The sequence below is a fragment of the Nuphar pumila genome, chromosome 10 (genome assembly GCF_984573655.1).
Source record: "Nuphar pumila chromosome 10, dmNupPumi1.hap1.1, whole genome shotgun sequence".
Taxonomy (NCBI): Eukaryota; Viridiplantae; Streptophyta; class Magnoliopsida; order Nymphaeales; family Nymphaeaceae; genus Nuphar; species Nuphar pumila.
In genome coordinates, this window is record NC_143258.1 from 9,932,821 (window position 1) to 9,993,768 (window position 60,948).

Below are 60,948 nucleotides of genomic sequence, written 5' to 3' on the forward strand. Positions count from 1 at the left end.
TCAGTTAGGCAAAGGCGCACTAGGGTGCTCCCTGATTTCTTATCATGAAGATGTGTATTTGGAATATTAGGGGCATGAATTGCTCTCGTAAGCGATTGTTTTTAGCAAACTGGATTAGATATGAAAGTCCGGACATCGTTGCAATTTGTGAAACCAAAATGGAAGATATTTTGTTATCAGTGGCGTCTTACTTATGAAGAGGTGCAGCATATGCTTTTAAACCGGTCGTTGGGTTTGTTGGAGGCATCTTGCTTCTTTGGAAAGCTTCTCTTAAGGCGACAATAGTGGATATTGGTCTCTATTTCATCTCTATTTGTGCAAACGTGTTGCCGTCGCTACAAGATGTCGTCTTCACCTTTGTGTATGGTCCTGTTGTGTCGTCCTCGCGACCAACTTTCTGGGCTGAATTGGACCGAGTTTTGGTTACCTTTAGAGGTCTTCAGTGCTTAGGAGGAGATTTCAATTGCCTATTGTCTACGCAGGATTCTAGTCTACCGGTTCTTCTCAACTCCTCTATTAGGGGGTTTCAGGAGTTTGTTCAGCGGAACCAGCTGTACTCGGTACTTCATGTGGTGGAGCAATTCTCGTAGTCAAATATGAGGTCTCGCCCTTGCTTACGGATACTAGATCGTATTTTTCTCTCGTCAGATCTATTTCACGCAGTACCGGATGTCACTGCCTGCCTGATGCCGCGGACCATGTCCGATCATGGACAACTAATTGTTTCTTGGGGCGCAGGCTTTAAAGCGTGTCGCAGGTTCTCCTTTGAGGAATGGTGGGTTCGTGTGCCAGACTTTCAGCAGCTGGTTGGTCAACCGTGGGCTCAACCGGTTTCAGGATCTTGGGTGGCCATCCGCATCCATGCAAAGCTTCTTCGTCTTCGGCATCGTATTAAGGAATGGCTCAGCGTTAACAACCTGAACAAGTTTAGGTTCATCGGTCAGTGGGAAGCTGAGCTCTCCTCCTTGGCCCAACGTCAGGTCGATCTTGTTGGTGTGCCAAAGGGTCAAGTGCTTCAATTGCAGGAGCGTATCGTTGCCCTCTCTGCCCTCGTTGCAGAATGGAAAGCGTGAGATGAGCTTAGATGGAAATTGAGGGTCAGAGTTGCATGGTTGGCAAATGGTGATGATAATACACGATTTTTTCATATGAATGCATCAAATAAGTACAGAAAGAACAGGTTCCTCTCGATCGAGATCGATGGATGCCAGTTTGATCAGCATAATTGCCTGCCAGCTATTACTTCTTATTTCTCCAGGCTGTATTCGACTGACGTAGGCGTTGGGAGGGTTATCGGCGATATGGGGTATAAGCGGTTGGCGGCAAACCAATCTGTTCCTCTGTAGTCTAGATTCACCGAAGCTGAGATTTCAGATGCTATTAGCAGTCTCTCAGGATGGAAGGCCCCAGGCATTGATGGTTTTCACGTAGACTTCTTCAAAGCTTTTTGGCCAATTGTTAAAGCTGACCTGGTCCAGTTGTTCGATGAATTTTATCGTAATGCCAGGCTGCCTAAACCATACCATGTGGCAGTCATTTCTTTGATTCCTAAAAGGCAAGGGGTGTCAGACATATCCAACTTCAGGCCGATTTCGGTGATGGGCGCTCTGTATCGCATTATATCTAAGCTGTTGGCTAACCGGTTGCGTGATGTCATTGATCAACTTGTCTCTCCGAATCAGGGGGCTTTTATTCCAGGTCGAAGTGTGCAGGGGTCATTTATTTGTGCAACTGAGCTTCTTCACTCTTTACAGTCGACTGGAGCACCGTACTTCTTGTTAAAATTGGATTTTCACAAGGCTTATGATAGTCTGGCATGGGATTTTTTGTTTGAATCTCTAACAAATATGGGGTTCGGCAACCGGTTTATTGCATGGGTTAAGGAGCTGGTCACGAAATCAGTGTCGTCGGTGTGCATCAACGGAATGAGAGGGGAAAAATTCAAGTTGGCTAGAGGCGTGCGACAGGGTTGTCCCCTAGCCCCCATCCTTTTTAATATCGCGACAGAGGGTTTACCTATTCTCATGAAAAGGGCAGAACAAACAAGCTTCTTGAATCCGTTGGGCATTACTGGTTTTGTTGGTCACACAATTCAATATGCAGATGATACTTTAATATTTGGTCATGCGAATGTTAATCAAATGTCTAGGTTGTGCTTCATTATTAAAATATTCGCTGTAATTTCTGGCCTTCGCCTGAACGAGAGCAAGTGCGCTCTGGTCTTACTCAATATTGACCCTCTCCTCCAATCGGCTGCTGCAAGGATCTTCAACTGCCCGATATCCGACCTTCCTGTTAATTTCTTGGGTCTATCATTGCACTCACTGCAGCCGTCGAGAACTTCGTCTTGGACGTCTACTATAGAGCGGGTGCAAGGGAGATTGCAGTCTTGGAAGGCCCGATATTTATCCTTTGTGGGACGATTGACGCTCATTCGCCATGTTTTGGCCAGATTACCAGATTTTCGTATGAGCATGTCCATTATACCGACGACAGTAGAACGAACGATTAACCGTTTGCTTTCGCACTTTCTTTGGTCTGAGAATGCGTCTCAAAAAAAGTACTCACTTGTTTCTTGGCAGCAGATCGTTCTCCCGAAGCAGCGAGGTGGCTTGGAGATTCTGGCTCTGAGAAAGAGGAGCATCGTGTTAGTCTTGAAGTGAGCTTGGGTCGCTTCCACATCTCCATCTTCTTGGGCTACGTTTGTTAGGGAAAAATATGGTAGTTTACCTGACTCCCTTCTTTCGATGCCCAGTTCAGTGTGTCATTCGTCCATCTGGTTGGAGTGGTGGAAAACACTCCGCTCCTTCAGTGACAGGGATCTTAGGCCTGGCCATGGCCGCCCGTGGCTTCATTGGGCCATGGTGAGCGGAGATAGGTTCTCAATTAAGCAAGTTTACTATTCCTTGTTGCCATCCGGGATGGATTGGTTTTCCATTGATTGTATATGGGGTAAGGGGCTCGCTCCAAGGGCAAAGGCATTGGCGTGGTTAGTGGCTCTGGATCGTGTTCAAACCCAGATTAATGTCAGGAAACGGGGGCTTCAGTTTCCAAGCATGTGTGTTCTTTGCGAGAAGGCGGTAGAGGACACGACTCACCTATTTTGGTTTTGCCCGGTAGTATTAGACCTATTCTTTCAAACTTGGGGTGCACCGCCGGTTCAAACACGTTCGAGTTCTGTTATTCGGGACCTCTTGTTTGGTCCCATGAGTTTACGAAACAAAAAAAAAGGGAGATTATTGTGGCGGGTATGGTTGTTTTCAGCATGGTGGATGATATGGACCGAAAGAAACGATATCTTTTTCAGGGGCATCAAATTCAATTTTGGAAGGCTACGTCAGCGGGTTATGTTTGATGTGTATCTGACTCTTAAATTACATAGTAGAGACGGGGGTTTGGATCTACTTGTACTCTGAACTGTGCACAGTCACCATCTAGATGGTGGCTGTCTTACTCTTATGTTCCTCTCTCATCCAATATTCGGTTGGATGTATTTTGGTAATGTTGAATGATAAATGTTCTTCTCTCTCTCTCTCTCTCTCTCCTTTGGTAATACCTTCACGCAATCTCTCTTCGCTCATTTTTCATCTTATTCTTATTTTCTCTTTTTGCCCCACATTTTGATGTATGATGACTCATGTTTAGCTGCAAATTTTGGGAGTCTGAGAAGCCCAATCTACTTCGCTCAAGAGCCCTAGAAAACCCTAAAATGATATGGAGGATTGTTCCCGAAACCTCTGGCCCAATCTATTGTGCAACCACTTTCGGCAGCCCTCAAGTTTTATTAGGGAGATGGATCAAGGCATGGAATCAGGATCGCCATCTTCACCTTCTTCTACCAAGATTTGCCAACGATGGCTTCTTCAAGAGCGAATTGTTTCGAGAAACCCACTCTTCAAGCCACACGTATGCCTCTCCCCGTTTCTCTGTATCGTTCTTTTGTTGGGTCGTCCGGGATCGCCTCCCCTGTGACAGGGCAAAACTAGAGAAACTGTTATGTAAAACAGTAAAACACAAGGGGAGTGTTACGTACCTGAGGCAACCATTGCCGTCTGCCATTGACGAAGGTGGGGTTCGACTGGAGCAGAGGAGATCGTTGCCGGAGGATGATGGACGTTCAGGCCAAAGAGGTTATCTCCGCTCAGCCGGGCTGCAACCACCATGAGCGCAGACTCCCTTAGGCAGCCGGTGAGTAGACCTCTTTCCTCTTGATGAAAATCGACTGTATGGAGAGGTAAGAACTTGGAAGAAAACCCTCTCTCTCGATTTCCCTGTATTTCCCTTAATGAGGGTTGATCATGATACCCTCTTATATAGGGCATAGGGTGGGGAACGGTTTGCGTAACCGTTCTCCCTTGATCCTATGCAGGTTTATCGGAAGAGATCATCCCTGGTGTGGGGATGAATCCTGGATAACCACCACGTAAAACGTGGCGGTTAATCCAACATCTTTTTTTAAAAAAAAAATATTATTGATTTTATGATGAGGGTTTCCTTGTTTTTCTTGTTGTACTATGTCTTTGAATCAGATTTCTCATCATTTCTTTTGATTTTCAAATTTAACTCTAGAATTTGCTATATAGGTTGTCATTTTTTTACCAATTTGTTGATAGGTTATCTTTTGGGGATGAGTTTTCATCATGGCCCTTGTTTTCTCTTAATTTTTCAGTGGATGTTTTGATCTTTGGAATTGTATGCTATTTTTTGGAGATGAGATTTCTGCAGAATTCATTGTTTGTATCAGATTTCTTAGAATTTCTTTTGATATCTAGATTTAAGACTGTCCAAGTTGTCCATCAAACTACGGACATTTGAAACACAATATCTGGAACGGTCTAAACAAATGTTGAACTTAGAACAGTTGTTACGGAACCAACATAACCATGTTCTGTTCGTTTTGTTTTTCTATTCGGTGATTTTATGGACAAACCATCAAACATGCCCTAAGAGTCATTTTCAGGGCCATTCTCCCATGCGAAACAAGTTCGGTCCCAGCGGACAAACAAAAGAGGAAAGAGACCTTGTTTGGTGCAAGGACTAAGCCCGGGCTGTGAAGGCTACAACGGACATTATTACACTCCTTTCCTAACACTCACCTTGAAGCATGAGACGGCACTGGATCTTTGGCTTTTTTTTTTTTTTGAAAAAAAAAAACCATCAACCTTTTGGATTTGAAAAATACTTATTTACTCTCATGCAAGAGCGAATGGTAGGTATTTTTGACCTTTGAGAGTGTCATTGTCATTTGACTCAATTTAATTGAGATTTAACTTGAGTTAATGGTCAATGGTAAGAGTAGGTAAAATAAAAGCCGATATCAGGAAATTCAGAAATGCGAGGCCCTTTTCTGGAACTAGAGGCAAAAGGTTGGAGCTAAATGAAACTTTCCTTTTTTTATTGCACTCGAGCATAAAATAAGTGTTTTGAAACCCATACTTTTATATTTTTTTTGTTACAAAAGGTATAGCCCTTCACCCAATTTGGTACAGGATCAGACTAGGGATGGCAGTGGACTGGGGAAAAGCGGGGGCCCGCCCCGCCCCGCCCCGCCCCGCCTCCCCGTTTGGACTGGGATGAATGGTATGAAACGGGGATGGAGGCGGGGACGAAGGTTAAAATCCATCCCCGTCCGAGGGTGGAGGTGGGGATGGACGTGCACTTTTCCCCGCCCCGCCCCGTCCCCGCCATGATCCCCGCCCCAACGACTTTTCCCCGCAATATTCCTGCCCTGCCCCGCCTCATCCCCGTTTGAACCGGGGATGGAGGACATGAAACGGGGATGAAGGTGGGGACGGAGGATAAAATCCATTCCCTGCCGGGGATGGAGGCGGGAGTGGAGGATAAAATCTTGACGTGGGGCGGGGGTGGAGACCTTGTCCCCCACCCCGCCCCGCCCCGCCCCGCCCCACTGCCATCCCTAGATCAGACTAAAGGATCATGCCCTTGTCATAACAATGACTGAGCTAGCATCTCTCTCTCTCTCTCTCTCTCTCTCTCTCTCTCTATATATATATATATATATATATATATATATATATATATATATATATATGGTTTTCTGTTATCTACCTGTGTGCCTCTATCTTGCCTTCTAAATCATTTTAATGTTAAAAGGTTGGTGTATGAACCACGTGCCATGCGCAGATGTGCAGTAATGCAGAGCAGACAAACTGTGATAATGTGATGGCCTTCTAACAAGTTATGTTGCAAAATCAAGTCTTACTGAGAGGGAGCATGTTTGGTTCTCAGATGGAGAAAGAGAGGCATAGTGTCGGTCTGTGCTTGTCTTCACTCATGGAAAGGGAGAGGGAGCATGTTTGGTTCTCATAGACACTCATTATTCAATCTTGTCCCCAAAATAAGTTATAAATATAGACAAAGACCTCGTGTGCATTACAGGTTTTGCTTCTTGTTGCTTCAACGAGATATTACATAAGAAGTTCATTTTATTTTTTATTAAGAGAATATATATATATATAATGTAATATGTAAACTAGTAAAAAATGTAAACTGGTATGAACAGAGATTTTTTGTAGGTTTTTTTTGCAAATCTAACCCTGAAGATGCATTTGGGGTGGTTCATTTGCTTGGAATAGATGATTGGATCATGGTAATCAGATCAAGAAAATTTGATTTTTTATGCTTGCATATTTAGAAAAAATTTAAGATGTTGCTTTTCAAGCCTTAAAAGATTCTCCTTATACATCATAATTGGATGATCTAAGAGTCTGATTATATAAAACCATGCATCTAGATCGCATTTGTACCGTAAAATCTTAGAAAAAAGGAAAAAAACATATAAAAATATCGCTGCATACCGGTTTACATATTTGACTGATTTTCATATTAAAAAGGGGGCCTAAGGAATGCATATATAGGTAGCCCTATATACTTTAGCATTTTAGGATGATTTGAATGCCAAAAATTGAACTAAGCACCAACTGGATCATATGTCCTCTGTTTTATATCGTTCTTTATCATGGTTACAAACCGAGAGACTTTTATTTACATGATCATATTTAGCTTTTGATAATTGAGACAAATTTATATTCAGTTTGACCTGCAACAAATCATCCCTTTACCTACTATTTCAGCCAATAATTGGTCAAAAAACAAGGTGGCTCTGACTAATGTGGCAGGTGCGGTTGCCATGGTTTTCCAGCCAATTTGACTTAGAAATGTTAACAAATATGCGAGAGTACATCATTGTGGTGACACACTCAAGTGTATCAAACATACACTAACTTCAACCATCAAACCTTTGAGCCAAAGTACAAACCCTTTGTTGTGAATCATGGGGTTTAAATTGGATTTGATATAATAATTAAAGCCTTTACCATAAACCCTTTGTTGTAGTTTTCTTGGCAATATTGAAAAGCACATCCTTAAACAAAAACCCAATAAAATTGTTAATATGAAATTTTAATCTAACTCTTTCTATTGTTAATTCCTAGTGATGACATCTTTTTTATTTTTTTCAAGCAACGCCTTTTCTTACTCATATTGGATTAACAAAACCTTCATTTGTATCTTCCATATGTCAAAACCATCGCTAATATTAAACTTCTCAATATCAAACTTGTGGCTCACCATATTTCATATTTATTCTCATAATTATATCAACAAACACTTTATGTTTTGAAATATAAAGTTGAGTTCGTTTCCAACACAAGAATGCATTTTTTTATTGCACGTTGTACCTTTGGATCATCCTACAAAAATTAAAAAATTAGAAAACATCAAAGCTATATGTTTAATTAAAATTCAATAAAAAAACTTAATAACTAAGACTTTATTTTACCTTCAAACTTTTTGAATGATACTGATACTTCGGGTTTAAGAAATATGCAGCTGCATAAATTGGTTGAAAGACTTGTTTACTGCATCTTGCATTAATTATACTTCAAAATTGTTGATACTCTTTCAACCCCACCATGAATTTCTTTTATTGTCAATTTTCCTCAATGAATGCCAGGAAGGGCTAGGGTTTCATTTGTTTTCCCCTTTTTCTATTTTTCAATGCCTTTTACTATTTAATTGTGACATAGCCGGTTCCTATCAAACTCGTAAGTCGGCCGATTCAATGTGGCATTTTCTTACCAAAATCAGACAAGTCACTGGTGACTCGTGATTGGTGACTCGACTGAGTCATCCTATTTTCAGAGCAACTCAACTGAGTTTTGGTTCATAATGAGTGAAGCTTGTTTTTTTACTCATGTACCGCTCTATCCGATACGACTCGGCAGAGTTTCGAATCAACTCACTGAGAAATTCAACCCTACCAAAAACACCTTTAGGCCCTAGGGCATGGATGTGGAAAGCTTTTGGAAACAAAACCTTTTTTATTCTTAACTTCTACCATGATAAAAAGATAACCCTAAGCCTTAGGACTACTCACATCTTTTTTCTATTGTTTATAAAACTCAAATTAGCTAAAAATACCATTCAACAAAGTAGAAGAAAGTCTTACTATCCCCCAGTAGAGAAAAGATGGGTGATCCATATTATTTAACCCAACAGAAATCATAGTTCCCATAAGATTTTCTAGTATTTCTTTTATGTTTCCAGTACTTTTGTTCTAGCTCCATGTGAAAAGTTTCATGTTTTTTTTTTCATTATGCAAGTTTCAACATGCTTTACTAGGGATGGCAGTGGACCGGGGGATACCGGGGCCCCGCCTCGCCCCTTTTGGACCGGGGACGAAGGGCACAAAATGGGTATGGAGGTGGGGATGAAGGTTAAAATCTATCCCTATGCGGGGATGGACTTACGCTTTTCCCTGCCCCGCCCCATCCCTGTCTCAATCCCCGCCCCGCCCCACCCCATCCCCAATCCTTTAAGGAATGACTATAGACCGAGGGAAAATGGGGCCCCACCCCGCCTCACCCTCATTTGGACCGGGGATGGAGGACATGAAACGGGGATGGAGGCAGGGTAGAGGTTAAAATCCATCCCCATGCGGAGATGGAGGCGGGGATGAAGGTTCAGATTTTGAAACAGGGCGGGGGTGGAAAACTTGTCACCCGCCCCCGCCCCGGTCCACTGCCGATTCCCTATGCTTTACCCAAATGCTTCACTCAATGTTTACCTTTTTTTTGGCTTCCTATATCACAGGGACACGTCATTTTAGTGGTCTCCTTGGTGACACGAGCAAACATGCTCGGACATAGGGACATGGCTATTGACACTTACATATAATATTTTATTATTTTAATAGTTTATTTCAAGAAAAAAATCTTAATATTAAAATATCAAAAAATAGATTCAGTTAAGTTGCCTTATAGTCTTGACTCAGTTAAAACTGAACTTGGCCGAGTCTTATTTTACTTTTTTTTTTTAAATTCCAATTAAGGGCCAACTTTTTATCCCTAATTCCAAATGCGTGCCTCACTTTTCATATTTTCCAAATATGGGGGCAAAGTTTTCCTGACAATTGTCATATAAGGGCCTACTTGAACCTGTGGTTAACCTCATTTGATTAATTTGAGTTAAACGTTTTAAAATACTGTTATGCTCCCTATTTTTTCACAAATAATTCTCCTTTCTTTTTAACGCTCAGCCCATTTTCCCCTCCACCTCCTCTTTTTTATTCTTGATGATCTATGTAGCCTGTGCTGTCTACACCGTCCCTTTTCCTTCTCCAGTTCTCCATTGCTTCTCTTTTTTCTTATGGTGTCCACCGTTACTCTTGGTAGGAGCAGCTAGTGCACGTCACCTTGTGTTGGGATGTTGCAAGTTCGAATCCCAATGGTATCATTGAATAACTGGTAGGGGTCTGCCTAACCCCGCCATAGTGATAAATGTTAAAAATGGCAAAAACTCGTTTTTCAAAAACTTGCGAGAATTTGAAAAAATTTCATAAATCGCGTATTTTTTTGAAAAAATCTCAGCAATAAAATAAATAAATTAATTAATTAAAAATATATAAAAAGTATTTTTATAAGAAAATATTAAAAAATTTATTAAAAAATAAAAATACACTTTTTCGAATTGAATAGCTGTTTAAAACGCAAATATCGTGTTTGAATCATGATATTTATGTTTTTTCATAAATTTCATGATATTTTGAAAATATCGCAAGAAATTATCATTTTAAACTTTCAGGCAATTTCTCGTGATATTATAGCGGGTTTTTTTCATAAATCTCTTAATATTTGTCACTGTGACCCGGCTTGTCTTTCAAAGAAAAAAAAATCATTTCTCTCGTGATCACCATCGCCTCCTTCTCTCTTACATTTATCATTCAAGTTGTGCTTGCCAATGAGAAGCAAATCATTGGTTTTCCCTCAAGAACAGTTGCCTTGAAAAACTCTGATGCACCAGGTTTCGTGATGCCCCAAAACAGGGAGGAGATCTGAATTTCCTTTGCGGTCGCCGTGTGATACAAGATTCTTTTTCTTTTTCTTTTTCTTTTTCTTTTTCTTTTTCTTGAAAAGCAAGCTCGGGTTTGGCAGACCCCTACCAGATATCTCTTAAGTCCCATATGGCAGAGGGATTCGAACCTGGTCCTTCAGCTTGGCACAGGACCCTGCTTACCACATGAGATACCACCTGGGTGGTATGTGATACAAGATCATATTATTAAGTGAAACACAAAAATGAAAAAATGAAAGGTGCTATGTCAAGCTAAAGACCCTGGATCGAATCCCTCTGCCACATGGGGCGGCTGTTGTTCTGGTGGGGGCCGCCTAACCCAGCTTGAATTTCAAGAAAAAATAAAAAGTGCTAACCAGTTAAATGAGATTCTGGCTTCAAAAGGCATCTCACCGGAAAGCCGGTGAGATGAGACTAACAGCGGGGCTGGTGAGGTACCGGAGCTTCCTGGTTAGCCTCATCATCATCAGCAGGTTTCTGTCTCAAGCTGTTTTGAACCCATCATTTCATTTTTTATGTGAGGGTACAAAATGGAAAACTAAAAAAATAAATATCACTTTTCCGTCCCTTTGTCAGTATGGGGATCGGACCTGTATCGTTTAGCCAACGATTCAGGTGCATTCGGCCAATATTGATACTCAAGTGTATCGGTCTGAATCGATCAAAAAATATTTAAAAAATATTATGTGTCAATCAGAACGTGATACGTGTTAAAACTATTAAAATAATATTAAATATTAAATTTTGTTATTTTTTACATTTATTAAAAAATAGCCTATTCAGGTCAGTATCGTATCGATTGTCTGGTAATACGATACGGCACCAATACTGACAATACCGGTTTGGATCAATTCAGTCTAGGTCAATTCAAAATCCAACCAGAGTTGGTTTTCTGGTCATACCATAAGATCTTCATGACCATTGGCTAGTGGTGCTTAAGCATGGTCCCCACCATGGTCATAAGATCTTCATGACAATATTGTTATTTATAATACTTGATGTCTTATTGTATCTTTAAGAAAATATTCCTTTATTTTTCTATGTTTTAACAATATTCCCAATACTTAAAAAATTATTTATCCAAAGATTTTTCTTCATAGAGAAAATGCCAATAGCAAGACGACTTTATGATAGAAAAAGGGTAAATTATATAAGGGCATCTTAGGATGAAAAAAATTGCATTTAGCAGTTTCAGCTTTTAATATTTAAGATAAATGCCTACCTTTTGGAGAAATTACTTAAATGATATATGAGTTATTTTTTTTTATATCACTTAACTCTAAAGTTAACTCTTCAAAATGACACAATTAACATTTTTTTTCTAATTATTGAATGTCACTTTGGTAGCTTAGCTTCTCGTTTTGTAACTATAATAAATCATGAACAAGTAATTTCATAAGATAAATGTAACATTTCTTTTTTAAATAAGCCATGTATTTTTAAGGGTAAATATTTGGTACTAAAGAAATTAAGTACGGTATTATTGAGTAGAAATAACTTTTATTTTCATATTTTATTGATTTTTTGTGTATCAGATCATGTACGATCTACAGAGTTTGTTTAGCAGGAAATGATTTTTGAATCATGTCATTATGACATGTAAGTAGGTCTTCAAATGCTTCATGCTTCCAAAACACAAAAATGTGATTGCCTTAAAAATCCAGTTTTTATGTCAGAAAATTACAAGCTCTTAATAAACAAAATATGTTCAACACATCTATAAGATCAAACTGAGTTTTTTCTATGGACAAGAAAACTACTCTCAGGATTAGAGACTTCACTCATGAGAATGGACCCTAACTACTTGCCTAGTAGCTTAAGGCCTCTTAGTATGATTTTCATCTTAATTGTTTGATACCTTCATTAGTATGAAATATTTTCCCTCTTAAATATTTTCCCTCTTAAATATTTTTAAAATATAATCCAAGGTTGCTAGATGGGGAAACAGAAATGAAAAATCTCTTTGGAAACAAAAATGAGAAATTAGGTTTTTCATGTGCATGTGAAACGGAAAACGAAAAACAAACTGGTAAACGAACCCGAAAACGATTGAGAAGCGCGTGAAAATTTATTTAAGAAAAAGTAATGTAATAAATTAATAAAACAAAAAAGGAAAATCATGTATCTCCACAAAAGGGAAACGCATGGGAAACATGGAGAAAACCCATGAGAAAAGTGTGTTTCCCAGCAGACCCGAAACAGTTAATTTTTTTTTTTTTAAAGCCCAGTCCTAGCCCAGCCCTTGATTCCATATGAAATAGATTTTTATCCAATTTTTTTAGCCCAGTCCTAGTCCAGCCCTGACATCAGCAAATAGTTTGATTTGTCCATATGAAATAGATTTTTATTAATAATTGTAGCCATTTTTTATTTTATCTCAAAAAAAAAATTCGGGGGGCGCTGCCCCCGAACCCCCAACTATCACACCAATTTTTTTTTTTTTGCTACACCCCTCTTTGCCCCCCACCTCACATGAATCCTAGCTATGCCACTGTTTCCCAGATACGAAAAACATGTATCCCGTGATATGAGAAAAACTCTTCTCATACTGTGAGAAACTCGTTTCTTATGATTTTTTTTGGTGTTTCCCAAACATTTTAGAAACAGAGCGCCTTTGAATTTTGAAAACGATTTCCCAAAAAACGCGTTTTCCACCCTTTTTATATATATAAAAAATTAAGCGCCTATCGTGTAAATTAATAAATTACTCAAAAAAAGTTTATCGGTGTGAAAGGTGCCAATGTGTGAAATCATGTGACAAAAGAACAGGTTATTCTGTGGTAGGGAAAGGTGGTCGCCGATCCACAGACTTGTCCGCGTCCTGACCCGGGCGGCGCCCAAAAATAGCCTAGCTTTAAAAGCCTCATCAGATTTGGAGATCGTCCAAGAAAGGGGAGGGTGAGAAAGAAAGCCAAGTGAAAGTAGGCTGAAACGGTGGCCAGTTTGTTGTTCATTCATCCCAACGATTCTCACATCCTCTGTCCTTTGTAGGTCTTTGTGACAATAACCTGCAGATTTGCCACCACAAATCCTGTTTTTTTCGAATTTTTGTCAGCGGCCCAAAAATGGGCCTTTTCTATCATTGAATCACATGGGTTGTCAAGGTATGTCATGAATTTTGCATGAAAATTTTCATATTTTTTTTATTCCAAGGAGATCTTCTGCCGTTTCGACCCATACCCATTTGTTTTAGCTCTGAGATTTGTGGAGATTGAGTTGAGATTCACCGTATTCATGCGCCTTATATAAGGCTTTCTACAACATGGGTTGTGGTTGAGTTCGAATTTGATGTTACTTCTGCTTCTGCTTTCACATACCCACCTCTTCTGTCTCTGAGATTCGTCGAGATTGGGTTGTTATTCACCTTGTTCATACATGTGCTATAAGGCTCTTCAAAAGTTGGTTTTGGTTGAAATTTGAATGATGTAGTTCAACTTCTGCATCTTTTCTCATATACAATTTGTTCCTACCTCTGAATTTTTTGGAGATTGGGTTGAGATACGAGATTCACCATCTTTTATAAGGCTTTCTACGACCTGGGTTGTTGTTGAATTTTTACTTGGTTCAAATTCTGCATCTGAAATGCTCCAATCTTCTAGTTCTGGGAGTTGTTGGTGTTGAAATTCTTCAGACTTGTGCTTCCCTGGGTGCTTGTCTGGACTGTTTGTGCGTGAATTTGGAATTGGATTGAAGGTTGTACCGATTGCTGGTTTGTTTGGTGGGTGAGAGGTATACAGGATGGTAGCCGCAGTGATGAAGATCTTAGCGCCTTGTTGGCGGCCTTTCTCTGCTGAAAGGGAAGCGCTTAGAAACAGAGCAGGTGCCGGTGGTGGCCGGATCGATGGGCTACTGTGGTACAAAGATTGTGGGCATCATGTGAATGGAGAATTCTCAATGGCGGTTGTTCAAGCTAATAGTCTGTTGGAGGATCAGAGCCAAATCGAGTCGGGTCCTTTGAGTTCGCTCGAGTCCGGTCCCCATGGGACGTTTGTTGGTGTATATGATGGACATGGAGGTCCTGAGACGTCTTGTTTTATAAATGATAATCTTTTCCGTCATCTAAAGAGTAAGTTGCATCTTCATCTCTGCGTTTACTGCCTTGTTCTTGTATCCGATGCATATGTTTTTGTGCTTACTTATTTCTTTGTATTATAAATTGTAACAAATATTTAGATCATAACGGGTTCGGCAGTTCCTTTGTTTGATTTTTTTCACACAACGGTGTAGAGTCTGCTTGGCAGTTGTTTCATACACTTTTAACATAGGGGGAGCATTTTTGCCCATTTGGTATCTTTCATATATTTCACATTTTTTTTTTGCTGCATATCAGAACCAGAATTAATCTGGTTCTTTTGGTGAATGCTTTTTATTAGAAAACTTACATTTTCAGGTTTGAAGTGAAATTTTGTACTTGTTTATGATAAATTAGTTCTATGAAAGAAATCAACGGCCTGGAACTACTAAGAAGTATCAACCATGCATCTGCTAGACTGCTGCTCGGCCTTGATGAAAATAGAGAAAATGTGGATTTCTTATATGTAGTAATTTAGCCTTTAGTTCACAGCTTGGATTTGTAAAGGCGGAGAAGGATTGGGCCACTATAGGTGAAAGTTTGTCTCATTCTAAAGCAGCTCATCTTCTCTATTGGTAGCTAGGCCTTATTGCTGCTGCTTGGTTTGTAAAGGACAAGAGAACATTTGGCTTATCATACATGCTTACTCGCAAAAATTGGTTGGCTAGTTGTCTTCTTTAATTGATTTTATATTCTTCAATAGACTTTTAGTCCATAACATTATTTGGGAACACTTCTATGATCCTGAGCACCTCATTGTAGTTGAAGGCTTGAAGCTACTCAGCCAAAACTCCAACAATATTGCCTGTTGGGATGTGTGCATATATCTGCATGAAACAGACTCAGATTAGAGTCCTTACTCAGACGACGATTTAAGCTTAACATGTTGTGTTTCTTGCAGTTAATGGCTGTGTTCTAATAACGTTTCTTGTGCAGAGTTTGCAGCAGAGCAGCAGACCTTATCAGCAGAAGTTTTACGGAAAGCGTTTGCAGCTACTGAAGAGGGCTTCACCTCTGTTGTAAGAAAGCAATGGGATTCTAAGCCCCAGATTGCAGCAGTTGGTTCCTGCTGTTTGGTTGGGGTTATTTGTTCTGGCATGTTATATGTGGCCAATGTCGGAGATTCTCGTGTAGTCCTAGCAAAATCAGTTAAGGCTACGAAGGAGGTTGCTGCAGTTCAGCTATCTGCAGAGCATAACGCTAGCATCGAGTCTGTGAGGCAGGAACTGCATTCATTGCATCCTGAGGACTCACAGATTGTAGTATTAAGACATAATGTTTGGCGAGTTAAGGGCATCATACAGGTAACTCTTTGTTTCTTTTCCATTGATCTCCTACTATCAACAGCATTTACCTAAACATCAGAGTTGTTAAAAAAATATCCAGATAGCTTCTCTTTATCTTATCAAGGTTTTTGCTTAATCTTTGCTTTCCAATTTTAAGTTTCATTGTAAAGATATCCTTGGAATTCTGGTTTTCGGTTTGAACTTTGAACATCTGTACTTCATCCTCAGGCTTCCTCTCTACTGGAATTTTTCCTAGGTGTTCCACAGGATTCAATTCCTATGAGTTGTTAGATTTGCAACCTGCAGATCGTTCCACGCGAGAGAGCTGCGAAACAGAGAGAGATAGAGAAAGGGAGAGAGAGGTTTGGGAAAAACCGATACCCTGCAGTGTTAGGGTCGGCTGCTGTGTATATTCCTTTATATTAACATGTGATTACAAAATTAGGGTACTAAAATACCCTCATTACAATAACTAATATTACATAATGCCATTAATGAAGAAGTGGATGTCACGGGTCTGGATCTTCAGATCCATGACCCGTAACCAGTTAAAACACTTCTTTTCACCCTCCCTCAAGTTGTGCATGATCTTGAATCATGAACAACTTGCCTTTTAACGTCCAAAATCTGTCTTTTGTCAATCCTTTTGTAAATATATCCGCCACTTGATCTGTAGTTCGAACAAATTCAGGCTCAATCTCTTTCTCTTCTACCTTTTGTCTCACAAAATGCTGGTCTATTTTAATATGTTTGGCACGACTGTGATGGATTGGATTAAAGGGCATACTAATGGCACTCTGGTTGTCACACAAAAGAAGTGATCGAGATATCGATTCTCCGACTTCTGTCAGTAGATGTCTAACCCAAGTAGCCTCAGCAGTGGCGACTGCCATTGACCTGTATTCAGCCTCTGTACTGGATCTGGCAACAGCCTTTTGTTTCTTACTACTCCAAGAAACCAAATTCATCCCAACAAATACACAATAGTCGGATACTGATCTGCGTTCATCTGGATCTCCCGCCCAGTCCGCATTAGAATAAATAGTGATCTCATGTGCATTTTGCCCATTTGTCTTTCGCTTATATATGAGACCATCCCCAACTGTTCCCTTCAGATATCTTAGTATCCGTTTAACTGCTTCCATATGTCCTTCACATGGTGCATGCATAAACTGAGAAACTTGATTCACCGAGTAGACTATATCAGGGCGAGTAAAAGTGAGGTATTGTAACATACCCACTATGCTACGGTACTTTGTGGGATTATCAAATGGATCTCTGTCTTGAGAGCTAAGCCTTTGATGAAGAACGCTAGGAGTGCTCAAGGGCTTGCAGTCTTTCATACCCGCTTTATTGAGAACATCAATGGTATACTTATGTTGAGTGAGAGTCATTTCTTCAGAGGTACTGTCGACTTCAACTCCAAGAAAGTACCGTAGTTTGCCAAGGTCCTTCATCTTGAACTTCTGATTCAAGAGATGTTTGACTTCTTCAATGTGCTTATTGGAATTGCCAGTGATGATGATATCATCCACATATATCAACAACAGAGTAATTGTGTCTTGGTTCTTAAATATAAATAAGGAGTGGTCAAGAAGAGATTTCTTAAAACCATATTTTTGTATTTCAAGAGAAAAGTTGTTAAACCAAGATCGAGATGCCTGCTTCAATCCATATATCGCCCTTTTTAGTCTGCAGACATATTTTGTAGGATTACCTTCTGCGTAACCAGTGGGTTGTTCCATGTAAACTTCTTCTCTCAAATCTCCATGAAGAAAAACATTCTTCACATCAAGTTGGCTAATGGTCCATTGGTGTTCAATAGCTAAAGAAAGTATGACTCTGATTGTCCCCATCCTCACCACTGGACTAAAAGTTTCATCATAATCCTGTCCTTGCTCCTGTGTAAAACCTTTGGCTACAAGTCTCGCCTTGTATCGCTCTATAGTCCCATCTGGTTTATACTTTATTTTGTACACCCATTTCGAACCAACAACGTTTCTGTCAGGTGGTCTTGATACGACATCCCACGTACCACATTCATGTAGAGCTTTCATCTCCTCATTCATTGCTTCAATCCATCTTTTGGAATTTGATGCTTGAGAGAACGTTGTGGGTTCATCTTCTTTATTCAAGGCTGTTAGAAAGAGTTAAAAATCTAATAAGAAATTTTCATAACTGACCCACCTTTCAATTGGATGGCGAGAACGTGTGGATCTTCTTGTATCAACGATGTTGGATGTTGAGGATGTGTCCATGTCTGAATCAACTATGGTGGGTGACTCTCTTTCTCGTCGAGTGTAGACAAGGCCTTTATACCTTTCTGGATTCAAAATTGGGTCTGTATTTTCATGATCAATCATTCCATCAGTAGACACAGGTCTCTTATTCTTTTGAGTGCAATTTGAGCAAGCATCACTAGCTCCTGAGAGAAGTTCATAATTCAACCAAGGATAATAAGCCTCAACTTTAGGTTTTGATTTTGAAGAACTAGTACATCGACAATCAAAATTCAATTCATCGAAGATGACATTTCTTGATATTTTGATGTGTTTTCTCACCGGATCATAGCACCTGTACCCTTTATAGTCATCAGCATAACCCACAAACCTGCACTTCAAAGCCTTGTCCTGAAACTTATGTCTCCTTGAACTGTCAACATGAACATAGCATAAACAACCAAACACATGCAAATGATAGTAGTTGGGGGTGTATACCAAAAAGAGACAAGGAGACTTGTTTTCCAAAATAGTCATGGGCAATCGATTTATCACATGAACTGCAGAATGAAAAGCCTCTGTCCATAAAGTGATCGGAGGATTACTGTCATGCATCATGCTCATCGCACTCTCAACAATATGGCGATGCTTCCTTTCAACGATCCCATTCTGCTGAGGTGTGTGTGGGAAAGACACCTTTTTCCTTATCCCATTACTTTGAAGAAAGTTAGTAAAGTCAATGGAAGAGAATTCACCTCCTCCGTCACATTGGAAACTTAGGATGTTTTCAGAAAATTGGTTTTTGACAAAAGAATGGAAGTTACGGAACAACTTGAAAGTCTCAGATTTATGTTTCATGAAAAATATTCAAGAATAGCGAGAATAACTGTCAACAAATAAAAGATAATATCTAGTTCCAGACATAAAAGCAACTGGAGCAGGCCCCCAAACATCAGAACAGATAGTCTCAAAAGGTCTTGAAGCTCTTTTATTGATAGAATGAAATGGTAAAACATGACTCTTACATAAGAGACAACTAGAACATTTGTTGTTATTGACATTTATTCCTAAACTTGACTTGAGAATGAGGTTATTTGAAACAAGCTTTTCAATGAAACTACTACTGCAGTGACCTAGACGACCATGCCAAAGATTTGGCTTATTGATTTCAGAGACACTAAAAACGCAGGTAGGATTTTCAGAAGGCAACGATGATTGGAGCTTCAAGTTTGGGTCTGCAGAGCGAATATGTGCTGAAGGATCTTCTTGAAAAACATACATATTGCCTTGCCATTTTCCTCTAGCGAACGTCTCCTTCGTGCAGAGATCCTTAACAAGAACAGAAGAGGGAGTAAATTCAACTGAGGCTTTGATATCATCAACAAGTTTAGAAACTGAAACAATGTTTTTCTTGATATTAGGAGCATAAAGAACCTTTGAAAGGTTGATGGAAGATTCGGGCAAGGGTATAATGGAGTTTCCAATATGCGAGACAGAGTGGTGTGATCCATCTCCAGTAACTATACTACTTCTACCAATGTAAGGAACAAGTTTTAGGAGCTTACCTGCATCACCAGTAACGTGAGTCGTTGCGCCAGAGTCCACATACTAAGTACCTTGCTCATTTTGTTTCAGATTCAATTCTGCTAAGGCTGACAACAACAACTCTTTTACTTCTCTGTTGGTCCTTGTACTGTCTGTGCCTCTTTTTGCTTCAGTTTGTGTTGATTTTCCTTTATTTAGGGGATTGAACCAGCAGTTAGCTTTGATATGCCCCTTTTTATTACACAGAAAGCAGGTAGGAATTGGCCTCTGTCTTTGTGGGTTGGTATATGAGTTGGGTGTAGGCAATAATCAACGACCTCCATAACCACTTCTCCCTTGTGCTCCCTTTCACTTGATATCATAGCTTCCTCATCCTTGTGCATAAGTAACCCCTGTAGCAAGAACTTCTTGTGCCCCAGTATGCATAGATGATTCTTTAGAAAATCCCTTTAGATTCATCTCATATTGTAACAATTTTGCGCGCAGATCTTCAAAGTTGGGCAGCTCAGGTAAACATAACAGGGAAGTGACAATCATATAATAGTCGTGTCCCAATCCACTGAGGGTTTGCTGTACCAAATCTTTATCAGAAACTGTACTTCCAACAACTGCTAACTGATCTGTGATAACCTTCATTTTGTTCAAATATTTCATGATGGTCATGGAATCCTTTCTTAACATTTGAAATTCTCTTTTAAGAAACATAATCCTGGCCTGAGAAACCTGTGAGTATGTCTGAACAAGTCTGTTCCAAAGTTGCATGGCAGTGCAGTCATCTGGAATGGCTACAAGAACCTTTTGTGACAGTGTTGATGTAATATAAGCAACAAGCGCTTGGTCTCTTTTCATCCAAGCCACAAATTCAGGATTTCTAACATATACGGTAGTAGATTCCCCTTTGCTGTCCCTTTCTTCTCGTGATATGAACTCAGGAGGAACTGGAATAGATCCATCCAGATGTCCAGAAAGATCCTAACTCCTAATGAAAGGTATGATTTGCCTCTTCCAAGTCAAGAAGTTACCATTATTTAATTTTTCAGACACGAGTTGGCTGAGGAAACTTGAAGAAAGAACTGACTGTTTAGGAAGTGAATCCATGTTTCACAGAATTAAGAATATGTTCAGCACAATCTGCCTACGCCTGCAGTTTCTATAACCTTTTTTTTTTTTTTGCAGGAACTAATTCAGATTGCTGATATGAAACAGAAATTGAATGTCAATCAGATTTCTGATTTGTATATGAAATGGAATATCGGATATGAAAATCCCAAAAAATATCAATGTGAATATATATTCCTACTATGTATTGACACAATGAGAATGTATCGGCTTGATCAGATCTGATCAAGGATGCAGCTGAATCAAAAATCTGGGCTTGTTAGTGGCAGAATGAGGAAAGTGTAGGGATGAAGAAAAGGTATTTTCAACTAGGGATTTGGGTCGAAAATCTGGGCTGAGTCACTCAAGAGACAGAAAGAAAATTGTGGAGAAACCAAGGTTCGGCCACCACCGAAGTAAGAGAAAAGGAAATTGTAGAAAGAAAAGAAAAGAATGAATGAGACGTGAACCCCAGAAAAATCTGAGTTGGTTGGGTGAGAAAAGGAAAGAATGAGACGTGAACCCCAGAAAAATCTGAGTTGGCTGGGTCAGTCGTGAACCCCAGAAACCAGAAAAATCTGAGTTGGCTGGGTCAGTTGTGAACCCCAGAAAAATCGAGAAACAGACGTGGGATGAAAAAATGAGACTGGCTGGGTCAGTCGTGATCCCAAAAAAAAAAAAAAATCGAGAAACAGACGTACCTTTTTGGATTTTCAGACTTTAGAAGAGGAAATAGAGAAGAAATAGATCTTCAGACGTGACTTTTTGGATCGATTCCAGTTTCAACTGAAGCGTGGCTCTGATACCATGTTAGATTTGCAACATGCAGATCGTTCCACGCGAGAGAGTTGCGAAACAGAGAGAGATAGAGTAAGGGAGAGAGAGGTTAGGGAAAAACCGATACCCTACAGTGTTAGGGTCGGCTGCTGTGTATATTCCTTTATATTAACATGTGATTACAAAATTAGGGTACTAAAATACCCTCATTACAATAACTAATATTACATAATGCCATTAATGAAGAAGTGGATGTCACGGGTCTGGATCTTCAAATCCATGACCCGTAACCAGTGAAAACACTTCTTTTCATGAGTATTATTTCTAAGTTATTAGGAGCAATCAGTTTATTGATTGTGATCTATCGAGTGAGACAACTTCTCAATGCTGTATGTTGATTAGAGAGGACTGCCAAATTTATAGTCAAATGAATTCCTTGAACTGCACACAAACTTCTGCACATTCAACTACATTTTGCACTCATACAACTTGTGACGAGTTAGTAGCTCATAAAAAGGTGATCATGTTACACGTCCTGTGAAAATCTTTTTCATGCTTGTTTAACTTCTAAGGTCACTGGTGCTTGATGGAAAGCCCTTTGCTGTTTGTGACCATTACCTGGATCCAATTCTAGAAAGAGAAGAATAATGAAACTAAAAGATGCAGCAATCACTTTGCCGTTACACATTACTTCTTCAGTTTTACTATGATAAGTAATTGTTCTCCTTTGCTTGAAAACAGAGAGGACTGGGAATAAAATCTTCAGTTTGTCCCTCTGCTTGATACTATTGTTTGTGTTCATGGAAAATCTCCAGCATGATTTTCCTCATCGGCCTTGTACTAATCTTTTCCTGTCAATTTAGGATGATACAAATAACTCCTACTGATTCAACATAATAATTTATTGGGATCGGATGCCAGCATGTAATATATGACCTCCTTTGGGTATTCATTCTTGGTCGATTGGTCATAGTTATTGATGCTTGTTTAACATTTAACAAACATCTTTGTGTGTTCATTCATGTGTTAGTTCTTTTTGTCATTCAGGTGTCAAGGTCCATCGGAGATGTGTATTTGAAGAAAGCAGAATTCAACCGCGCGCCACTGTATCAAGGGTTCCGTCTGCCAGCAACCTTGAAACGGCCAATTCTGAGTGCCGATCCATCAATATCAGCTCATAAGCTAGAGCCAAGTGATAAGTTTCTTATATTTGCTTCTGATGGGCTGTGGGAACACCTTAGCAATCAGGAAGCAGTCGATATTGTTCAAAATTATCCACGCAATGTAAGAATTCTTTCTTTAGGTTGGCATCTAATCAATATGCTAATATCGCTATGAGTGGAGACAAAATAAATATGCAATTATCATGACTTTCTACCGGGATAGAAGTCTGCGTAGATCTGTTCATACTGCTACTACCATAACTAATGTTGGTTATGGATGTTTTCTTTTTCTGTAGGGAATTGCACGAAGACTCATTAAAGCTGCATTGCAAGAAGCAGCAAAGAAAAGAGAAATGAGGTATTCAGACCTCAAGAAGATTGATCGTGGGGTAAGGAGACATTTTCATGATGATATTACGGTGGTGGTTGTATTTCTCGACCACCTCTTGATCAAGAGCTCAAACCACATGCCGGAATTCTCCATGAGAGGAGGTGGTCTCCCTGTACATGCCAATTCCTTGTCTTTCTAAAGCAATCACCGTTTGACTTCCTACACAAATATATGCATGGGTAATCCAAAATTCGTTGATGTACACTAACCTTGTTTTCAGGTGTGGTCTTCCATGGGAAATAGTGATGTATCTCTCGAAGATTGCATAACTTTTTAAGAAGGCTGACTGTAAATTTTCTTAAAATTCAAATGCGAGGATTTGATAGTATGAGTGAGCAAGAATCGCACCACCTTATCCTATCTGATTTGAATGTAAATGATGGAGTTTATTTGCATATTCCAAGTTTTGTTTCTTTGAAACTTCTTTTTTGCTCAATCTCCTTACGTTCCTTATCATTCCTTTGATGTGCACCAAGTACTCTCTCAGACTTGCAACTGATCTTATCTTTTTTCTCATTGGAGATCATAAGGCTTCTTGACAAGCCATCAGCATGTGTATGTGATCACCACAATCTATTTTTCCAACTAAATGAACCTGGGGATGGTGGATGGCCCAAGTGAAGCTATATCGAGCTTTGCCGGACTCTGAATTCTGTGGTTAGTTCTAGAATAACTCCTGTACATGCATATAGGTTTGGCTTGTATATAGCTGATCATAGGGAAACTGAACGGCATGAAACATGAATATGTGAACTTTTGTGTGGACAGCATTTTGGTTGTGGTTTTGGCAATTCTGACCCTGCAGATGTGTTTGACATGGTCTATATGATAGGAATCGACATTTGGTTTGTGTTTTCCAAATAAAAAAATATGATTCTTTGAAGCTTGAATATTTACAGAATTTCTTAATCCAACTATCCAAGAACCGGTTTCTTTAATTCCCATATTTGTAGTGCAGACAATAAAGTCACTCGTTGATCATACACATCATTTGTGTGCATCTTTATGTGGGCAATGCATGAATTGTCTTATGCGCTTTGCCTCATAATGTTTTTCATAATCCCCTCCCTAGCCGCTGTTTATCTGCTCTTGCTGCTGATAAGGTGCAACCCCTACTAATCTTTTCTGTTTGATGCACTTTAGGTACAAATCAGGTAGGTTACTAATTAGGCTGGACTTAAACCCAGTTAAATGTGCTGAACTTGATTAAGGCCTTCATAAATTTAGGTTAATATAACAAATTTTTTTTTTTTTGATGATCAGGCTGAGGGATTAAGGCCCCCCTTCCTTTCCAGTAGACAAGCCCTACTGGTGGCTATGCAACTAGGCAGTTATTCAACCACCCATACCAGTGGGGTTCAAACATCTCATGGTGACTTGCACTCTGCTGCTACCATACATACGGTTGGTAACGATTTTGATTAAATAACTTCTTAAAATGAAGAGCGAATGCATTTAAATCAGATTGGGTATAAACTATTTGTGGTTTTATACGTTTGGGAAAGAATCAGCTTAGATCCTTGTCTGTTTGGATTGTTATTATTTCACATAAATTGATCTGGGTCAAGCAAGTTTTAGTACAAATTGAATTTGACGTCAGGTGTGTTCGAGTGCATATTGCTGCCAACAACCAATTAGGTCAGGTATAAAAACAGGTTGGATGCAAATTGACCTCAGATTTAACTCTTCATGCTCAAGAATCAAACCATTGCTTAAATGGGTCCAAATTTTGGACTCAACCCGATCTATAGGTCTATTATAATCAGGTTGGTCAGGTCTAACCGCTGTGCTCTTCGCTTTACTTCAGGCCTAAACGGTTTGGGTATATATTATTTGGTTTTTTAAATCCATTTAGGTATGAGTTAGCTTAGGTCCTTGGACTGTTATGGTTACAGGTATAAATTGATCAGGGTTTGTCAAGTTTTAATGCAAATTAGGTTTGTATTGGGTTCCGTTCAAGTGCATATTTTGAAAAAACAATTTGGTGAGGTATAAAATGGGCCAGGTACAAATGGGAGTGAGATTTAGATTGCCCACGCCCAAGAACCAGTGTGCTGCTTAATTGGTTCCTAGTTTTAGATTCAATCCAACCAAGGGTCTATTATAATCGGCTTTGGTCAGGTCTAACCAGTCTTCTTCCTCAGTTCTGGTTAGGTTTATCTGACCCACTTACACCCCCTGCATTTTCTCCAACTCAAATTAGAAGTTGATCATGATTGACTGATTGTCCAAAACATACAAAGGCAAAGGGTGTTTGAAACATCGGGCAAAACCCGCCATGCACACTGCAGTCGCTGCAGCATGGTTGTCCTGTGTTTGCGACACCCGGCGGCAGAGACAAAACTTCAATCCCGCAAGGAAGCATCTCATACCTATTCCAACGGTGGCTCAATCAAAACTTCAAGGCAAAGTGGATGTGTCGGTGTTGGCTCCTAATCCCCCACCAGGTAATTAATTACTCGACTGTGCCAGTACAGAAATAATCTCTCATGATAGGGAAGGTGAAACACTAACATGTATCAAGAAGACTATTTGGTATCACTGTCATGAAAATTTCTGCAAACTAGAGTGATCTGCAGAGGAAAGGGAATGTATCAAGATCTCGGAGGCATTTGGCGCGAAACCATCTCCTTGGAGACCAGTTGAACCATGCGGCACCCACATCCATGTTTTTAATATAGAAAATAGGAACCAGACCAAAATTGCCTTCACAGTTGGACGATCAAATGGTTATTTTGTTGGAATATGGATCGTAGCCAATCTGATGTGACCCAGACATGGGTACATTATGAGATAGCATGGCTCATGGGAGTTTCGGGGCAGTTGTTAAGGTCATGCTCTCCTCTCAACTTAAGGTTTGGGTTCATAGAAGGCATCAATAGGTCGCGGAGAACACTGAACACCTGTGTCAACACTCTTTTCGCTCACTTTCGTTCACTGCTACCAGTATATGGTTTTGGTTTTTTATTTTCGGTTTACGCCAACATTGGGTTACGGGCCCACCTCACTTCCATTGTGTGTGTGACTGCACTGGCATTCTTGTGACGCTCGCCAGAATTTGGGTTTTTTATCGGTCTTTTCCGAGAGGATGTTGTGTGTTCTCCCCCGAAGATGCACAGTTTGCTACCGTGCGTGTTCGGGGGTCCGAATGAGCGCCATGTATATAAGCATGTGGGGCTCGTATTTCCCGTGTGTGTAGGCATCACTTAGCATCGGAGTTCGGTGCGGTTGCAAAGACTTAAGTACCCTTTCTTGCTATTCTTGCCATGAAACGACGGTTCAAGAAAATGACAAAAATGTCTTTCATTCAAAAAAAGGGAAATGATGGTTCAAGAAAAAGACAAAAATGTCCTTCATCCAGAAAGTCGAGGATGATGTTAACTCTTCAAAGTCCAAACAACGAAGTGAACCTGAAGCGCTCTCTCTTTCTTTTTCGTTTGAACTTTTCGTCATCTTCTTCTTCTTCCTTCTCCGTGAAACACTGTAAAACTCTCTCTCTCTCTCTCTCTCTCTCTCTCTCTCTCTCTCTCTCTCTCTCTCTCTCTCTCTCTCTCTCTCTCTAGAGAAGAAATTAAGGAAGGCAAAGACTCGGTGATCCGATGAAGATCGTCGTCCTCTTCCTGCTAGCATTGGCCAAAATGTTGCCCTCATCTAGCGAGCAACCGACTGCGGCGGCCCCTTCGCCGCCTTCGAGGGACACCTACAACAGAATCTTCCTCCAGTACACCTACAACGGAGTCTTTCAAACTACAATCTGTCTACCCCTATGTCGGCAATACTTTAGATTAGGGTTATGTCTTCCAGGCCATCCTGACGTTGCTCAACACGGGTGTTCGCACCCTCAAGTCCTGGCGGGCATTCGTCGGGTTTTGGCACTGCGAGATCCTCATCTCGACCTCCGGTGTTGTGCTATCTGACAGGACCCACCTCCCCGCCAACATCGGGAATGGCACGTTCCTCTCCGGCTTCCCTGTCACGAACCGCTAAATCGAGTAGCGATTTACGAAAATCACGTAGCAAAAAAAACAGTGAATCACTATATCGATTTTCGTAAATCACTACTCGATTTTCGTAAATCACTACTCGATTTAGCGATTTGCAGTTTTTTTTTTTTCGCTATGCGATTTTCGTAAATCGCTACTCGATATAGCGATTTACGAAAATCGTGTAGTGAAAAAAAAGGCAAATCGCTAAATCGAGTAGCGATTTACGAAAATCGCGTAGCAAAAAAAACCCGCAAATCGCTACACAATGTTCGTAAATCGAGTAGCGATTTTCGTAAATCGCTAAATCGCATTGCAAAAAAAAAGGCAAATTGCTACGCGATTTTCATAAATCGCATAGCGAAAAAAAAGAAAAAGAAATTTTGTCCTTTTCTAGAATCGTCATTTCATGACACCAATAGCGGGAAAGGGTGTTACAAAAAATGCGAGCAAGAAACAACCGAAGAAAAAAATAAACAAGAATGATCAAACAAAATACAGCAAGGACATATAGATTTATGTGGAAAAACCTCCCCTCAAATCCAAGAGAGAGTAAAAAACTACGGCCGCTCAGAGAAAAAACTTTATTGCTCTTTTTCGACAGTTACAAGAGGGAAAGAAAAGAAAAAAATTATACAAGGCAAGGGCGACAACCCTAAACCTAAACAAGTCGGGTCTGATCCATATAAGAAACCGGGTCTCAAACATAAGCCTAAGAAAAAAAATCTTCCAGAATCCGCGCCGGGGGAGACCCCCTTCTGTAAGGGCAAAAACTCTGAATCAGGTTCCCCAACTCATCAAAGGGTACTTAAGTCTTTGCACCCACTCCTTTTCTAGAATCGTCACCAATGATAGAAAGGGTACTTAAGTCTTTGCAATTGCACCGGACTCCGACACTAACTGATGCTGACAAACATGGGGATACTAGTTGTACATTTACATACGTGGTGCTCATTCGAACCCGCAAACACGCACCTGCCTGTTCGGGGGGTGCACATATAACCTGCTTTGCTTTGTTGGTTGTTACAGCTAGCAAAGTGACTATTCCCATAGGCAGCAGGTCGCCAACGGCCATTTTCACCGCTAACGGTGAAGGCCAGCTTTCGGTGATGGCTGCTAAGTTGTCACCGCCGGCTGACAGTCCTCGCCAGTGTTGGGATGCCATTTTCAACTACATTCAGAACCGACCATCTTAGGCAGCCTGTCGCAACGACAACATGCGGACGCTGGGAAGAGGGAATTAACCCTCTGCAAAAAAAAATATTTTGTTTCTCACGATTTTCCTCTGTCGTTGGTATCATCGGTGGATGGGGTTGGCTGACAGAGAATGGTCACCCTCGCAGGGGGCAGCCACCGTCGACTGCTGTGGCCGACCGTCGGTGGTGACGGCAACCGACGGATGCCTGGTAGAATGGGGTAAACCCTCTATAAAAAAAGGATTTTTGTTTTTCGTTTGCTTCCGACCATTGCAACCATTGGCAGTCGATAGTGGAAGATGGCGACTGGTCGCCATCGACCGCCAGTCATCGTCGACTACTTTGGTCGGCTGCCAGTGGCGATGGTAGCCCTGACCATGCATGCATATAAAAAAATACCCTTTTCCCCTTACCTTCGTCGGCATTTGCTAGAGGATGGTTGTTGTCATCGGGGGGGGAGACGATCGCCGTCACCGATGGAGCTGCCAGTGTCAGTGGTCGTAAGCTAAAACAAGGGTGGGCGAAGTTATATGGTGGACGCTGGCTGGCCATCGGGCCTTATTGAGTGCCCTGATCCAGGTCTGATCGGGTATTCTGACCAGATTGTAGGGCTCGATCCAAACCCATTTTGGATGTATTGAGTCTCTGTCACTATCTCAGGGCGGGCCGGATCCATTATGGACCAGGTGGATCGAGTTAGGACCCGATCTACGGGACGATACTGGACCCAGACCCATTTGGAGTTCCAGGTCTAGGTCTAACCTGATCCAGACTGGTCCCAGAATCCAAAACCGAACTGAAACCATAACGGAGCAGGGTCGGGTTCTTGGATCTGACTTGTATCCTATTTGGACAGAGCCTGGATCTAGATCAGGTTATGGATCTGAATCTGAACCAAATCCTATTTGAACCAGATCTAGATTCGGATCAGGTCTGAATCATGGGATCCAACCCGAGACCCAGTAATAAATGGGTCTAGATCTAAACTGGATTCATACCAGGGGATCCGACCTGAAATCTATTGGAACTGGAACTGGATTCTAATTGAATCAGATCAGGTCCGAAATAAGGTTCATGTACTATTTAAACCTTTAAAGATTGTTGTTCTGTGATTGATACAGGGCATTTTGAGATCGATTCAGAGCCCTTTTTGACCGGTTCCTCTCAAATTTTTATCAGTTCCTAAATGTAGAGACCCTATTTCATAAATTTGTGAAGGAATAGGGATTTTCTCATTTCGTTTTAAGGGTTTATAGGCTTTAGTACATGTTTTGGATCAATTTAACTATTTTGAGATCGCTTCAGGCCCTTAGTTGACCGATTCGAGGCTGTTTAAGACCGATTTAAAGCATTTTTAAACCGATTTTAGTATGAAGACCCTGGGTTTTACTCATAAAAGCATATTTTTTTTATTTTTCATGCTTTATAGGTATTTATTATCATAGAAGCATGACCTTTTACATGCATTTGATGTTATTTAAGTTATGCATGATATTTAAGCATGAATTATGACTAAATTCATGACATATGCGATCTATTTTCATCAAAATTTATTTATAGATATAAGTTAAAGCATAAATTTGTATTTTTTATGATATAATACATATTTCATCATGAATATATGTGTATTATCATGTATGCATGGGCATGCACCATAATACGAATTTGTTTGCGAGAAAATATCTTGATTAACCGATTTATGCAATCACCAAAGTAATTTGAATTGTGTTAATTGAGGATTCTTTGGACCGTGTTAAGATTTAGTATTATGATTGTGTGTGACTTTATGAAACAATTATTTTACCCAAAGGTAGGTCATTGTATTTCAAATTCACACAGAATGTAATAGTAGATGTGTATATCAGCTCATGAAGCATGTTCGTACCCAAAGGTATAGTGTTGAATTGTCTCTGGTTACATGATCTGCTAGTTTTACCAATTAAAATCAATCTCTTGTAAATTGAGGACACGAAACAACTATGAGTATTATCATTTCCACCAAAGTGGAATGATAATGACATAATTATGCTTGTTTCAAAAATGGTGAATAATAAAGGGTCTCAATTTTTACCTTTTCAACATGAGTTTTGTTTGGGTAATTATAAGTCATTTTTCTTTTGTTTCTTGCAGTATTAGGTTTTTTTATAATTGACGGTTCTAGTAACATCCCCATCTTAGATGGATCCAATTTCTTAGATTGAAAAAAATATAGTATTTTTTACTCTAAGTTACATGGACCTAGATTTGGCTCTTAGAATTAATGAACCTTCAGTTATTACAAAGCAGAGTACAACTGAGTAGAAGGCTACCTCTGAGAATTAAAATCACTGGAATAGACTTAGCTTGTTGTATTTGCAATCTCGAGTGACTAAAAAAATTTGAGGTGCCATCCCTCACTATAGGGCAATTAATAGATTCCTAGGAGTCATTGAGGCTGAGTTCGTCAATTCTAATAAGGCTAGTGCCATCAGAGTGATATCTAGGTTGGTGTCCATAAAATATTTTGGTGATAGTCACATTCGACAGGACATCTTGGAGATAAGAAACATTTCATCTCAGCTAAGTGATATGAAGTTCGTCATTTCAGACTTCTTTTTGGTCTATCCAATTTTGACCTCGTGGTCTATTGAATATGGAACCTTCAAGATCTTCTACAACACACACAACGATGATTGGTCTTTTAATGACCTCTTGACCAAGTATCTTAAAGAGGAAGAAAGAATAAAGGGTGAGAGGGTGCCAAGTGCACATATGACATTTCATCAGAAAAAACATAAGCCGAAGGCTAATAAAAGTTTCTTCAAGAAGAAGAATAAGAATAAAACTTCTAGAAAGAGTTCAAACTCTTAGGCGAAAGTTAAATCTCAGGCAGGAGGTTTTTCTATAAAGTATTTATTCTGCAAGAAGAAGAAACATAAGAAAGTGGATTGCCTGAAACATAAGAAATGACTCAAGAATAAGAATAATATAAGTCATTTGTTTTTCATGAGTGTGATTTAGTTCATATTTTATTGCATAGTTGGTGGATTGGTTTTGATGCTACGATGCACATTGTTAACTCTTTGTAGGCATTTCTGAACAAAAGGAAACCAACTGATCATGAAAAAAACATATTCTCAAGAAATAAGATGTGTTTACATGTCAAGAACATTGGGGCATTCAGAGTTGTATTGGAGTCAAGATTCATTTTGGATTTGGTTGATACATTTTATATTTCATCCTATACTTGGAACCTTATTTCGATTTCAAAACTTGATAAGTCTGGTTTTGTTTTTAAATTTAAAAACTCCAAACTTATTATTGTTAAAAAATGTATTCTTATAGGTTTTGCATATATGTGATGATTTGTATCATTTGAAAATCAAATTTCAAATCTAGGAATCTCACTCCATTGAGAATACAATGATTGGCAATAAATGTGCCTAAAGGATAATCAATTATATGTGTTTTGGCATAGAAGGTTAAGACGCATCTCAAAAGAGAAAGTCCAAAGACTTCTGAAAGAAGAGATTCTCAAATTCCTTGATTTCATAGATATTGAACTATGTGTTGACTGCATAAAAGCTAAGTAATCTAACACATAAAAAAGATGCCAAACACAACAATGAAAAATTGAAGATCATGCTTATGGATGTTTGCGGACCTTTTTTCCTGTACTACAAGGGTGAAAATTATTGTTACCTTTAGAGACGATTACTCATGGTTTTTAAGGTCTTCAAGAAAGAAGTAGAGAAACAGACCAGTAAAGTTATTAAAGTGGTTAAGTCTGATAAAGGTATTGAATATTATAGTCATTTCACTGAGATGAGACAAATAGAAGGGTCATTAGTATAGTTTCTGAAGGAAGAAGGTTTTGCTTACTAGAATGGTGTAGCTAAAAGAAGAAACTGTACACTTAAAGAAATTGTTTGAGAAATGTTGAATCACTTAAACCTTCACTTGACCGTATAGGGTGAAGCTCTTAGGACAACGAAGGTTATTCAAAAGACTTTTTACGATCTAAGGATTGATAGAAAACCTTCTTTGTCATATATGTGCATATGAGGATGTCCAGCTAAAGCTAAATTGTATAACCCACATATAAATGCTTTTGATCCTAGAATGACTAATGGATTTTTTATTGGTTATCTAAAAAGATTTTAGGTTTTATTGTTCATCTCATATACCACAGATAGTGGAAACAGATAAAACAAGATTTTTTGAAAATAGTTCTATTGAGATAAATGCATCTCAAAGTTTCAAAATTGAGAAAACGCAGGATTCAGGTTCCATACCTGCCAAGGAAAAAGACCTAGTTTTTTCGATCATTGTCCTTTGGATAATGCTAGCGAAAATCTGGTTAATAAACGTCAATCCCAAGTAGAATAAGTTGTTGATGAGGATATATAAAAACTACATGAGGCAGTGATTTATTTTGAATCACTTGTAGCACCTGTATGAAGGTCTACGAGAACCAAAAAATCTACTATCCATTTAGACTATGTGGTGCATTTACAAGAGCCCAATGATTTTATAGACATTGATGGTGATTCATTTATCTTTGCAAAAGTCATTGAAAGTGAAAGATTGATACATTGGATCAATGTCATGAAAGAAGAGCTTCACTCTATGACAAAGAACCAAGTGTGGGATCTTGTATCTCGATCTGATGGAGTATGATATATTGGTTGTAAGTGAGTCTTTAAGACTAAGATAGATTCTAAAGAGCGAGTGGAGGGGTATAAGGCTTGACTTGTTGCAAAGAATTTCATATAAATGGAGGGCATTGATTATAATGAGACTTTTTTTATATCTCTACTAAGAAATCGTTGAGAAAAATCATGGCTCTCATAGCTTATTTTTATTTAGAATTACTTCAAATGAATGCGGAAACTGCTTTCTTGAATGGAAATCTAGAAGAGAACGTATATATGCAATAATCTCATGGTTTCAGTATAGATGTTTCGAATCATTTAATTTGCAAATTGAAGAAATCAATCTATGAACTTAAACAAGCCTTCCACTAGTGGTATAAAAAGTTCAATCAGGTGATTTTGAACTTTGGATTCACTAAAAACATTGTTGATCATTGCATATACATTAAGGCTAGTGGAAGTAAGATCATAATTCTGGTTTTATATATTGATGATATTCTTCTTGCAACTAATGATTTGAGTATACTACATGAGACAAAAGATTTTGTTTCCTCTCATTTTTGTCATGAAGGACATGGGTGAGGCTGCATATATCCTTGGAATTGAGATCCGTCGTGATAGAACTAAGGGTGTCATTGGATTTTCTCAGAAATCCTATATCCTTAAGGTTCATAAAAGATATAGGATAAAGAATTGTTCTCCTGGATCGACACCCATAGTGAAAGGGAACAAATTGAGCCTAAAGGATTGTCCTCAAAATAAAAATAAATAGGCTCAAATGAAAATTGTCTTATATACTTCGGTAGTTGGGTGTTTGCAGTACACGCAAACCTGTACATGACCAAATATCGCATTTGCTATGAAAATGCTTAGTAGATATCAATCTAATTTAAACATTATGCATTTGAAGGCAGCAAAGAAGGTCATGTGCTATTTGTAAGGAATGAAGGACTATATGTTGACCTACAGAAAGGTTGACCACATATAAGTTATTGGATACTATGATGCAGACTTGGGAGGATGTCTCAACAGTAGAAAGTTCACTACTGGATACATCTTCCTATTAACAAGTGGTGTCGACTCATGGAGAAGCGGAAAACAGTCTACAACTGTTGTTCATACCATAGAGGCGAAATTCATTACTCTATACGAGACTTCATCTCAGGCCATTTGGATAAGAAACTTTATTATGGGTCTTGGGATTGTGAACTCTATTAAAAAATCACTATAGATCTTTTATGATATGAAGTTGTTGTGTCTTTCTCGCATAACAAAAAGAACTCAACCTCGTGTCGATACATAAAGTTAAAGTACTTTGTTGTTAAAAAAGAGGACTTAGAATCATTTAGTGTGTATTGAAAATATCGGTACAAAGAAAATGATTGCAGATCCTCTTACTAAAAAGCTAGCATTGGGATTGTATTCCTAACAAGTAATGATAATGGGTTTATTTAGTTCCTTTTTATATATGGAAATACATTATGATTTTATATAATTATATTTTTTAAACTAAATTGATTCTCTATGGTTTTGTGTATTGTTGATTATGTTTTAAGAGTCTCTCATTTTGAAAAAAGAGAATAGCAGAATAACAATATTAAAATGATCAATAGAATGGGTTAGAGACCAACTTATTCATAAAGGTACTTTTAACATGCTAAATATTGAAAATGAATAATATTGTAGTACATGAAAATATGATATCTCATATAGAGATGTTCATCTTCATGACTCGTATGATTCATTTTTATGATACAGGGTAGCATGTGAATGAAAATTGAGTCGAGATAACAGTAAAACATTGATAAAGTGATTTTTCATGTCAATGGGTCAAGTAAAAGAATGTTGGAATATGGATCGTATCCAACCTTATGTGACCCGGTTTGACATAGGTACATCATGAGATAGCATAGTTCATGGGAGTCATAGCCACTGATTGTGGTATTCCACTACAGCCTCCCACTACAAGTTTCTCTCATAAGTCTATAAAGACCCATGGTAGTGTGATGAGTGCTACACAACAACAATAATACATATGATATTGTTTTTCACTCTATGGGGTTCAAGGGTCCTGCTCTCCTCTCTACTTAAGGCTTGGGCTCATCGGGGGCGTTAATAATCTGAGGAGAACACCAAACACCCGTGTCAAGGCTCCTTTCGTCCATGGCAGCTACCAGTATGTGGTTTTGGTTTTTACATTCCGGCACCAACATATTTTTGTTTAGCAAGGGTAGTTTAGAAATACCAAGAAGAATTGCTGCCGGAATTCCGTGTTCTGGAGTTCATTTTGTCTCAGATAACTGAGCAAACTCAGTCCTTGTACATATCTTCTTCCAACAGATCGATGGATTGGAAGATTGAAGCGCGCTTCTGAAGGCAGACATGCGCTTCCTTCTAACTGCCCGCTACTGATTGGAAGGATCAACATGTGCAGATTTTTTGTGAACCAACCTGACAGACAGATTGTTAACCTCTTATTTTGTGTAAAACCAGGATGATGAATGCATCATGTGGAGAGATAAACCCCCTGAGTGGGAGATACACACACAGACTCAGAGGGTAAACACAAGGAGGGCGGCCTTAATCCCCTAGTTTGGTAATAAAAAAAATACGGCACCACGGCCCGCCCATTAGGCACAAACTACGGCACCATTTCAACATATACTGAGAACCAGTACAACACCATCACATTTCACTTTCTTTTAGGCTCTGTTTGGGAGGCCTTGGATTGGATCGAATGTGCTGCAAAATATGGTTTTGGCAAAGTGTAGCATTGCCAAAATATGGTGTTGAAGGCCTATCGAAAAAAGAAAAAAAATTTGTGGCGTTGGGGATGGGAGTTGCCAAAAGCATCCGCCTGTGGATAGTTGAAATGTGGCATTGGGGATGCCAACTCCATTCCCAACACAATGTTTTTGCAAGGCCACAGCTCATAACCGACAGAGGGATGTTAGGAAAACGCAACGCACTGCTTCCAAACAGCAGAAGGTATTGGGCAAACTGCAATGCACCTCTGGTTCAAGGTTCCCAAACAGAGATTTAAGTTCTATGCTCTTTCAGGGAGAGAGTATCACTTGCTTTATCTCCCCTTTCAACGTCATCCTTATGCTTGCTCCCTGGAGGTCAAAGGGTAGACCATGGGGTTTTACACTGTCAGGCTGATGACCAAAGGTGTAGCAGTTAAGACCAGCGCAACCACATCTCCAATCCTGAATAAGGTTTCCGCGCATTATTTAAAAGAAAAAAAATCCTTATGTTTATAAACAAACATTAACCACTATTTCTTTAAAGGATTATCAAAGCCTACAGAATGTAGTAGCAGTGTCCAAGAAAGCAAACCACTTGGTGTGGCTTGATGATAATTTACCGGCAGACCAGAGTTACTCGAATATCACCTTGCAGTTGCACCAAACTTACTGACCATGCGTACCTGAACCATTCAGATTGTGTGCCTACTGCATCAAGAAACATGTAATATTCTTCATAGTTTACACTCATCAGAAGTCTTGCCCTACTCGTTGGACTATCGGCATTAAGAGATTCGTAATCATTTACTAGGCAAAAGTCAGTAGTTAAAAGTTCAAACACTACCTGGGGAATTTGGTGGGAAACTTTTGTAAGATAAAAGAGAAAAACAAGTAGAAAGCCACCAAATAATTAAAATCCAAAGAATTTTTTCAGCACAGGAGATACAAATATATAGATGCCACACCAGCCCAGATACATGTTTTCCGGTATATTATACATGGAACAGAGCATCTTTTTTTTTCTTATTTTGTACAAAAAATCAGCTGGACAGTGACAGTAGAATAGAAGCACCGCTTCCAAGATGCATTACAGAGGATGCACAAAGAGAAACTTCTAATTCTTCAAAGAAAACAAGGCTTTGAGATTGATCTTACATGTAAGATAAGATATTCCAAAATAATCAATTAACAAATCAAATCCGAATGACCAACATTCATTATCACCTGTTTGACACTAATACTACATAAAAAAGTGCTTCCTAAAAGGATCCATTCCACCAAAAGGTACATCATTATGAATGGAAATGGAAGTTTCAGACTGGTGCAACTACAATGACAGAAGGATGTGCTAAAAGAAACCCAGCTGCGGAGTTTGCCTTTGCTCTAGTGCTAGGATGCAAACGGATCAGATCTCGGATAGCTAAATACATTGGAGAGTTGGATTCGAATTGGGTCGGAACAGACAAAAATCAGAAAACCTCTATCCCAGATCTGGTCCATTTGCATCCCTAACTTGGCCATTCAGCTCCAAGGTTCCACTTGTTGAAGGCTTTGCAAACCTGAAAAATGAATATAAATTAGGCTTTTTAACAATAATAATGTTTAACTAATAAGAGAAAGGTCATTTTTAAATACCTTAATACATGTTCAATAATTCAATTTCATACCCGTGTTTTATCATGGGTCAAATGCATAGCTGACTTTTCTTGTGTGTATCGAAGTTCATACATTTCATTAGTTGTTAACTTAACCCTATTTAGTGTTAATACGCCAAAAGAAATTGCCCACCTCTCTCTCTCTCTCTCTCTCTCTCTCTCTCTCTCTCTCTCTCTCTCTCTATGCCCAGCAAGTTTGCACTATATTGTTCTTTTAACCATCATGTTGGGGATTTTCATGTTCTCTCCTACACACCACAATAGCCATTAAAATCATGGATCGAGAAAGCACCCTTAGCAAGCCAAAACCATGAAAACAAATGGTAAACCTTAAATTTTCCTACAAAATAAGGGATCAATATCCATTATAGCTTCAATGAAAAAGCATGACTGATAATCAAAACATATGATACATATAAGACTAGCATGGCCATTGCACAAAGATGGCATGCACAAATAAAGAAATGGTTCAAATTTTTTTCCCTAAAGAAAAAAGAACATATAAAACTAACATATACAAAAAGTGCAATATAAAGGGAAGAGGAGGGATAGAGATAGATGCACAAATATGCAATATAACATGACAGATAAAAAGGGAGGAGTGATAGAACGAGCTTGCACACATGCACGCGCACACACACACACATTCACGCACGCACACGCATGCATGCACGCATACACACAGATCTTTATTCAAAGGGTAAAATGGTAGTTTCAGAATATTTAGTATGTGAAACACTTGCATGTTAACCATGAAAAAAAAGGTACATTTTTTATTTATAAATAAATACATGTACACACTTGAATTATGCAAAATATGTAGGCATGTAAACACAAATAAGAAAAAAAAGTATGTTTTGGAATTATAAATAAAAACGGGTAGAAATTTGAATTATGCAAAAATATGCAGTTTCGTTTTCACAAATGAACAAAAAAAAACAACAGCTTATCGTTAAGTGCTCCAAACAAGAAATGCTTAATTAGGGTGGTAGCATGTGGTTAATGTTAAAATATGATGTATATATATATATACATATATATATATATATAGATAGATAGATTATGAAACATACACATATATATTATCATATATATGTCTATGTGTCTATCTACATATATAAATATATATATATTTATTTTGTAATACCCGATAGGGGTAATTCTGTCATTTCACTTGTTCACGTATATCCTAGACCTTTTACTTTCTCCTTTTATTCTTTTTCCTTTTTACTTTTTTAGTTTTTATTTTTTTATTGTTTGAGAGGGGTCCACATAGAGTCGTTGGACCCCTCCAACAGTCATAAATATGACCGTTGGAGGGGCTCCAACGACTCTATGGGAGCCCCTCCTTGAATCCCTTGCTGTGTATAAATAAGGGGCATGGCCCCATGTATTCTTCAAGCTTCTTATGAAGCATTTTATGAGTGAAATATGTTTTTTTACCTCTTTGTGTGTTTGACCACTTTTTGTGGTTTATTTTGCCCATTAGTGGCCTCTTGTGTATGTGCGTGCTTCCGTGCTTACTCTTGGAGATTTCGCCTCTCTCGTTTGGCACTTCATTACAGTTAAATCCCACACAGATAATAGGAAAACAATATGTGGACACAATACATGCATACATATATATAAGTGTCACCGAAATCGGCAATATTTTGAAATTATCGCAATAATATCGGCAAAATCATATAATCCAACAATATCATCAAAATATCACGATATTTTCATGATATTTTTAAAAGAAAAAAATATTATTTTATACATTTTATTATCTTTTGTGTTTTCAATTTTTAAAATTCTCAAGATTTTCCCAAGAAAACTATTTTATGAAAATATCTCAAAGAAAATCTGTTGTTGAGAAATTACCTTGAACAATATAGGTGACTATGTGCTGAATACAACCATAAGGTCAACCTCCCTCTATGGGTTACAATCAGGGGGTTTGGAACCCACAAGTATATATATATATATATATATATATATAGAGAGAGAGAGAGAGAGTGATGAAAACATGCTAAATGGGATTTTAAGTTTTTCCAGTGCTTTTTTTGCAATTCTGACCCCATAGATGTGTTCGGTATGGTTATTTTACTAGGAACCAATACCTGGATCATTTTTTTGATAAAATAAAATGATAATTGGAAACTCAAAAATTTACATTTGGGCCGTTGATTTTTCAAACCTTATAAAGACCCATCCATGTGGTGAAATCAAATGCTCCAAGAGCTGATCCCTATAAAATAAAGCATGTAAACCACATCTGTATGGTCAAAATTTAAAAATAAAACAAAAAAACTTGAAAACCCCATTTAACATATTTCATTTAACATATTATATATATAATTATATATATAAAAGGAGTGTTACAATGCATAACCATTTGTACATATTAATATCATGCACAAAAAGCTTTTGGACAGATGCCCATAAGAATGATGTTTGTAAAGTTATAAGCAGGGTTTTTCATTTTTTTATAAAATATATTACTTCATTTCTAATGATAATGATAAATATACCTTTTAAAACCACAATATCTCTTCCCCAATCTTTTCCTCCTTCCTGCTCCCACTGCCCTACTCTACCTATATTCTGCTGGAATACCCATAGGAAGCCAGAATCCGGAATGAATACTTGCCTGAAATCGAACCATTCAGTATCATAACAGACAGCAGCTACCCCTCAGAAACACATATCTCCAGAGAGAGAAAGAGTATGTCATCAACCCATCAAATCGAAGGTCTAATTTTTGGCCAGGTATGATGTTAGAGGTCTGATTTTTAGCAAAATTCACATTGGATACTGATTTCCACTGCACAGGGCTGATTTTGGCACAGATCGAGATTTCCAATAGGTAATGACTGATTTCTGGTAGGTACTAACATTGTATGCAGATTTTCCACAAGCTATAATGACAGAAGAGCAGTATTCATGCGGGATTCTAATTTTTTCATGGGTAAGGTCTAATTTTTGGTCAGGTATGATGTTAGAGGTCTGATTTTTAGCAAAATTCACATTGAATACTGATTTCCACTGCAGAGAGATGATTTTGGCACAGATCCAGATTTCCAATAGGTAATTACTCATTTCTGGTAGGGATTAACGTTGTATGAAGATTTTCCACTTCCACAAACTATAATGCCAGAAGAGAAGTATTCATGTGGGATTCTAATTTTTGCATGGGTAAGGTCTAGTTTCTGGCACAGATTTACATTTCCAACAGGCAAGAGACTAGATGCAGATTTCTTCCAACCAGTACATGCTATGATGCCAAAGGATCCACACACTGTCTTCCAGTGGATATTCTAGTGTTGGGATGTAGTTACGTTAAGTCATCGGATGACGAGTGAGGGAAAGAGTACGTTCCGTGCTTTATTGTCAAGAATGCTTTATAGAATAACAAAAAGGTCCAACTCATAAATTATAAATACCCCATTTTTTAGGACATGTGCATGATAACTAATATGCACCAAGTCACAAATATTGGTATCGGCTATATCTCGACAAGTATAATATCGAGATATTATAGGTTTTCCAATAAATCTCAAGAAAATCTTGAAAAAATATCAGGATTTAAAAAATAAAACAAAAATTGAAAAATAAGAAAAAATAAAAAAATTGTTCCTTTTTTTCTTCCTTCCCTTCTCTTCCTTCCTTCCTTCTTTCTTCCCTTGTCGCAGGGCAGCAACCGAGTCCTCCTTCTTTCCTTTTTTTCTTTCTTTCCTTTTTTTCTTCCTTTCCTTTCCCTTTCTTTCGTTCTTTCTTTTCTTCCTTCCCTTCTTCTTTTTCTTCCTTCTTTCTTCCCCTGTCAAAGGACAGCCACCAAGTCCCCTATTTTTCCTTCCTTTTTTTCTTCCTTCCCTTCCTATTTTTTTCCTTGCTTCTTTTCTTCCCTTCCTCTTTCTTTCTTTCTTTATTTTCTTACTTCTTTTCTTCCTTCCCTCCCTCTTTCTCTTCTTTTTTTCCCTATTATCGCAGCCCTGTTGTCGAAATTATCTGGGGTCAAGGTCCCCCTTATGTTACTTTTGCTTTGACTTAAAAGGTAACCCTAAAACAAAAAAGTAAAAAAATTTATACCATGTTAAAAAAACAATAACATATGTATCCTTTTTTTTTAAATCTCCAAATACCCCTACACTAACAGTTTTAAAAAAATTAACTGCAGTTGGGTTGCGATAGCAATAATATTGTGATATACATAAACTTCTGATATTTTGAAAATATCATGATATTTTGAAAATATCATGATATTTTACCTTTAATATCATTTTTCCATTTTACAGCTTTAATATCATGATATTTTCAAAATATCAGTGATATCTGTGATTATGGTATGCACAAACAACTGTGTACTCTATGCTACAATTGTTTGTAGTACAATCTACTTGGGATCTGATGACGCGAGTCATTTTGACTGAATCTGATGTTAAGGATGTGTTCAACATGCTTGTTTTAGTGGGAACCGGCGCTTCTTTTGAGTTAGAAAATTTTGACGTATTTACGGTCTTTGATTTTTCAATCTCCAGAAAAAACCTACTCCAATGTTGGAATCCGGCGATCCAAATGTTGATCCCCACTACATCCATGGGGTTAGATTTACTTACAAACAACAACAACAACAACTACGCCTTCATCCCAAAACAATTGGGGTCAGCGATATGAACCAAAAAAGAAATTCATTTTGGGTCTTCCACATGAATCCTTTTCCTCAAATCATTTCTATCCAATGCCATGTCCTCGGTGAGGTTCAAAGCATTCATATCCTTTCCTATCATCTCCATCCAAGTCTTCCTAGGCCTACCTCGACCTCTTTTAACTAATATATTTTACCATTTCTCCAACCTTCTAACTGGAGCATCATTAGGCCTTCGCCGAATATGTCCAAACCACCGTAAACGATTCTCTCGCATCTTATTTTCAATGGGTGCAACACCTACCTTCTTACGTATCTCCTCGTTCTGAATCTTATCTTTTATTGTATTTCCACACATCCATCTAAGCATTTGCATCTCAGCTACACTCATTTTTTGAATATGATGTCTCTTGGCAGCCCAACATTCCGTACCATATAGTAAAGCGGGTCTAATAGTCGTCCTATAAAACTTTCCCTTCAACCGCAATGGCATTCTACGATCGCACAGCACTCCAGTTGCACTTTTCCATTTCATCCACCCAACCTTTATCCTATGATTTACATCTCCATCAATTTCTCCATACTTTTGAATGATGGATCCCAAATATTTGAATTGAAATAATCATTCACCGGTATTTCTTGCTCACCAAGCTTCACTACACTCCCATCACTACTTCGTTGCTTACTAAACCGACATTCCATATATTCAGTCTTACTCTTACTCAACTTAAAACCTCTAGCTTCCAATGTCTTGTCTCCATAATTCTAACTTAGCATTAACCCCAGCTCTAGACTCATCAATCAAAACAATATCATCAGCAAACAACATACACCACGGTACATTTTCTTGAATTGATCTCGTAAGCTCATCCATCACTATCGCAAATAGGAAAGGGCTTAAAGCAGATCCTTGATGTAACCCAACCGTTATCGGAAAATTGGTTGTCACCCCTCCACAAGTGCGGACATTGGTTACTACTCCTTCATACATATCTTTAATTATACTAATGTACTTGAGAGAAACACCTTTCTTCATCATTGTCCACCAGAGAACGTCCCTAGGTACTCTATCGTATGCCTTCTCTAAATCAATAAAAACCATATGCAAATCTTTGTTCCTCTCTCTATATCTTTCAATAAGTTGTCTAAGGAGATGTATAGCTTCCATAGTTGATCTTCCAGGCATAAAACCAAATTGATTCTCCGATATCATGACAACCTTCCTCAACCTAGACTCAATCACCCTCTCCCAAAGTTTCATAGTATGACTCATGAGTTTTATACCACGATAGTTTGTGCAATCTTGTATATCACCCTTATTCTTATATAAAGGCACCAAAGTACTCTTCCTCCACTCATTAGATTTACTTAACCAAAAATAAATAAATAAATAAGGATTTGCTAAGTCATTTGTACATACAAACAATTATAACAAATAAACAAATATATATGTATATATGCATATCTTAGTTGTTAAAAGTGCTAGTCGGAGCCTAAGCAGAAAACTCTTAAAAAATGGTCACGAAATGATACAGATCCCAATGCACTCCATAATGGGTCCTAAGGACCAAGAATACAATGCAATTAAACACACATTCACAATAGAAATACCCATAAACATAACACTTAAAAATAAACAATTTCATTAAGGATGAAATAAATAATACAAAAACATATAAAATTACAAAAATCCTCACTACAATACACTCAAATCAAACACACAATCCTAAAACCACTAATCACTCTTTCTGGTTACAAACGCACACACCCACCCATATATATAGGCAAAAAAAGAGAGAATAAAGGGATTAAATGAGTGAAGAAAAGAGCCTTCTAACTATTGAATTTTAACCATTGGACTATTGCATAACCACACAAGTATAAAGTCACTACAAGGAAAGATACAAAGAGCCAACTAAGGGCTATATACCCAATCCCCACAAAGAGGAACAAGAGACATAAAAACAATATACATGCTATTGATAAAACACTCTCAAAAAGCCATAAAGATTCACATATATATGGTCACATCATACAAGAGATTTTTCTCACAATGTAACACTCTCCAATAAGCATTATGCAAAATATCAATACGCAAGAGCTAAGTCACATGGGTGCGGGTGTGGGTGCGGGGATGCGGCACTTCCAAAAACCTCGGGTGCGGGGGTGCGGTAGGGGCAAAAAATGTAAAATATATATATATATATATATATATATATATATATATATATATATATATATATATATATATATATATATATATATATATATATATATATAATTTTGAAGTTTTAACAGTTAACATTGTTATAATATCATTCATCATGCATGCAGCTGAAATCTTCCTTACTAAGTTACAGACAATGCAATATGTCTTGTGATGTAATGGAACCAGGTTACTGGTCTATGTTCTTTTAGTGAGACGTGAATTATACCGGATTTTTACGCATATTGCTCTTTTCCACATCTATATATCTCTTTCAAATTGCAACCACCATCAAATCCAAGTCCCAAAAAACAATAATATAGGAAACAAAATAGCATCAAACCAATAGTGGAATTACCCCAAATAACTCTGGCGAGTATCTATAAAATCTCACTTGCTTTGTTTCTTACCTTCCGGTGCTTACAAGGTTTACACAAATATTAAAAGCAATCTCGAAAACTATAAAACCATATACACGATCACTTGGTTCTAGCAAGGGGAGCCTAAAAGAAAAAAAAATCTTCACATTGTGATCAAGATAAAAGTGTCAAAAATGCTAACATGGTGATTTGGGTAATCGTGTATATGCACATAAGCAACAAATCAGCAGTGATGAGTTCCAATTTATTGAAGAAAACAATGTTTGAAGAGGAAAAAAGAGTACCTTGAGAGAGAGAACATCTTGGATAACTAGCCGATAGTCGACAGCGATAGCGAGGAAGCGCAAATCGGGGGAGAAGCAACAAGGGCCGGTTTGTTTGTAAGAATCTGTGAATTTCATGTGAAGAAACAGCGGGGTTTCTTCATATATGCGATTTCTGAACCACCCAACTCGACATTACTGAGATGTTGGTGAGCGAGATGTCAATGCTGATCTTATTTTGAAAATCACTCTTCTCCTCTCCTCTCCTGAGTCTCTCTCCTGCCGAAAACAGAGGGAGCAAGGGGGGCTCAGCCCCTCCCCTGCCGACCCAACAAGAGAGCGAGAGGGGGGGCTCGGCCCCTCCCCTGCAGACCCAACAAGAGAGCGAGAGGGGGGGCTTGGCCCCTCCCCTGCCGAAAACAGAGGGAGCAAGGGGGGCTCAGTCCCTCCCCTGGCGACCCAACAAGAGAGTGAGAGGGGGGAGGAGCTCGGCCCCTCCCCTGCCGACCCAACAAGAGAGCGAGAGGGGGGGCTCGGCCCCTCCCCTACCGAAAACAAAGGGAGCAGGGGGGGTCAGCCCCTCCCCTGCCAACCCAACAAGAGAGCGAGAGGGGGGGGCTCGGCCCCCTTGCCGAAAACAATGGGTGCAAGGGGGGCTCGGCCCTTCCCCTGCCGACCCAACAAGAGAGCGAGAGGGGGGGGGCTCGGCCCCTCCCCTGCCGAATTCATAGGGAGCAGAGGGGATCGACACCTCCCCTGTCGAAATCAAGGGGGGGGGGGGGATCGGCACCTCCCCTGCCGACACAAGCAGAGAGCGAGAGGGGCATACCTGCGACGAGGGAGAGGAGGAGCTTAGGAGGCGGCGGCGGGAGGAGAGGGCTCGAGCTGAGCTGCGCGAGAGAGGAGAGGAGTGATTTGGGCAAAAAAAAATTTGCCCTAATCGCTCTTTTTCATCGGTTTTTTTTACGTCCGAAATGTGGACGAAAATAACCATAGGTGTGTTGACCGCACCCGCGTCGCATCGCGTCGACGCGGGTGCGGCACCTGCTTTGCCGAGTCCCTGTTACTTAGCGCAAGAGATAAACCACTGAGATGAACACATTTATTATATGATAACAAGTCATGCTTATGCAATTCAATAAAGACTTTTTAAGGCATATAACTAAAGAAGGCCTTAATCCAACACGTCATTTGAAAATAATATTACTTATTGCTCAAATGAAATAACATATTCAAATGGTGAAAGAAAGACTATTAGAAATAGATCACGATGAAAGTATTAGAGTGTGAGTTTTGAGGTGGTCGAATCTGGATCTTGATCCAAATCCATATCACTGACATCATTGTTCACGACGTCATTGTTCATGTCATTGTTCATGTCTCCTAGTTCCCTATTGTATTTTATTATATATTGTGTTCCTAAAATACCCTTTATTAGTCTTTTTGTATTTTGTGTTACTAAGAGTGTTTTAGTAAAGATGTATTTTAGTATAAATAGTCATAATGAAGCACGATCTTCCCATATTGGGAATCGTGAGACTTCGGCTCAAACCTTTCTCTTGCCTTCTTTCTCTCTCTGCAGGAACCTCAGAAAACCTAAATCTAATAAGATATCAGAATCATGATCATAAGTGGGGCTAGGAAATCTTGGTGACCTTCAAGATTTGATCTTTCTTTCTCTAGGTGACAATTGAGTCTCTTATTCTTTTCTCTCTTCCTCTCGTCTTTCATTTTCTCTCAAATGAATGTATCTTCTCTTAGTTCTTGATTCTTAAATCATATCTGCGTATTTCTTGACTCCCTAATCTCTCTTTATCTTTGTTTTCTCGTTATTTCTTTCCCTTCAAATCAGATTTGTGTATTTCTTGACTCTTTCTTTTGTCCCTAAGATCTTGGATTTGAAATCTCTTTTATAAATTTTGGCTCATTTGTATTTTGGGTCGCAATTTTTCTGGCCAAACCAGATTTATCAGATCTGAAAAACAGATTGACATCACCTATGGTCAGCGATTCCTGTTTTGCGTCATTCAACAAAAAAAAGGGATTCCAAGTTGACCTTGATGTGTGATTTCATTAAGATATTCTATTTACAGCGACATTTCTGATTTATTGTTCATGTTCCTTTCTGCAAAAAAAAAAGAGGTCGGGGTAGGCCTACGAAGACATGGATGGAGGTGATAGGAAAGGATATGAATGCTTTGAACCTCACCGAGGACATGGCATTAGATAGAAATGCTTGGAGGAGAAGGATTCATGTGGAAGACCCAGAATGATTTTCTTTTTTGGTTCATATCGCCGACCCCAATTGTTTTGGGATGAAGGCGTAGTTGTTGTTGTTGGTGGTGGTGGTTATTGATTATCTCATTTTCTTCTTTAATTATTTGTTGCCTTGTTTTGTTCCTTTTGCATTGATTCTTTATTCACCTATCATGGATTCAGGTTCCTCTTCAGGATCCATCTCTGCTAACTTTCTTGGCCAATTAATTTCTGAAAAACTAAATAAATTCAACTACCTTACATGGAAAAAAGACAAATTATTCCTTTTATTAGGAGTCAGGATCTAGTTGATCACCTCGATGGATCAGTTGTTGATTCATCTGAGTTTCTTATGCAGGAAGATAAAGATGACAAAGAGGTTGTAACTGCAACGATAACTGTTAGGAATCTAGATTTTGTCAACTAGATAAAGAAGGTTCAAGCATTAGTGATCTACATCACTTTGACACTATCTCTAGAGGTATTGGTGGGAATTTCATATGATTGCACTGCGATAACGTTATGGAATACATTTACAGCAGACCTACTCACAGATTTCAGAGGCCAAGATCATTTATTTGAAAATAGAATTTCAAATGTTAAAGGAGGAATCCATGTCTATTATGGAATATTTCAATAAGATCAAGTGCTTTACAGATCAGCTAGCATTAATTTCATGTGTTGTTTACTACTTTATAGTATAGTGGGACCATTTATACTTTTGATGACCTGAAAGTCAAACTCCTCAGTTATGAGATGTCATTGAAGGAGATGTCAGGTGCAGAAAAGACTAAAGCAGATTTCCATAATGTCTTGTTTACGGGATCCTTTTCTGGTCGTGGACGTGGTAGAGGCCAAAGGTTACAATCAGGAAGACCGAGGAATTCTTCCTACTCCCAGCATCCTCCAGGAGAAAGATGTGCATTTAACAATAACATTCCTACATGCTACATTTGCAAGAAGAAAGGACATGTAAAAGCAAAGTGTTAGTTCAAAGATTATCCAAAGTACAATCCTGAAGCCAAAGGCAAATATTTACCTAAGGATCAAGGGCAAAACAAGGAAAAAACTGGCCCTGACAAGAAGCTTTTGTTGGCTGCCCTTTTCGAACTCAGTTTCAAGCAAAACGATTAGGGTGTCTGGTACGTTGATTCAGGAGCTGTCAGCCATGTCACAGGTGACGCAGGTAAATTCTCCAAACGGATTCATTATTCTGGTAAAAATAACATTGTTACTGGATATGGTAGATGCCACCCCATTACACACTCCGGAGATATTGTCCTTCCTTTGTCTAAATCACATTTTGTCCAGTTGTCTGATGTATTGTGTTTCCCTAATATCAAAAAGAATGTAGTCTTTGTTTCTAAGCTTATTGATGATACCAATTTGTATGTTGAATTTACTCCATCTTTTACGTATGTTAAGGATCTTCAAACGAGGAAGATGTTCACTAAGGGAGAAAGATGTGGCAACATGTACGTCTCCAAAGAAGATCCCTTGACTGCTCGAGCTACATTGGATAGTCACTCAAAGCCTGAGTCCTCTGCATGTGTTTTCAGTATTTTAGAGTCCAGTCAGTCAAATATTTGGCATAGTAGGTTAAGTCATTCTTGTGGAGTTTTTCTTGAAAGACTAGTTTCAAATAAATTGTTACCCAAATCTGTCTTGGGTGAAGAGTCTTGTGATAGTCTATGTTCTAGTTGTCAAGTTTGTAAGAGTCATGTTTTGTCATTTAATTCATATAATAAAAGAGCTTCGAGACCTTTTGATATTATACATTCTGATGTTTGGAGACCATCTTCACTTCCTCTTTTGGTAGCAAATATTATGTATCATTTATTGATGACTATTCTTGTTACTCTTGAATATTTTTCTTACAGCATAAGTCTGATGTTTTTGGTGTGTTTAAAACCTTTTGGCCCTATGTTTGTACTTAATTTTCATCAAATATTCTAAATCTCCACTGTGATGGTGGTGGTGAATACTCTATGATGATGGTAGTGAATATTCATCAAAGGAATTTGTTGAATTTTTACATAATAATGGAATTAGTTGAAGAGTTTCATGCTCGCAGACACCTCAACAAAGGCATTGCTGAAAGAAAGCATCGTCATATTGTAGAGAGTGGACATGATTCATGAGAGTAAAGTTCCCATAAAGTTATGGACCAAGGCATTTCATACAATTGTATATGTCATAAACAAATTGCCGATGAAACTTTTGCAGAACAATTCTCCCTATTTTATGTTATACGGAAAGCACCCAAATTATAATGAGTTAAAGGCATTTGGATGTGTGTTATGTTCATGTGGGAAGCCAGCTTAGAAACAAATTTCAAGATAAAGCTCATGTTTGTCGTTTTGTTAGATATATTGATGATTACAAAGGTTACAGGTGCTATGATTCCAAGTCAGGCAGAATTAAAATATCTAGAAATGTTGTTTGATGGGTGCAACTTTTTTAACGATCAGTGCAGTCATTATGTTTTGCAGGACAAGAATAATATTGAAGTATATCAGCCTTGACTGGATAATAGCCTATTTTCCGCCATGAATGATAGGATACAGTAGTCGGATCTTTTTCCTGATCAAAGCCAAGATGTCTTAGAAGATCCACCAGCCGAATTGGATTGTGACACAGAAACCAAAACCAATTCAAGCAATATAAAAAGCACATCAGGAAGATTCAAAGAGGGATGTGTTTGTACAAGGCGTAATCAAAGCCAGTCGATTCAGCAAGAACAGCAACAATCGTCAGATCAAAAGAGACAAATTCAATCAATAAGAAGATCAAGCAAGGTGAGACATCTGATTGAAAGATGCGTGAGTTATAAAAATTCCAACATAGATTTTCAGTGTTTTCTTACTCGAATCGGACAGCAGCAAGAATCCAAAACATTTCAGCATGCAGTGCAATCAAATAGGTGAATAGAAGCTATGAATAAAGAAATGCAGGCCTTGCATGAATGTCAAACATGAGAGATAGTGAAAAGACCGCCTAATAAAAATATAGTTGGTTTGAAATGGGTGTATAAAATAAAATATAAACCAGATGAAACTATCGAGAGATATAAAGCTCGCCTAGTAGCAAAAAGATTCACTCAGAAGTATGCAAATGATTATGATGAGACCTTCAGTCATGTTGTCAAAATAGGCATTATACGGATTATCCTTTCTCTAGCTAATGGATGTAAAGAATATGTTCTTACATGGGCATCTTAAGGAGGAAGTTTATATGGAGCAACCACCAGGGTATAGTGAAAAGGATCCAAAAACTCATGTTTGCAGGTTAAAAAGAGTTATTTATGAACCGAAGCAAGCTTCAAGATCTTGGTTTGAGAGTTTTTCGGTTGCAATTCAATGCTATGGTTTTACTTGGTCCCCATTAGATCATTCACTTTTTATTTACAAAGGTAACAATTTTATCATTGTGTTACTAATTTGTGTTGATGACATAATTGTTATTGTTGTAGTGAACATATTGAAGTGAAGAGGTTCTTGCACAAAAAATTTAAGATGAAAGATCTTGGTCAGATACTGTATTTTCTTGGGATAGAGGTAGATCAGCAAGTTGGTTCCCTTATTTTAACTCATCGCAAATACATGATGGATTTCCTAAATAAAACGGGCATGAAAGATTGTAAACCTGCTGCAACACCAGTTCCCATTCATCAGAGATTGGGCGCAAATGATGGAGAATTGTTTCATGACCCAACACAGTTCAGGTGTCACAATTCATGTATCAGCCCAGAACATCACATATGGAGGGTGTGAAAAGAATTTTGAGATATTTAAAGAGCACTATTGGAGATGGCTTGCTCTACAGAAATAGGGCACCACATAAATATATGTTAATGGTTACGGCTTATTCAGATGTTGACCAGGCAGGAGATCCTGATGAGAGAAGGTTTGTTTCTTGATAATGTCGTTTCCTTAGAAGAAATTTGGTCTCATGGAGTAGTAAGAAATAAAAGGTTGTTGTGAGGTCCATTACAAAGGTTGAATATCATTCCATGGCTACAGTTACAACTCAGATGACATGGATTAGACACATGTATGATTTGGGAGAAGTCATCGCAAGTCACTCTTGTTGTGTAATAATCAGGGAGCTATCAAGATTTCAGTAAATCCCATTTAACATGGAAAGACAAAACATATCGAAATTAATCAACATTTTATTCGTCAAAAAGTGGAAGATCAGAAGATTGAGACAAGCTATATCTGGACTGAAGACCAAGTGGCTTGTTCACTAAAAGCCTCACAAAGAACAGGTTTAAGAAGCAAGTTGTCCATGATTGCTAACCATGTACAACTTGAGGGAGGCTATTAGAGCGTGAGGTTTGAGGTGGTCCGATCTGAATCTTGATCCAAATGCATATCACTCACATCACTATTCACGACATTACAGTTCATGTCTCCTAGTTCTCTATTGTATTTTAATATATTTTGTGTTCCTAAAATACCCTTTATTGGTCTTGTATTTTGTGTTATGTTTTAGTAAAGATGTACTTTAGTGTAAAATGAATATAAATAGTCATAATGAGGCACGATCTTTCTATATTGGGAATCATGAAACTTCAGCCCAAACCTTTCTCTTGTCTTCTTTCTCTCTGCAAGAACCTTAGAAAACCTAAATCTAACAAAAAATTCATGTTTACATATATTAAAAATTCTAAAGGTAGTCCATACATACGTTAAGAGACATTCAAATATGAATTTTAGTATTTTGCAAAACACATAATATTTTAAGAAGCAATTCAAAAGAGTCTTCAATCACGAACCAAGAGTCCACCAATTTCGACTTAAGTAGATAACAACAAAAGTGTTCTCCAAGGAACCCACTCACAAATCCCACAAAAAGGATACACATAATAAGTCGCACAATAAAAAATATATAATTTTATTCAATGAAATAAGTGTGCAAGAGCTTATATATTTTTGCAAAATAGAGTTTTTCACTACACATTCATAATCTAAGATATATTTAATATATCAAAACACAATTTCTACATAAAAAATATTTATGTTTAACATAACTCCTTTTTAAAAAATATACTTACCATACGTATGAAAATCAAGAAGCCAAAGATACATACCGGAATGTGAAATCCTTGAATCCATTACATTCATTTAATATGAATTCTTTCCAAGACCCCGATGCCTCGCTCTAAAACCATGTCACGAAATGGCAAGCATCCCAATGCATTCCGCAATGGCTCCCAAGGACCAAGAATACAATGTAGTTAAACACACGTTCATAATCGAAATACTCATAGAACACAAGACTTAAAAATAAACAATTTAATTAAGGATGAAATTCAAATAATAGAAAAAAATATAAAATTATAAAGAATTCTCACTACAATACACTCAAATCACGCATAACCCTAAAACTACACATCACTCTCTCTGTTTACAAAGCACACATCCAACCAAATATATAGGCAAAAGAAGAGAGAAGATAGGGATTAAAGGAGTGAAGAAGAGAGCCTTCTAGCCTTTGGAAGTTAGTCTAATGACTAGACATAGTCGACCTTGGTTGACTAAGGCCTAATCCTAGTCAACCAAGGTTGACTAAATATAGAATATATATATCACTATATATATAAACAAATATAAAAATTATATATATAAATATATACATACATATTATATATAATATATATAAGGATATATATTATATATATTTATATATGTACATACGTATATACTTATATATATAGGAAAGTATATCCATCTTAACAAGCCTAAGTGAGACTCGTCGGCCTAGGCGAGACCAAAAAAATAAAATATCAAGAAAAGCAAAAATATTACAATAAATAGTTAAATTTAGTGACAAACATATGATAACTATATATAAAGTGTGTAATTCAGTGTAACATGTTGCAACAACAAACAACAACAACTACGCCTTCATCCCAAAACAATTGGGGTCGGCGATATGAACCAACAAAGAAAATCATTCTGGGTCTTCCACATGAATCCTTCTCCTCCATTCATTTTTATCCAATGCCATGTCCTCGGTGAGGTTCAAAGCATTCATATCTTTTCCTATCACCTCCATCCATGTCTTCCTAGGTCTACCCCGACCTCTTTTAACTAATATATTTTCCCATTTCTCCATCCTTCTAACTGGAGCATCATTAGGCCTTCGTCGAATATGTCCAAACCACCGTAAACGATTCTCTCTCATCTTATTTTCAATGGGTGCAACGCCTACCTTCTTACGTATCTCCTCGTTCCGAATCTTATCTTTTATTGTATTTTCACACATCCATCTCAGCATACGCATCTCAGCTACACTCATTTTTTGAATGTGATGTCTCTTGGCAGCCCAACATTCCGTACCATATAGTAAAGCGGGCCTAATAGTCATCCTATAAAACTTTCCCTTCAACCGCAATGGCATTCTACGATCGCACAACACTCCAGTTGCACTCTTCCATTTCATCCACCCAACCTTTATCCTATGATTTACATCTCCATCAATTTCTCCATACTTTTGAATGATAGATCCCAAATATTTGAAAGAATCATCCACCGGTATTTCTTGCTCACCAAGCTTCACTACACTCCCATCTCTATTTCGTTGCTTACTAAATCGACATTCCATGTATTCTGTCTTACTCTTACTCAACTTAAAACCTCTTGCTTCCAATGTTTGTCTCCATAATTCTAACTTAGCATTAACCCCAGCTCTAGACTCATCAATCAAAACAATATCATCAGCAAACAACATACACCACGGCACATTTTCTTGAATTGATCTCGTAAGTTCATCCATCACTATAGCAAATAGGAAAGGGCTTAAAGCAGATCCTTGATGTAACCCAACCGTTATAGGAAAATTGGTTGTCACCCCTCCACAAGTGCGGACATTGGTTACTACTCCTTCGTACATATCTTTAATTATACTAATGTACTTGAGAGAAACACCTTTCTTCATCATTGTCCACCAGAGAACATCCCTAGGTACTCTATCATAAGCCTTCTCCAAATCAATAAAAACCATATGCAAATCTTTGTTCATCTCTCTATTTCTCTCAATAAGTTGTCTAAGATGATGTATAGCTTCCATAGTAGATCTTCCAGGCATAAAACCAAAATGATTCTTCGATATCATGACAACCTTCCTCAACCTAGACTCAATCACCCTCTCCCAAAGTTTCATAGTATGACTCATGAGTTTTATACCACGATAGTTTGTGCAATCTTGTATATCACCCTTATTCTTATATAGAGGCACCAAAGTACTCTTCCTCCACTCATTAGGCATCTTATTTGTCCGCCAAATCTTGTTAAAAAGATTTGTCAACCATTCTAAACCTTTCTCTCCCAAGCATTTCCAAGCCTCGATAGGTATACCATCTGGGCCAACTGCCCTTCTTGATTTCATTTTCTTCAAAGCCTCTGCAATTTCTTTCTTTTGAGTCTTGCGCATGAAGTCACGATTCATCTCATGAAAAGGAATGGAAAAGTCTCCAAGATCCTGAGCATGACTCTCATTAAATAGCTTATCAAAATAATCTTTTCATCTCTCCTTAATCTCCTCATCTTTGACTAAAACCCTTTGCGTTTCATCTTTGATACATCTAACCATACTCAGATCCCTCGATTTCCTATCTCTCATTTTTGCATTCCTATAAATATCCTTCTCACCCTCTTTGGTATCTAACTTGTCATAAGCCTCCTTATATACCTTATCCCTCGCGTTCCGAACTACTCTTTTAGCTTCCTTCTTTGTTATCATATACTTCTCCAAATTCTCATTATCACGACTTTTACTTAGATTTCTATAACACTCTTTTAATCTTAATAGCTAATTTGACATCCTCGTTCCACCACGATGTATCCTTACCTAGCGGTGCACCGCCTTTAGACTCATCCAATACCTCCTTAGCCACCTTTCTCATGCCACCCGCTATCTTATTCCACATAGATTCTGAATCCTCCTCGAGACACCAATCAACTTCCTTAACTACCCGCTCTACAAACATTCCTTGTTTAGCTCCTTTCAGTGCCCACCACTTAATTCTAGGATCTATCCTATGTCTATCCCTTTTGCGGCATTGTCTAATTCTAAGATCTAAAATTAAGACTCTATGTTGTGTAGCTACACTTTCTCCCGGTATAACCTTACAATCGATGCAACAACCCCTATCTCTCTTTCTAAGTAGGAAAAAATCTATCTGACTCGTATTAACTCCACTTTTAAATGTTACTAGGTGAGACTCCCTCTTCCTAAACCAAGTGTTTGCTAAGATCATATCATAGGACAAACAAAAATCTAAAATCCTTTCTCCACTATCGTTTCTTTCTCCTATACCATACCCTCCATGGATACTCTCAAATCCATCTCTACTAATGCCTACATGCCCATTAAGGTCACCGCCGATGAAAAGTCTTTCTCCATAAGATATCTCTTCTACTACTCCATCTAAATCTTCCCAAAATTGACGATTAGTGGAATCATCTAAACCTACTTGAGGTGCATAAACACTAATAATATTAATAATATCCGTACCTAATACTAATTTAATAAGTAAAATCCTATCACCCTTCCTACGGACCTCAACTACATTATCTATAAACTCGCGACTCATAACAATCCCTACTCCATTCCTATTCCTATTTATTCCTGTATACCAAATCTTATATCCTCAAGGTTCTATCACTTTTGCTTTCTCGCCTACCCATTTGGTCTCTTGTAGACATAAAATATCAATCTTTCTCCTACACATAACATCTACTAACTCTACTAACTTACCAGTTAAAGACCCTATGTTCCAAGTGGCTAACCTAATTTTATGGTCTTGGACTAACTTCTTTACCCCCACCCGTCCAACAAAGTGAGGGAACCCTTGCCTATTTGACACCACACCCGGGCGCCGGTGTGACGCGTCGCTTCCGGGCGACGACCTAGCAACCCTTGCCCATTTATCACTGCCTCCGGGCCTATAGAGTACAGCGCGTCGCTCAGTAGGGAACGCCCCAACGAAATTCTCATATTGGTTCATATTCATAGGGTATGACTAAGTTTTTATGCTGGCTGTCACAGGCCTACCGCAACCCTCCTCCTTTATCCGGGCTTGGGACCGGCAATGTATAACTAAACAGTTGCATAATATTGATCATACACCAAAACTTGGAGCACACCATCCGAATACTCTCTCTCTCTCTCTCTCTCTCTCTCTCTCTCTCTCTCTCTCTCTCTCTCTCTCTCTCTCTCTCTCTCTATATATATATATATATATATATATATATATATATATATATATATATAGAGAGAGAGAGAGAGAGAATGGGGATTATTCTGCCCTTGTTTTTCTTTAGGTCACTGTCGAAACTCATAGGTTTGAGTTGTTCCGACTCAATCTGAGATTGCAAATGTGTTTAACATGGTCAAATAGATAAGGATCAGCCCTCGGATCATGTTTTTGTGACCCAAAAAAAGAAAAACTGAGTCAAAAAATTCACAGTTGTGGATTTTTTATAGTCAGAAAAAACAGTTCAAATATTGCAATCCAGTGATCCGAGCATCCAATCCCCACTAAACAAAACATGTGGATCACATCTACAGTATCAGATTGAGTTGAAATAACTTGCACGGTTGCACCTATGAATTTTGCATCATTGATACTGTATACACGTGCACCACACACACACACACACACACACACACACACACACACACACACATATATATATATATATATATATATATATATATATATATATATATATATATATATATATATATCACCTACATAACCAGCATAGATGCACAATCATCATCAAAGAAAAGGACTGCTTGAAGAAGTGCAAACCTGATGGCTCTGGCTTTTCTCTTCTCTTCCTCTAAAGCATCTACCTTGGCAACAGGTGCAAATCTAGCTAGCCTAGCTTTCTTTTTCGCCTCCTCATCCATTCCAGCATTTGCAGGAATTCCAAATCTGAAAAACAAAATAAACAGTTTGGCTTTAAAGCATATAGGTTACCAATGATCTGGGTGGATAGAATACAAATTGTCAGTTAACTTTTCAATAATTTACTTGAAATCACCACAACTTGTTAGCAAATGCAAATGTGCACCTCTTTTCTCTAGCTGCCTTCTTATCCTCATCTGACTTTGTTGTCTCTCCCAATTTATTCAAAGACGAAGCACCAAACCTGGCCAATGAAAAGTGTCAAACAACACAGGAAACATAATCAAATTGCAGTAGAAATCATGAAACCCATGGTGACGTGTCTAATACGTTAATTATTTCTACTGTGAATTACTGTAATATAGGACAAACTATTTATGACTTTTAACCATCCATCATTCATTAACAAGTAACAAGCTATGGCATACTTGGAGTGCAGGGGTAAGGCTATATTGAAATTATTGTGTTGTACCGTGTAGGATAGAATGTTCTTGTATTCTAGGGCATTTTGGCCATACAGAGGCCTTCAAGTAAGGTGGGAACCATCTTGTCATACCTCACTGTGTCTTGGTCACAATGGTCTATAGTTAACGCCTGACCATTGTAACTACCGAACATGTTCTGGTTAGGGCCTTCCTAATATCCCGACCAGCTTAGATGAGGCCAAAACAAATGGTAGCTTTATTGGTTGTGTTCTAAATGGGCCTTTGCTAAGCTCTCAAAGCTCCGCTGTAGCTTGGCATTAAGCTCTGGTTTCCATTTTGTGTGCAATGATTGAAATGGTCATCCTCATATCCCTCTGCATTTCAAGAGGAAAAATATGTGATCGTCATATTCAGGAAGCTTTGCAACTTGAAAGCATTTCTCATGTACTGAGTTCTTGCCTTCTTGCCATTACTATATTAAATAATAGAGAGAACAGACCAGCTTTATCGATCTCATATTGACAAGGATCATTAAAAGTAAATTGTAGGATAATAAGCTTTTACTAACTTTTTTTTCACAACACAACTATTACCTTTATCAGAATAAGTGTCAAACATGTGGAATTGAACTCATTGTAGTCGGCCTAAAGATGCCCAAATGTCAACATAATACTTAACCATCAAAATGTAAAATGTGTTTGTGTGAGTGCCTGTGTGTGTGTGTGTGAGAGAGAGAGAGAGAAAAGCATCCAAAGGAGGTATAAGTCTTATTTTGACATATAAAACATTCCTTTAACAACAAATCATGCCCGTTACAAGTTATTTTACATCTCAGTTAGATTAAACAAAGTCTGAAGGTGCAAGAGAAAGTTAAAACACAATAAAAACTTGAGATATGTTTCTCTTAGATCAAGGCATCAAGAAAATGTATGAAAAAAGAGCAACCACAAAATAAACCAACAAAATACCTGATCTAGTTTGAGATTTTTTTTTATCACCTTGCCCTACATCTATGTCACCTGGGTACGGGTACAGAGGGTACGACATGACAATTCCAAAAAATGTGGGTACGGGGACACGGCTATATATATAATATCACATAAATACAAAATAAATTCAAAGAATAAAATCCATAAATTAATTTAACATAACTAATAACATTAACAGGCTATAGTAAATATCACATAAATACAAAATAAGTTCAAAGAATCAAATTCATAAATTAATTTAACATAACTAATAAATTAATTCACGTAAGAACTGAGATGGCGTGTTCAGGTACCCACCCCCGTGTTGACACGGGTACAGAGGGTGAAATGGCATGTCCCGGTATCATAGCCCTACATATTGCATTACCATAAGGGCCTGTTTGGTTAGACCCAGTTATCCCGATAAAAGGGATATTACAAAACTCAAAACATAGAAATTTTATTTCTTGGTGTTTGGCTAGCAAAACAGGATAAAGAAAAATCAGGTTTGTTTAAAACCCTGAAAAAAGAAAATCCAACTGCTACCTGGATTTGTGGAAACTGGAAAATTTCCAGAAAAAAATTATCTTAAAATGCTGGCATGATCCACTGTGCAACTGTGCCTATACCCTGGTCCTGCCTCCACACACCGATATACCACCTCTCTCTATCAATCTATCTATCTATCTATCTATAGGGAAACCGGAAATCTCGCCGGACAATGGACGGCAGCCAGAAAATGATGTCTACGACATCAGTAATGTGCCAGAGAATGCCGAGATAAATCTGGTCTATGAGCTTTGATCCTTCCTCTTTCAAAGTTAGTTTTAGGATTATTCATCTCCATCTCAGTTTGCAACGGTTTAGAATGCAAAAAAATGGGGTTTTATTGTAGTTGGATGAAATGAAGAGTAGGCTCAAGGAGATTGAAGCTGGAGCTGGCACTCTTTGAAAGATGCAAGCCAGAGGGGAGAGGAAAATGGATAACCTGAATTTAACGGAGGTCATTTCTTTGAATGCTACAAAAAATTATTTGCAGAATGGGCAGTTGTCTATTACCTGTTTGGTGAAAATCCTGAAAGAGGTGCCAATTGCATCTCACAAGCTAATATATAATTTTTTTTTATATTCATTTTGACTACTGGTTTTGTTGTTGTTTATTTCTTTTCTTTATGTTTAAATTCACAACTACCTGATTATACCCGGTTCAAACAAAAAGATTCAATATGGCTCAAGCGCTACAATATTGTGAGGTATGATTCTAGGATTCTTCTATATTACAGCCAGGAGATGCCCTTTGAGTGGCATGTCATGGCATACAATTTATTGGCAGTCACAAGCAAATGTCAAGAAGTACAAAAACCAACCAAACGAGCAAAAACTGGAAGCTGGATAATTCTTCCATATTTTGAAGTACATCCAAACACTATAATTTTTCAGAACTAAAAAGATCAAGTTTCTAAAAATCTGTATAAATATGAAACCAGAAAATTGATTTTCTGGATTTGCAACCAAACATGCCCTAAAGAGGATTGATCGATAACCCCGTTATTTAGAAAATGCATAAAAGAAATGCAGAAATATGACTCGAAATAGCCTTATCACTCATGATCAATCAACAACCATCTCAATTACGTCCAACTTCGCATAAAACAACCAAACCTATCCAATCTCACCCACATTGCAAAGACATCTACCTCACATAAAAGAAATTTTGACAACTAAAAAGAAAAAATATTGACAAAAAACGGGACTCAATACCACCAAAATCCCGAAGTTCTTCATAAATGAACTATTCACATCATCCATAGAAATGTCGCAATCGCAAAAAACTACTAGATAAACATTCACACCAACAAACCCGATCAAATAATGAAAACATGTCGATTAATAAAAAAAGGAAAAAAACTCAAATAGGAAATCCCTAAAATTAAAGCTCATGAGCAGAAAGAGTCCAAAGACCCAAATGCCAAATCGGAGAAGAGAAGAACCAGACATAAACCTTAAATCAGAAACACCAAAACCCCACGAAAAGAAGGGAAAAGAAATGGATGGAAAGAGAAAGGAACGTGGTAGTATCAGTAACAGCCAATACCTCTGTGTACGCGAGCTTCGCCTCTCCTCTTCGGAGAGCTGTACCGGCAACCCGAACCGCTCCGCGCGGCGGAACTTCTTCTGTAGCTCAGAGGCGGCAGCAGGAACAGACGGAGCAGAAGAAGGAGACGAACTCCTGCCATTCTTGGTCGCGCCTTCCTTTTCCGAAGCCTTCCCTTCTCCCTCCTTCGCTTCCCCGGAGGCCGACTCCCCGACAGAAGGAAGAGGAGGAGGAGGAGGGCTTTCCGCAGAGGGCTTCGGGAGCGAATCCTCTGCCGACGTCTTCTCCGCATCCATCGTCTATCTCTCTCTCTCTCTCTCTCTCTCTCTCTCTCGTTGCTCTAGACACTTCACCTGCTACTCGGACAATTCGTCAGGCTTCATAATCGTGATTAGGCCTATCGAATCGGAATTTCTAGCTCTTTAGGGTAGTAAGGGTAGTATGTTTGGTTTTTCTCAAAAGTGAAAATAAATCACTTGAGAATTTATTCAAAATCACATGATTTGGAATCTGATGACTCCTTTTACCATATTTGTTGGGAGTGTTTGTTTCACGCCATTTTCATATGAAATAGCTCTATTTCATATGAAAAAAGAGCCCTTCCTCATGATGGTGAAACGAACACGCTGAGCAAGGGATTTTTGTGGGGGCTTGCGGTCACTT

The 60,948-nt window shown here is 38.3% G+C and overlaps 2 protein-coding genes and 1 pseudogene across 4 annotated transcripts; 2 read left to right on the top strand and 1 right to left on the bottom strand.

The window, feature by feature from the left end:
• Positions 1–13,259: 13,259 nt before the first annotated feature.
• Positions 13,260–23,339, top strand: LOC149823465 (putative protein phosphatase 2C 60). 2 transcript variants are annotated; one of them, XM_090020054.1, is made up of 5 exons: positions 13,266–13,478; positions 14,006–14,440; positions 15,383–15,750; positions 22,419–22,655; positions 22,831–23,339. In XM_090020054.1, exons 2-5 carry the CDS (start codon positions 14,113–14,115, stop codon positions 23,062–23,064), a joined length of 1,167 nt encoding a protein of 388 aa, XP_089876180.1. In that variant the 5' UTR covers positions 13,266–13,478; positions 14,006–14,112; the 3' UTR covers positions 23,065–23,339. The 2 variants fall into 2 exon arrangements, with proteins under 2 accessions (XP_089876179.1, XP_089876180.1); XM_090020053.1 differs by having other exon boundaries at positions 13,260–14,440.
• A 13,267-nt stretch (positions 23,340–36,606) lies between these two features.
• LOC149823466 (uncharacterized) lies at positions 36,607–60,657 on the bottom strand. Of its 2 annotated transcripts, XM_090018853.1 has the most exons (5): positions 60,286–60,657; positions 56,964–57,041; positions 56,699–56,824; positions 51,968–52,038; positions 36,607–37,044 (listed from the first exon to the last, which is right to left on the bottom strand). In XM_090018853.1, exons 1-4 carry the CDS (start codon positions 60,579–60,581, stop codon positions 52,002–52,004), a joined length of 537 nt encoding a protein of 178 aa, XP_089874979.1. In that variant the 5' UTR covers positions 60,582–60,657; the 3' UTR covers positions 36,607–37,044; positions 51,968–52,001. The 2 variants fall into 2 exon arrangements, with proteins under 2 accessions (XP_089874979.1, XP_089874978.1); XM_090018852.1 differs by lacking the exon at positions 51,968–52,038.
• LOC149823467 (U6 spliceosomal RNA) lies at positions 37,511–37,619 on the top strand (annotated as a pseudogene).
• Positions 60,658–60,948: the final 291 nt, after the last annotated feature.

Excerpts from the sequence above, each read along its gene's own strand:
- LOC149823465 (XM_090020053.1), top strand. The coding sequence starts at position 14,113 with ATGGTAGCCGCAGTGATGAAGATCTTAGCGCCTTGTTGGCGGCCTTTC. Across the intron at positions 15,751-22,418 it reads GAGTTAAGGGCATCATACAG|GTGTCAAGGTCCATCGGAGA; the intron begins GTAACTCTTTGT and ends TTTGTCATTCAG. Across the intron at positions 22,656-22,830 it reads TTCAAAATTATCCACGCAAT|GGAATTGCACGAAGACTCAT; the intron begins GTAAGAATTCTT and ends CTTTTTCTGTAG.
- LOC149823466 (XM_090018852.1), bottom strand. The coding sequence starts at position 60,581 with ATGGATGCGGAGAAGACGTCGGCAGAGGATTCGCTCCCGAAGCCCTCT. Across the intron at positions 56,825-56,963 it reads AAGGCAGCTAGAGAAAAGAG|ATTTGGAATTCCTGCAAATG; the intron begins GTGCACATTTGC and ends TTTGTTTTTCAG. Across the intron at positions 37,045-56,698 it reads AGAAAAGCCAGAGCCATCAG|GTTTGCAAAGCCTTCAACAA; the intron begins GTTTGCACTTCT and ends TTCATTTTTCAG.